At 39.4% G+C, this 72,089-nt stretch overlaps 1 protein-coding gene and 2 long non-coding RNA genes across 6 annotated transcripts in view; 1 reads left to right on the plus strand and 2 right to left on the minus strand.

The window, feature by feature from the left end:
* Positions 1–9,379: 9,379 nt before the first annotated feature.
* Positions 9,380–15,594, minus strand: LOC107762372 (uncharacterized). 3 transcript variants are annotated; one of them, XR_012707625.1, is made up of 4 exons: positions 15,466–15,594; positions 15,067–15,153; positions 10,741–12,235; positions 9,380–9,641 (listed from the first exon to the last, which is right to left on the minus strand). It is a non-coding gene; the product is annotated as an uncharacterized LOC107762372 (long non-coding RNA). The 3 variants fall into 3 exon arrangements; XR_012707624.1 differs by having other exon boundaries at positions 10,683–12,235; XR_001642770.2 differs by lacking the exon at positions 9,380–9,641 and having other exon boundaries at positions 10,070–12,235.
* A 15,109-nt stretch (positions 15,595–30,703) lies between these two features.
* Positions 30,704–37,822, minus strand: LOC107762373 (uncharacterized). Of its 2 annotated transcripts, XR_001642773.2 has the most exons (4): positions 37,688–37,822; positions 37,289–37,375; positions 34,336–34,393; positions 30,704–31,030 (listed from the first exon to the last, which is right to left on the minus strand). It is a non-coding gene; the product is annotated as an uncharacterized LOC107762373 (long non-coding RNA). The 2 variants fall into 2 exon arrangements; XR_012707626.1 differs by lacking the exon at positions 37,289–37,375.
* Positions 37,823–71,881: 34,059 nt separating this feature from the next.
* The window catches only part of LOC107812001 (uncharacterized), a 10,787-nt gene continuing 10,579 nt past the window's right edge, over positions 71,882–72,089 (plus strand). Inside the window, exon 1 of the mRNA XM_016637006.2 lies at positions 71,882–72,089. This exon is cut by the window's right edge and continues 62 nt beyond it. The gene's annotated coding sequence lies outside the window, so the exon portion shown is untranslated.

The following is a 72,089-nucleotide window of genomic DNA, read 5'->3' on the forward strand; positions in this document are numbered from 1 at the left end:
TCTTTCAACAACTCCAACCACCTCCTATGCCTCAAATTCAACTCCTTTTGCTTGAACAAATATTGAAGGCTCTTGTGATCCATGAACACCTCATATGCCACGCCATGCAGATAATGCCTCCAAATCTTCAATGCGTGAACAATGGCTGCCAACTCCAAATCATGAACTGGATAGTTCTTCTCATGAATCTTCAACTGTCGCGAAGCATAAGCAATGACCTTGTCATCCTGCATCAACACCGTACCAAGCCCAACACGAGATACATCACAATAAATTGTATAAGGCCCTGAACCCGTGGGCAAAACCAACACTGGTGCCGTAGTCAGAGCTGTCTTGAGCTTCTGAAAGCTCGCCTCACACTCTTCCAACCATCTGAACTGGGCACCCTTTTGGGTCAACCTGGTCATCGGGGCTGCAATGGATGAAAACCCCTCCACGAACCGGCGATAGTAGCCTGCCAATCCCAAGAAACTCCGAATCTCTGTAGCTGATGCTGGTCTAGGCCAGTTCTTGACTGCCTCAATTTTCTTCGGATCAACCTGAATACCTTCTGCTGACACCACATGACCCAGGAATGCAACTGAACTCAACCAGAACTCACACTTCAAAAATTTAGCATACAGATGACTATCCCTCAAAGTCTGAAGAACCACTCTGAGATGCTTCTCGTGCTCCTCCCGGCTACGGGAGTATATCAAAATATCATCAATGAAAACTATCACGAATGAATCTAAATAAGGTCTGAACACCCAGTTCATCAAATCCATAAAAGCTGCTAAGGCATTTGTCAACCCGAATGACATAACCAAGAACTCATAATGCCCGTACCGAGTGCGAAAAGTTGTCTTAGGGACATCGGACACCCTAATCCTCAACTGATGGTAGCCAGATCTCAAGTCAATCTTTGAAAATACCCTGGCACCCTGAAGCTGATCAAACAAATCATCAATCCTCGGCAATGGATACTTATTCTTGATTGTGACCTTGTTCAACTACCGGTAATCAATACACATTCTCATTGATCTGTCCTTCTTCTTAACAAACAACACCGGCGCACCCCAAGGCAAAACACTCGGCCTAATGAAACCCTTCTCAAGCAAGTCTTGCAATTACTCCTTCAACTCTTTCAACTCAAGCGGGTCCATACAATACGGCGGGATAGAAATGGGCTGCGTGCCCGAAGCCAAATCAATGTAGAAGTCAATATCCTTATCGGGTAGCATACCCGGCAAGTCTGAAGGGAATACCTCCGGAAACGCATGAACAACGGGCATAGAATCAATAGAGGGAACCTCAGCACTAGAATCACGAACATATGTCAAATAGACCAAACACCCCTTCTCGACCATGTGCTGAGCCTTAACATAAGAGATAACACTACGGGTAGAATGACCAGGAGTCCCTCTCCACTCTAAACGAGGCATACCCGGTAAAGCTAAGGTCATAGTCTTGGCATGACAATCCAAGATAGTGTGGTAAGGTGATAACCAGTTTATCCCCAATATAGCATCGAAATCGACCATGTCTAAAAGCAATAAATCTACACGAGTCTCAAGACCCCCAATCACCACAATACAAGAATGATGGACTCAATCAAATACAATAGAATCACCCACCGGTGTAGACACATAAACAGGAACACTCAATGAATCACTAGGCATAACTAGATACGGTGCAAAATAAGATGACACATATGAGTAGGTGGACCCTGGATCAAATAACACTGAAGCTTCTATATCACAAACCAGAATAGTACCTATGACAACCGCATCTGAAGCCTCAGCCTCGGGCCTGGCTGGAAGAGCATAACATCGTGGCTAGGCCCCACCACCCTGAGCTCCATCTTTGGGATGGCCTGCAGCTGGCTGGCCTCTACCTATAGCAGCCTAAGCTCCACCTCTAAATCCTCTACCTCCACCTCTAGCACCTCTACCCCCATCTTTAGCTGGCTGGGTGGTCTGTGGAGCACCTAGTGCCTGGACCATAGCACGGGAACCCTACTGCTGCGACTGAGTACCCACTAACCTCGGACAAGTCCTCCTGATATGACCATACTCACCAAACTCAAAACATCCACCTGAGTGTTGTGGCTGAGGAAACTGAGACTGAATCTGGCGACCCGAATGACCACTCCGAAAACTCTAGAGCGGCGATGCACTGATAGGAGATGGTGGTGCACTATAGGACTGCTGATCTGAATACTGCATCTGCGGTCCACGGCTACCCGAAGCACCGTGAGAGACCTGAAGAGCTGACTGAAAGGGCCTAGAAGGATGGCCTCTACCATATGAATCTCTACCTCCAAACAAGGCACCACTAATCTACCTGAATGATGGGGCCTCTTATCTGACCCATGACCACCTCCCTATGATAGGACCATCAACACTCTATGGACCACATTGTCCGCCTCCTGAAAAGTGATCTCACTCCCAGCCTCTCTAGCCATCAAAAGGCGAATCGGCTGAATAAGACCATCAATAAACCTCCTCCCTCTCTCTCTCTCTCTCTCTCTCTCTCTCTTTCGGTAGGAAGTATGACAAGATCATGGCAAGCGAAGTCGATGAATCTGGCCTCATACTGGGTAACCGTCATGGAACCCTGCTGGAGGCGCTCAAACTGCCGATAAGCCTCTCGGTGAGTAATAGGGATAAACTTCTCCAGAAATAGTTGTGTGAACTGCTCCCAAGTCAAGGCTAGCGATCCTGCTGGTCTAACTAAGCAATAATCCCTCCACCAAGTCTTGGTGAATCCAGACAAACAAAATGTAGCAAAATCAACCCTGTTGGTCTCAACAATGCCCGTGTTCCTGAGAACCTTGTGGCAGCTGTCTAGATAATCCTAGGGATCCTCAGTAGATGCACCACTGAAAGTAGAAGTGAAGAGCTTGGTGAACCTATCCAGTCTCCACAAAGCATCGGCGGACATAGCCCCTCCATCACCGGTCTGAGCTACCACACCCGGCTGAACTGCTCCAACTGGCTGAACTGCTGGATTCTGAATCTGAGGAGCTACCTACTCCGGAGTGTAAGTACCAGGAGTCTGGGGACCTCCTCTAGCCTAAGAGTCGGCTAGTGCTACAAGAAGCAAGCCCGCTCGGGTAACACTCTCCATGAGGCCCAATAATCGGGCAAGAGCATCCTGAAAGACTAGGTAGCAATAAACCCCTCTAGAGCCTGAGCTGGGCCCACCAGAGCTGCTGGAGCCGGAACCTCATCATCAAAGTCAACTTGAGGCTCCGCTACTGGGGCTGTTGCTCGGGGCTGAGCTCTACCCCTACCTCGGCCTCACCCTCTGCCCCTTGTGAAAGCTACTACTGGGGGCTCGGACTACTGAGCGGTGGATGAGGAAGGGCATGTTCTCGCCATCTGCGAAAGAGCAGAGTAGAAGTTCAATTAGCATTGAAAAATCAAATCCGCATGACGAGAAAGAACAAATGTGAGATTTTCCTAACTCTATAGCCTCTGGGGGATAAATACATACGTCTCTGTACCGATCCCTCAGACTCTACTGAGCTTGACCGTGAATTGTGAGACCCATGTAACCTAGATCTCTAATACCAACTTGTCATGACCCGAATTTTCCCACCCTCGAGAGTCGTGATGGCGCCTACTCATAGAAGCTAGGCAAGCCATGAACTTAGAATTCATTAACTCCTTTATCTTAAAACTTCTTACCAACTATATTATCAAGGAAATAAATAGTTAAATAAAAGCGGAATATGAGATTTAAGTGGAAGTCTTAAATAAATATAAAACCAGAATGTTTCGAAACTCAATACATACCTCTACCTAGAATCTGGTGTCACAACATCCAAGGACTACTAAGAGTACTAAATACAGCCGTTTGAAAGAAATATAACATTGTTTCTCTCGAATACATGAGATAACAGAATATATAATAAGATAGAGGAGACGTCGGGCCTGCGAACGCCTGCAAGGCTACCTCAGTGGACTGAAGGTTGGGTCCTGAGCTACTGCTACTGATCAAGTGCCTCTCAGGTATCTGCACAGAGTGCAGAGTGTAGTATAAGCACAACCGACCCCGTGTGCTGGTAAGTGTCTGGCCTAACCCCGGCGAGGTAGTGACGAGGCTAGGACCAGACTCCAGATAAACCTGTGCAGTTATATAATATACAGCATAAATATAAATAGCTAATAACAGTTTTAAAGGGATGGGGAAACATGCTTTGGGGAAACATATCAATTCTATCAGAAAATAAAGTATGGAAAAACACTCGATGTCTACAATCAATACAATAACAATATTGTTGTGGCGCGCAACCCAATCCCTTATCATTTAATATTGTTGCAGTGTGCAACCCGATCCACATATATAACTGTTACGGTGTGCAACCCGATCCAATATAATATCTGTTGCGGTGCAACCTGACCCACATATATAGCTGTTGCGGCGTGTAACCGATCCACATATATAGTTGTTGCGGCGTGCAACCCGATCTGATATAATATCTGTTGCAGCGTGCAACCCGATCCACATATATAGCTGTTGTGGCGTGCAACCTGATCCAATATAATATTTGTTGTGGCGCGCAACCCGTTCCAAATATACAGTCCACAATAATCATAATTAACTGTCCCGGCAAGGGATCAACAATAGACTACACTATCCCGGCAAGGGAGAAACAGCCATAACCAAACTTGTTCCAACATCTAACTATCTCAACTGTAACTCAACTAGTTTCAACATCTAACTACCTCAGCTGTAACTAAACTTGTTACAACACCTAACTACCCGGCTATAACCAAACTTGTTACAATACCTAACACAAAGAATCATCAACCTAAGCATCCGTAATATTAATTAAGAACACAATGCAAGGGAACCTCAACTCAACAATAGCCCGGAAAGTGGGCAACATAATGATCTCTTCTCTTTCTCACTTTTACTTCACAATTCACTTCACAACTCGAGCCAATGCTCTAGAGTTTCGATTATCACTTATACTTTTACAGTTCATTATACAACTGGAGCCAACACTCCTCAATGTTCATAGGTCACAATTCTTTCCACAACTTTACACAACAAATAGAAATCTTCACCAAGGCATGAATAACATAACGAGATCATGAAAATCACAAGATAAGACTCATGGTCATGCTTGACACCAACGCATAGATACTTGTCACCATGCTTATATGTCGTACTCAACAAGAAGTAAATAGCAAATAGGACACAACTCCTAATCCCTCAAGCTAAGGTTAGACCAAACACTTACCTCGATGCCACGAACATAATTCACGATTCAATTATAGCTTTACCCCTTGATTCCACCACCAATTCGCTCGTATCTAGTCACAAGTTACTTAATTACATCAATAAATGCTAAATGAATCAATTTGAATGCATGAAAATGGATTTTCCAAAGTTTTACCCAAAAAGTCAAAATCGCCCCGGGGCCCACATGGTTAAAACTCGAGGTTCGAACCAAAACTCGATTATCCATTCCCTCACGAACTCAAATATATAATTTGTTTTGAAATCAGACCTCAAATCGAGGTCCAAATCCCCAATTTTTTAAAAATCTAGGTTCTACCCAAAACACCCAATTTCCCCCATTAAAATCATTGATTTGAAGTTGAAATCATGTTAAAAGATGTTAATGATTGAAGAAAACTAGTTTAAAATGACTTACAATTGATTTGGAGAAGAAGAGTTGTTTGAAAAATCGCCTCTTATGTTTTTGGGGTTTTGAAAAATGAAAAATGACTGAAAATCCCGTCTATTTATACCCCTCTCAGACCTCCTGTGCGGACCGTACAAAATGGACCGCGGCCGCATAGGTCTCCACCCCGCTCTGCACACAACCGATCGCGGACCGCACTGCAGATCCCTGTGCAGACCGCAAAAAGCCGACCACGGCCGCACAGCCTTCACCGCGCACCGCACAAGGTCGACCGCGCACCGCACTAGTGGGGTTCAAAGACCTGCAATTGTTTTCCAGTTTTAAGCCTAAAACATCCTGAAGCCTACCCGAAACTCACCCGAGCCCTCGGAACTCCAAACCAAACACACATACTAACTCAACAACATCATACGAACTTATCCGTGCGATCAAATCGCCAAAATAATCTCAGTAACAATGAATCAAACCTCAAAATCAAGAACTTTTTCTCAAACTTCATCAAGTATCAAATTTAGCAATTTAGGTTCGAATCATATCAAACGACGTCCGTTTTCAATCAAACTTTACAGAAATGACTTAAACCATATATATGACCTGTACTGGGTGCCACAACCAAAATACGGGCCCGATACTATCATGTTCTAATCAAATTTCATTTCAAATTTCTTTAAATAAATTTCAGAAAATAATTTCCTTTGAAAATTCATTTCTTGGGCTTGGGACCTCGAAATTTGATTCCAGGCATACGCCCAAGTCCCATATTTTACTACGGACCCTCCGGGCCGTTAAATCACGGGTCTAGGTCTGTTTACCCAAAATGTTGACCAAAGTCAAATTAGCTCATTCTATAATCAAAACTTATCGTTTTTCACATATCATATTTAAGCTTTCCGGCTACGCACCTGGACTGCGCATGCAAATCGAGGTGACTCTAAATGAGGTTTTCAAGGTCTCAGAACACGGAGTTTCGTTTTAAAATAAGTACAATTTTCAATTGAACCGTGGTGATCCCCATGTTTACTTGTTGTTCTTCTGTTATTATTCGATGTCCCCGCAGCATGTTACCCCCTCCCATACTTAACTGTATATTAGTGTTCTTCTTTTCCATTGTATATGATTTAACTGCACAGGTTTATTTGGTAGTCTGGTCCTAGCCTCGTCACTACTTCGCTGAGGTTAGGCTAGACACTTGCCAGCACATGGGGTCGGTTGTGCTGATACTACACTCTGCACTCTTTTGTGCAGATTCCAGTGTTGTAGATTTCGGACCGCAGTGAGATTGCTATTTCTTGTTCATAAGGCGACCCAAGGTAGTCCTGCAGGCGTCTGTAGGCCTTGGTGTCTCCTTCTATCTACTACTCATGTTTCTTTCATGTATTTCCAGAGACAGAATTGTATTTATTTCTTTCAGACTTTTATTTGTAGTACTCCTAGACAGTCTATGAAGTTGTGATACCAGTCTTGGGTAGATTTATTATGGATTGGTATTAGCAGTATTATTAAAACTTTACAATGCAGCCTTCCGCTTATTCAATTCTATTGTTATCTAATTATTGGCTCTTAACTGTTATCGGATTAAAAATGGAAACAAGGTAAATAGTTCAGTTGGTTGGCTTGTCTAGCTTTTACTAGTAGGCGTCATCACGACTCCCGAGGGTAGAAAATCTAGATCATGACAGCCCATTAAGTGCTAAACTACCTCACTTTCAAAAAGCAATTGAGTTCCACGAAAAATAATAGAGCAATTATCACTTATAGCCATACTGAAAAGATTAATGACAATCGGTAGCCACAAAATAAGTCATATAATTAATAGCCCAAAATCAATTATAAGGGCTAGCCCAAAACCATTGCCATTCTTCCCCCTTCAAATTTCAAACTTTTTAACTCCGTAACCACTAGATGCAACCCAGTTAAAAAAATCAACTACATTTCCCTATTTCAACTCATTTTTAGATAATTTTTAGATAAAAGATAATTGGATTGATACTGATTTGCCTGAAACACAATTTCAGAGCAATATGAAGCATTTGAGTGGATTTGCTTATATAAATTAGTTTATATAAATTGATAATTACAATAAGCATAAGTGGATTTACCGATGATTTATTCTAAATTCGTAATCACACTACCTAAATGTATAGTATATACGTTTGTGTGTGTGTGTATGTATATATATATATATATATATATATATATATATATATATATATATATATATATATATATATATATATATATATATATATATATATATATGTATGTATGTATATGTATATGCTATACTATACTATATATACTATACACACTACTAAAAAATAGTTGTTTACCGACGCAGCAGTACCGACAGATTTTTTTCTGTCGCTTATAGTAATTAGTAAGTGTATTAGTTGTATTAGATAATAGATTGACATTACAAATCTTAATATATATATATATATATAATATATATATATATATATATATATATATATATATATATATATATATATATATATATATATGCTATACTATACTATACACACTACTAAAAAAATAGTTGTTTACCGATGCAGCAGTACCGACGGACTTTTTCTGTCACTTATAGTAATTAGTAAGTGTATTAGTTGTAATTAGATTATAGATTGACATTACACTAAGTATAAGTCCTTTAGTAGTATCCTTAATTAATGCTAGGTTTGATTCGACCGTAAATTGATAATTATATTACGTAGAAGTGTATTGGTGACAATTAGCTTATATAAACTAACAATTGGTAGCTCACTTCAACTATGTATGTATTAGGTCCTTTGCCGTCTTATTTCTCTTCTTTGCTGTGGCTTGAAGCCTATCGATTTTTTTCTTAACATTGCATTCGTATAAGTGAAAAAAGATACAAAGAGCATCATATATGTTCCTACTTTGGAAATTGCACGTCTTTCAATTATTTCCTTATGCGCGGCTGCTCCAAAACAGAACAAAATGGGTGAGCATTATGCATGGAATAGCATGTCCATGTTAAACTTCTACCAGCAAAGAAACTTAGGTTATAATAATATGTGTTGTTTAGGCTGGCACTATGTAACACACTCCTCATTTGAATTGTTGCTTAACACAAACTGGTAGGTGAACGTTTTCGTCATTGTCTACTTACAGATTGCTCTTGGAGATGTTATATTTGTTTCCTACATCTAGAAGTGTTTTTGATATTTAAGGAGTCGGATTTCACAGTTAGTATTGTAATTCAGAATTAAATAATGTAAGCAAACCATCTTCATCCATAATTATTGAAGCTTAGATGCTTTTTTCAGATTACAACACAGGTTATTATAGAAGTTTAGCTTCTTTCCTTTTCTCGTTCCCAAGCCTTGAAAAGACCTTAATTTACGAAGTGTTGGTTTCATTACAGTACACTAAAAAGTATAAAATTTATTTTAATTAGGTTTAAGATATTGCTTTATCTATTATTAGATTTCTATTTAATGTATTTTTCATGTTTATAAGTGTTGATGTTCATGAAAAATCTCTCTTTCAATTTGAGAAGCCTTGGTTCCAAATTTGTTGAAGAATCATATTTTAATATTTTTTTTTTTAAATGAGCAAATTCATGTTGATAGGAATTTGTATTCAGCAGCACAAATGTCACGACCCAAACCCAGATCCGGTCGTGATGGTGCCTCTCGTGAAGACAAAACTAGCCAATTAAACCCAATTCACTTTTTAAATAGTTAAATAACATAAAAGCAGTCTGAAACATGATATAGCAATACTAAGTAGCGAATAATGCCAATAAAGTGCGGAAGTACAACCCAACACAGCCCTAACCGGGGTGTCACAAGTCACGAGTATCTACTAGGGTATAAATACAACTGAAAGTCTGAGTGCACAAATACAGACTAATGAATGAAGAGAGAGAGAGAGAAGCAGTGCTACGAACACCGGCAGCTACCTTGATAAACTCCGATGACTCTATCTCCGATCAGCCAAAACCCGCTACCGGGTGTGTAAATACCTGAATCTGCACACAAGGTGTAGGGAGTAAAGTGAGTACTCCAATTCAGTGAGTAATAATTATAAGTGAAGTCTGAATGGTAAGAAATCACGTAAAGCATATCAAGATGTTGTATAGAAGCAGTTCAAAACCAGTAAGAAAGCAGTGAACTGTAAAAATCTCTTAAACATCTTAGCTTAGTTTAAACTTCTTTGAAAATGAATTTTTCAACAGTTACGCAAATGAATGCAAAACAGGTAGTGCAGATAAGCACAGAAATCCTCCCCTCTGGCACAAATACCATAGTTTAGTAGGTAAATGACAGGTAAATATGAAAGATAAACACATAAAGGTTCGCCCCTCAGGCACAATATCAACAACTTCGCCCCTCGGGCAATGTCTCAGAACAATACCAGCCCCTCGGGCAATCACATACCAGCCCCTCGATCAATCACATAGAACAATACCAGCCCCTCGGGCTATCACATAGAACAATATCAGCCCCTCGGGCTATATCTCACATCACAATGGGTACCCGTGCTCACTAGGAGTGTACAAACTCCGGGAGGGGCCCCTTACGGCCCAAGCGCAATATCAAGCCACCTCGTGGCATCACAAACCGGCTCTCGGCCTCATATCAATATCAACAAGCCACCTCGTGGTGTACATATCTCAGGCCCTCGGCCTCATAATCAAATCAGTATCTCACTACTGCGTCGTGCAGCTCGACCCAAAAGTATCCTCACAATACAGGCCCTTGGCCTTACTCAGTCAAAAATCACCTAAGCCATTCGGGTAACAGTAAAACATGATGCTCAACCCAAAATATTATTTGAAATATCATTTCAAGTGTTAAAGAAAAATAAACTTGGCTGAGTATTGAAAATAGTGGAAAATAACATGACTGAGTTCAAGTATAAAGTCAAAACAGTGAGGAAATATCAACAAAAAAGCCCCGTAGGGTTCAAATAGCTGGCACTAGTCCCAAATATGACATTCAGCCCAAATAATGATGGTAGCAAATAGTTTTCAATCAAATACACGGTAAAATCATAAATCGGGACGGACCAAGTGACAATCCCCAATAGTGCATGACCCCACACTCGTCATCAAGCATGTGCCTCACCTCAATATAGCACCACGATGTGCAATCCGGGGTTTCAAACCCTCAGACCATCATTTACAATCATTACTCAGTTCGAACCAGCTAAATCTCTAGCTCGCGACTCCTTTGCACCTCGAATCGGCCTCCACGCGCGTCGATCTATACAAAATCAGAACGTGGACGTCAAAATATGCTAAGGGAACAAAGCCCAAGTGAAAACAATCAAATATGACACAATTCCCGAAATTACCAAAATCTGAGCCCCGAGCCCACGTCTTAGAATCAGGTAGAATTTATATTTTCAAAATTCTCATACCCTCACGAGTCTAACCATACCAAAATTATCCAATTTCGGTACCATTTGGTCCTTCAAATCATCATTTTATATTTTTGAAAGATTCCACAAATTTTCTTCGCAAATTACATCCCAAATCACGAATTAAATGATAGATTCATGAACTCTAGCCAAATCTGAGTTACAATCACTTACCCCAATGAATTTCTTGAAAAACCTTCGAAAAATCGCCAAAATCCGAGCTCTCTAGGTCAAAATATTAAATAAAACCCAAAACCTCGTATTTATAGAGTACCCCACATATTTCCACCTCTGCGGACCGCACAAAAACGACCGCGGTCCACACAAAAATGATTGTGGCCGCATATATTTTCATCTGCAGTGACAGGCTTTAGTATTTTGGCCATAACTTTCGCTACAGATGCCCATATTGCAATATCATTATTTTTCTGGAAACTAGACACGAAGGGCTACAACGTTTGTTTTAAATCATCTCAAAATTCCTTGTAGATCAAAAGATATGAGCTTCCGAAGTAGGACCAGTGAAATGTTCCCCCATCGCGGCCGCACTGCATTTTGTGCGGTCCGCACAACACCTACCGCGGACGAACTTCTTTTTGTGCAGACCGCGCTGGTAGGTTCTGAGGCCTGCAACCCTTTTGGACCTGCTACAACTATGATTTTCGGCCTAAAATATCCCGGAACCTACCCGGAAACCCCGGAACTTCAAACCAATTGTACCAACACATCCCATGACATCGTTCAAACTTTTTCAAAACTTCGAAACGCTCATAACAACATCAAATTACCTATTTAACATAGGATTTAAGCCTAAAAACACCACGAACTCTTAAATTATGCTTTCGATCAAAAAGTCTATCAAATCTCGTCCGAACGACTTGAAATTTTGCACACACATCCCAAATGACACAACAAAGCTATTTCAACTCTCGGAATTTCATTCCGACCCCTATATCAAAATCTCGCCTATCAACGGGAAAACGCCAAAAATTCAATTTCTCCAATTCAAGCCTAAACCTTTCACGAACCTCCAAAATGCATTCTAATCACGCTCGTAAGTCCCAAATCACCTAACAGAGCTAACCCAACCATAAAAAGTTCGATCCGAGATCATATACAAATAAGTCAAATCTTAGTCAAACCTTTCGAATTTCAAGCTTCAACTAAGAACTGTTTTCTTCCGAATTTATTCTGATTACCCTGAAAACCAAAACCAACGATTTATATAAGTCATAATACATCACACGGGGCAAGTCATGCCCGAAAACTGGCGATCAATGTGCAAAAGCTCAAAACGACCGGTTAGGTCGTTACAACAAAAATCGAAAATCTTGAAGAAAATTATGAAGACCACAATTTTAGAAGGGGAAAGAACATAGTAATGGTTAACATACAACACAAACTAATTAGAGAATATTGGAACTAGAACACAAACTTGGAGTTGTATGGCCAAACATTATATAGACTAACCAGCTCTAGGCTATCAAAAACCAAAGTTTTTTTCAGTGAAGCTCAAGTGGACTCCATATAATCCCAGCTTCATGTTGTATTTTTTATTCTATGTTTCTCTCAAGGATCTAGTTACTTAAAATTCCTATCTCTTAAATTGCACTCTGCTTTTACAATAAAATGCGAGTATAGCTACAGCTTTCATTAACACGTTTATTATATTTGTAGGAAAAAAATTGGGGAGGAAGATGAGTCATGATGAGTTCTTCATGGGACTCACATCCGGAAGAAAAAGGCACCGACAGATCCAACTAGATGGGTCGAGGATCGAGCAGAGACTACACATGTACGTTTCATAACTACTATAAATATTTCTAATATTATATAGTTAGTATTTTTTTATCTTCTAAATAAAAAGTCGCTACAAGATCAATTTGGAGGGGTATACTCAGAGATTGCTACTGAATGAGCAAGGCGAGCGACCGCCCATTTCAGACGAAGAAGAGAAGGGGATATGGTTGAGTATTGTCAGTGGTCCTAAAAAGGGGATAACATACGGCCTTTTAGATAAATCGTTTCGGTGCTACATGGCTGGATTGCAAGGTATAGGGACTTCCGCCCAAGGAGAGGCGATTGATAGTTCAGCTATATCGTCTATGGAAGAGAAGATCGCAAAACTGACAGTAGAGCTTGAAGAGACCAAGGCTAGAGAAAAGAAGAATTTTGATACCCTTCAAGGTGAGCTAGAAAGGAGGGACAAACAATTTGATCTCCTTCAAGGTCAGCTGGCCAATCTTCTTGCTTGTGGTGCTTTCCCTATTCCCCGGTCTCCTCATCCTTCCCCACCTGTCGGTGATGAAGGTCCTAGGACCGAAAATGAAGATGATGCTACATAAAAAAACACATTGCATGTTGTGTATTGTTAAACAAAGTTGTGAACTTATCAATATTTTGTTGTTGGTTATTTGAATGATGATTATATTGTTATTAAACACTTTAGTAGTTGTTGTTGTGGTTATTAGTTGTTGTGGTTGTGGTTATTAGTTATTGGTTAATTGTTGTTGTTGGTGGTTATTAGTTGTTATTTTGTTGAGTTTTCATGGTTGAATGGCAGTAATGTAAGCTGCCATTATAGGATGTATATTGGTTTAAATTGGCAGGTAGTGTAGCTTAAAAGCATCCATTTTCTGCCCAGTTTTTACCCAGATTTGCGACCGAATTAGGTCGGAACTTAAAAAGAGCCTTTTTCTGCCCAGTTTTTACCCAGAGTTCGGTCGGAAATTATTTTTTTTGCCCAGAAATTCGTAATTTCCGACCGAATTCGGTCGGAAATTATAAATTTATATTTATTTTTTAAATAAATTAACAATTTACAAATAATTATTTAATGAAATAATATTATTATTTTTTAAAAATTTCGACCGAATTCGGTCGGAAAACTAAAATTAAAAATAACTAAATAATAATAATTTTCCGACCGATTTCGGTAAGAAATTTGAATTTTAAAAAAAATATTAATAATTTCCGACCGATTTCGGTCGGAAAATAAAGTTTGACTGCCAGTCAGTGCATTGGATTTTATCGATCGATTGCAATCGAAAATTTTCGACCAATTGCGGTTCGGTCTACGTTTGCGACCATTGTTTTTCTACCCAAATAAAAACGGTCGGAAATCACCTGACTTTTAGTTGTGACAATATCAAACAAACTCTCACAAGAAAAAAAATAACCTGCATTATTGAAATTTTTTGTAGGTGTAGAACGAATGTCATTAGCACAACATAAAACAATTCTCTCATCAATTCAATAATATAATTCTGCCCAGTCTTTGATTACTAAAGTTGGCGTGGCTTTTAGTAACTAAATAACCAAGATTAAGATGTATCATGAAAGAATTTTTTTAGTGTTATCTGATAGGTGCCCTATTTCAATCTTTATGTCAAAACTATTTTCATGTACTACAAATTATCTCTCCCTTATAACAAAAGGAATCATTAATTACATAGACAAAAGATAATAAACTTTAAATAGAAGCTAATTCATCTGACAAGTTATACGATTTCCTAGCATTTTTTGAGTCAAATAAAGAAAATGAACTAATACATTATATTTTCAAGCTTCAATTTGACAGGTCTTAGGTGCTTCTTGAATTCAAGTAAAAGCTAGTGGAAATTATTTCAAGCTTTATATTCATATTATTCTTTATATTAAACATGTGACCTTTTACCTATAACAATTTCATCGAAGCTGTCTGCATCCATGTAATTCATTAAATTTTACGAAGGTAAACTGAAATCTCTAGAGCTCTTGCTCAATTCTTGAATCAATAAAAAAAATTTAAGAGAAAATGATTTGTTTATGTGGATATATCTTTGACAGATATTATAAAATGATTATTCCTTTTGTGCATTAAATATACGTATATAAGTATATTTATTTCTATTATAAGAGACTCAAATTTAATACTTTGCAATTATATTCTTACTTAAAGAATGTAAAAAAAATATATACACAGAGATATGAAGCAGTAATTGCACCAACCAAAGGTCACTCTTTTATTGAATTCAGATAAAATCGCAAACCTGGAAAGAGAATATCCCCAAAGCCAATCATGACATAGCCATAATAAGGATTAGAAGATTAGATATATAGTCGAGAACTCTTAGAAGCTACAAAAATTTTAAAAAAAGAACTGAGTCATATTTCACCCCATACAGTTTAAAGGAAAAGATATATAGTAAAACTATTTAAGAAATAAAAGTTTATCGCAAAGAACAATCAGAAGGGAACATAAACAAAATCCTAGAATATTGGATACAGTGATACAAGGAATACCAACCAAAAAAATCTCAAAAATAAGGAAGAGATAATCAAATCACAAAATCAAAGAGAGGCGATTTACCTCTAGCAGTAGTCGAAATAAGAGAAACAGAAACTGAAGGGAAAAATTAAAATACTGAAGAGCAAAGGAAGAATTTTACCTTGGGCGAGGGGAGGAAGAAAAGGAGAAGAAGAAGACCCTATAAGGGAAGAGAAGATTTGCGATAAGGATTAAGAGAGGAGCTGTTTAAGAGCATTAAAAGAAGCGACCGTTTCTTTTATAGGGAAAATAAGCGACTGTTGAGTTTTCTTTATTGGAAAACTTTTTTTCCATCAGTTTTAAAAGGAAAAATGTCAAAAAAATAACAATAAAGACAAATGTCAATGCTGGGCTTAGAGAAGTGGCACATAAGTCTCTCTTAGACCCAGCTTTATATATATATATATGAGCCCATTAAGTGCTAAACTACCTCACTTTCAAAAAGCAATTGAGTTCCACGAAAAATAATCGAGCAATTATCACTTATAGCCATGCTGAAAAAATTAATGACAATCGATAGCCACAAAATAAGTCATATAATTAACAGCCCAAAATCAATTATAAGGGCTCGCCCAAAACCATTGTCACTCTTCCCCCTTCAAATTTTAATCTTTTTAACTCTTAACCACTAGATGCACCCCAGTTAAACAAAATCAACTACATTCCCTATTTCAACTAATTTTTAGATAATTTTTAGATAAAAGATAATTGGATTGATACTGATTTGCCTGATTCGACCGTAAATTGATAATTTTATTACGTAGAAGTGTATTAGTGACAACTAGCTTATATAAATTGATAATTACAATAAGCATAAGTGGATTTGCCGATGATTTATTCTAAATTCGTAATCACACTACCTAAATGTATAGTATAGTATAGTATATATTACTACTATCATAGAAGGGACTAAGGAGAGGAGCTTGGGGTAGTAAGGGTATTTTGGGAATAATATTTTTTGACTTTCTGGACACGTGCTATCTCTGATTTTCCAGTCTGTGCCTCTATGCGAAGCCCAAACCAGCACAGAATTTTATTAGTTGTAATTAGATTATAGATTGACATTACACTAAGTATAAGTCCGATAGTAGTATCCTTAAGTAATGTTAAGTTTGATTCGACCGTAAATTGATAATTATATTACATAGAAGTGTATTAGTGACAATTAGCTTATATAAACAAACAATTGGTAGCTCACTTCAACTATGTATGTATTAGATCCTTTGTCGTCTTATTCCTCTTCTTTGATGTGGCTTGAAGCCTACCGATTTCTTTCTTAACATTGCATTCATGTAAGTGAAAAAAGATACAAAGAGCATCATATATGTTCCTACTTTGGAAATTGCACGTCTTCCAATTGTTTCCTTATGCGTTGCTGCTCCAAAATAGAACAAAATGGTTGAGCATTATGCATGGAATAACATGTCTATGTTAAACTTCTACCAGCAAAGAAACTTAGGTTATAATAATATTTATTGTTTGGGCTGGCACTATGTAACATACTCCTCATTTGAATTGTTGCTTAACACAAACTGGTAGGTGAACTTTTTCGTCATTGTCTACTTACAGATTGCTCTTGGAGATGTTTTATTTGTTTCCTGCATCTAGAGGTGTTTTTGATATTTAAGGAGTAGGATTTCATAGTTAGTATTGTAATTCAGAATTAAATAATGTAAGCAAACCATCTTCATCCATAATTATTGAAGCTTAGATGCTTTTTTCAGATTACAACACAGGTTATTATAGAAGTTTAGCTTCTTTCCTTTTCTCGTTCCCAAGCCTTGAAAAGACCTTAATTTACGAAGTGTTGGTCGTCTCATGAGTTACTGCTCTGTTTCCCCCATTTCTGCTTCTTTATGATTCGTTATTCATGTTTTATATGGTCGAGTTGATTGGTTTGCGTTTGGTATGGTTTTGGTTAGAAATGAGACACTTAGTCTCTTTCAAGAAGGCTTAAGTTGGAAAAGTCAACCGGATGTTGACTTATGAGTTAGAGGGCTCGGATGTGAGTTCTGATGGTTCGATTAGCTTCGGTAGGTGATTTGTGACTTAGGAGCGCAATCGGAATGGGTTTTGGAGTTGTAGAGAAGATTTAGGCTTGAATTGGCGAAATTGATATTTTGGCAATTTCTGGTTGATAGGCGAGATTTTGATATAAGGGTCGGAATGGAATTTCGAGAGTTGTAGTAGCTTTGTTGTGTCATTTGGTATGTGTGTGCAAAATTTCAAGTCGTTTGGACGAGATTTGATAGACCTTTTGAGTGAAAGCATAATTTAAGAGTTCTTGGAGTTCTTAGGCATGAATCCTATGTTTAATTGGTGATTTGATGTTGTTGTAAGCATTTCGAAGTGTTAAACAAGTTTGAACGATGTCATGGGATACGTTGGTAAAATTAGTTTGAAGTTTCGGGGGTCCCGGGTAGGTTCCGGGATGTTTTAGGCCGAAAGTCATAGCTGTAGCAGGTCCAGGAGGGTTGCAAGCCTCGAAAACCACCCACGCGGTCCGCACAAAAAGAAGTGCGGCAGCGGTATGTTCTGTGCGTACCGCACAAAAAGAAGTGTGTCCGTGGTAGGTTCCATGCGGACCGCACAAAATGGTGTGCGGCCGCGGTTGGAAATGATTCGCTAGTCCTACTTCGGAAGCTCATATCTTTTGATCTACAAGTAATTTCGAGATAATTCAGAAACGAAAGTTGTAGCCCTTTGTATCTAGTTTCCCGAAAGGTAAAGATATAGAAATATGGACGTCTATAGAAAACGTTATGGCCAAAATACTAAAGCTTGTCACTGCAGAGGAAGGCCTGTGCGGCCGCGGTTGTTTTTGCGCGGACCGCACTGGCTTGTACGGACTGTGGTCGATTTGGTGCGGCCCGCGGAGGCTGAGATCTGAGGGGTACTCTATAAATACGAGGTTTTGGGTTTTATTTAATATTTTGACCAAAAGAGCTCGGATTTTGGCGATTTTTCAAAGGTTTTTCAAGAAATTCATCGTGGTAAGTGATTCTAACTCAGATTTGGCTATAGTACATGAATCTATCATTGAATTCATCATTTAATTCATGATTTGGAATAGAATTTGGGAAGAAAATTGTGAAACCTTTTAAAAATATAAAATGATGATTTGAAGGACCAAATGGTATCGGAATTGGATAATTTTGGTATGGTTAGACTCGTGAGGGCATGAGGATTCTGAAAATGTAAATTTTACCTGATTCTGAGATATGGACCTGGGGCTCGGATTTTGCTAATATAGGGATTTTTGATATTTTTCGAATGTTTTCGCTTGGGCTTTGTTCCCTTAGCATATTGTGACGTATTCGTTCTGATTTTGGATAGATTCGACGCGCGTGGAGGCCAATTCTAGGGGTAAAGGCGTCGCGAGCTAGAGAATTAGCCGGTTCGAGGTGAGTAATGATTGCAAATGATGTCCTGAGGGTTTGGAATCCCGGATTGCACATTGTAGTGCCATATTGAGGTGAGACACGCACTGGATGATGAGTGTGGGGTCTTTTACTACATGGTATTGTGACTTGGTCCGTCCCGATTGATGATTTTACCGCGTATTTGACTGAAATTTATTTGTTATCATCATGATTTAGGTTGATTGCCATATTTGGGCTTCGTGCTAACTATTTGGACCCTTCGGGGATTTTTATCACTGTTTCCTCACTGCTTGACTTATTATTTGAACTCAGTCCTGTTGATATCTACTGTTTTACACACTCAGCCACTTTTACTCAGATTTGAAACTTAAATGATATTTCTACATCATGTTTTGGGCTAAGAACTACTGTTTTACTAATGCCCAAGGGGCTTGTGATGATTTTTGTACTGAGTGAGGCCGAGGGCCATTTGTGAGGATATGCTGAGTGATATGAGGCCGAGGGCCTGTGATACTTTATGTGCCACGAGGTGGCTTGAGTGATGTGAGGCCGAGTGTCGAGTGATGTGAGGCCGATGCCGAGTGATGATGCCATGAGGTGGCTTGATATAGCTCTTGGTCCATAAAGGGCCCCTCCGGAGTCTGCACACCCACAGTGAGTGCGGGTACCCATTATGATCTGAGAGTGAGCCCGAGGGGCCGATACTGTTTTGAGTGATTGATTCTGAGCCCAAGGGCTGATACTATCTGAGAGTGAACCCGAGGGGCTGATACTGTTCTAAGTGATTGATACTATGCCCAAGAGGTGGATTTCTACTTGTTATTTACCTGTTTTACTTGTTTTAAAAAGGGATATCATTTGATTTCTTCACTGATTTACTGCTTTAAGTGATTCTACTGCTTGATATGGAATTACTTTGTGCCTTTACGTGTTTTCATACTTTCAGCCATTATATATAATTGTTACTCACTGAGTCGGAGTGCTCACATTACTCCCTGCACCATGTGTGCAGATTTAGGCATCGCAGAGTCCGCTCTTGAGTGTTGATTCTCCCAGTCCAAGCAGTGATTCGAAGACTACGAGATAGTTGTTGGCGTTCGCAGCCCCGTGCCTCCCTTATCTTATCATTTTCATGTTTTTATAAATATTGTGTCGGATTTAGTGTTCAGTAGACTTGTATCCGAATTTCTTAGTCGCTCATGACTTGTGACACCCCGGTTTGGGCCATGTCGGGATGGTTTCTACTGTTGTTATCGTTAATTCCGCAAATTACGGTTATTATATCATATTTTAGGACTACTTATGGTATTTAACTGTTTAAAAAAAATGGTCTGTTTTGGTCTGGCTGGCCTTGTCTTCACGAGAGGCGCCATCACGACCGGATTCAGGGAATTGTGTCGTGACAAGTTGGTATCAAAGTCTAGGTTACATAGGTCTCACGAGTCATGAGCGGGTTTAGTAGAGTCTCGCGGATCGGTACGAAGACGTCTGTATTTATCCTCGAGAGTCTGCAGAACCTTTCTAGGAAAAACTTCATAGCCTTGAAACTCTTGTCGTGCAAATGTGTTGGTCCGAGTACTAAACTTCTGTTATTCCATTCTCTCACAGATGGTGAGGACGCGAGCTACAGGGCGAGGTGGACGACCACCAGTCACACCCACTAAGGCCACCAGAGGTCGTGGACGCGGTCGTGGTCGTGGAAGAGGCAAAGCAGCAAGGGCAGCACCTGTAGATACACCAACTACCCTAGCTTCGAATCAGGCTCTAGCTATGGATGCTCCAGCAGCATCGGTTCAGGCACCAGCTGTACCCATCGTGATTCCGGGTCTTTAGAAGGCCTTGGCACAGATCTTATCAGTTTGCACTAGCCTGGCTCAAGCAGTTTCAGCCACTACAGCAGTAGCTACTTCACAGGCCGGGGGAGGCAATCAGACCCGTATTGCTCGCACACCTGAGCAGGTAGTGTAGGGACTACAAACACCGGGGGCACCTCCAGCCCAGCTGGTTGCACCAGCTCAGGAGTTTGTTGTGCCAGTTATGCCGAATGATGAGTAGCGTCGTCTTGAGAGGTTTGGTAGACTCCAGCCTCCATCATTCAGTGGTTCTGCGGGCGAGGATGCCTAGGGTTTTCTTGATAAGTGTCAGTGGATGCTCCGTACGACAGGGATTCTTGAGACTAGTGGTGTGGAATTTACCACCTTTCAGTTTACTGGGGCTGCCTTCACTTGGTAGGACGCATATGAGAGGCGTAGGTCAGTTGGAGCAGCGCCCCTTACTTGGCATGAGTTCTTCACTCTCTTCTTGGAGAAGTATGTACCGTATTCCCGTAGAGAGGAGTTGTGGAGACAGTTTGAGTGGTTGCGACAAGGGGATATGACTATGTCATAGTATGAGTCGAGGTTTTCTGAGTTGGCTCGTCATGCCATTTGGATGGTTCCGACAGATCACGAGAGGATTAGGAGATTTGTTTATGGCCTTAACTACCATCTCTGTATTCTGATGAATAGAGAGAGTGTTGGGTGCTACGTTCAAGGAGGTGGTTGATATCGCTCGCGAGATTGAGATGGTTCGCCGTCAGGATCGGGAGGAGAGGGAGGCCTCGAGGATCTAGCAGTTACAATGGTGCTCCTTCGAGGGGCCAGTTTCAGCGTGGAAGAGGCTGTTCTTTCAGGCCTGCTCAGTTAGCCCGCCCAAGTTATCGTGGGGCATCTTCGGGTCATGGTTATCACGGTACTCAGCAGGGCTAATCATCACTTAGTGCCCTTCCAGCCTAGAGTTCATCTTGTGCCCCGTTATCTCAGGGTTCTTCTATGCCGAGTGCATCAGCTGGTCACTCCGGTGCGATGGGTTCCCTTTAGTCCCCTTCTCCAGCACCTGTGAGTTGTTTTGAGTGTGGAGAGTTTGGACATGTGTCGAGGCAGTGTCCTCGTCATATTGCTAGTTCATCTCAGCAGAGGGGTCAGCCCTCGACTTCTGCTACAGTTACTTCACCACCCGCTCAGCTAGCTAGGGGTGGAGGTCAGGCATCCAGGGGTTTCCCCTGAGGGGGAGGTCGATCAGGCGGTAGCCAGGCTCGTTTCTATGCACTTCTAACTAGACCCGATGTTATTGCTTCAGATGTTGTTATTACAGGTATTGGTTCAGTCTGCCACAGAGATGCCTCTGTATTATTTGATCCAGGTTCCACCTTTTCTTATGTGTCATCATACTTTTGCTCGTTATTGGGTACGCTTCGTGAGTTTCTTGCTTTACCTGTTCATGTATCTACCCTGGTGGGCGATACTGTTGTTGTAGATCATGTGTATCGGTCATGTGTGGTGACTATGGGGGTCTGGAGACCCGAGTAGATCTATTACTATTGAGCATGGTAGATTTTGATGTTATTTTGGGCATGGATTGGCTATCTCCATGTCGTGCTATTCTAGACTGTCATGCTAAGACAGTACCTTTGGCTATGCCAGGTGTACCGCGGAACGAGTGGCGTGGTGTGACTAATTATGTTCCTAGTAGAGTGATATCTTTTTTAAAGGCCCAACGTATGGTTGGGAAGGGTTGTCTTTCATATCTAGCATTTGTAAGGGATGTTAGTATCGATTCTGTCCCAGTTGTGAGGGATTTTCCTGATGTGTTTCCTGCAGACCTGTCGGGCATGCCACCGGACAACGATATTGATTTTGGTATTTACCTAGTGATGGGCACTCAGCCCATTTCTATTCCGCCATATTGTATGGAACCAGCAAAGTTGAAAGAATTGAAAGAGCAGCTTCAGGAACTCCTAAATAAGGGGTTCATTCGGCCTAGTGTGTCACCGTGGGGTGCGCTGGTTTTGTTTGTGAAGAAGAAGGATGGCACAATGAGAATGTGCATTGATTACAGGCAATTGAACAAGGTAACAATTAAGAACAAGTATCCTTTGCCTCGCATTGATGATTTATTTGACCAGCTTCAGGGAGCGAGGGTGTTCTCTAAGATTGATCTCCATTTGTGCTATCACTGGTTGAAGATCAGGGATTCAGATATTCTTAAGACTGCTTTCAGGACTAGATATGGTCACTATGAGTTTCTTGTCATGTCTTTCGGTTTGACCAATGCCCCAACAGTGTTCAAGCATTTGATGAACAGTGTATTTCGATCTTATCTGGATTCGTTTGTTATTGTATTCATTGATGATATTCTGGTGTACTCGCATAGTCAAGAGGAGCACACAGAGCATTTGAGAGTGGTGTTGCAGAGATTGAGGGAGGAGAAGCTTTATGCAAAATTCTCCAAGTGTGAGTTTTGGCTTAGTTCAGTGGCTTTCTTGGGGCATGTGGTGTCCAGCGAGGGTATTTATGTTGATCCGAAGAAGATAGAGGGGGTTCAGAGTTGGCCCAGACTGTCCTCAGCCACAATGATTCGTAGCTTTCTTGGGTTGGCAGGCTATTATCGCCGGTTTGTTCAGGGATTCTCGTCTATCGCATCGCCCTTGACCAAGTTGACTCAGAAGGGTGCTCCATTTGTATGGTCAGACGAGTGTGAGGAGACCTTTCAGAAGCTCAAGACAGCTTTGACCACGGCTTCAATGTTGGTTTTGCCATCAGCTTCAGGTTCATATACCGTATACTGTGATGCTTTGAGAGTTAGGATTGGTTGTGTATTGATGCAAGAGGGTAGAGTTATTGCTTATGATTCTCGTCAGTTCAATCCCCATGAGAAGAACTACCCTATTCATGATTTAGAGTTGGCCGCCATAGTTCATGCATTGAAGATTTAGAGGCATTACTTGTATGGCATATCTTGTGAGGTATTCACGGATCATCGCAGTCTTCAGCATTTGTTCAACCAGAAAGATCTTAATTTGAGGCAGCTGAGATGGTTAGAGTTACTTAAAGATTATGATATCACTATATTGTACCATCCGGGAAAGGCCAATGTGGTGGCCGATGCTTTGAGCCGAAAGGCAGTGAGTATGGGGAGTTTGGCATACATCCTAGTTGGCGAGAGACCTCTTGCAGTTGATGTTCAGGCCTTGGCCAATCGGTTTGTGAGGTTGGATATTTCGGAGCCCAGTCGGGTGTTGGCATGTGTGGTTTCTCGGTCTTCCTTATATGATCGCATCAGAGAGCGCCAGTATGATGATCCACATTTGCTTGTCCTTAAGGACAGAGTTCAGCATGATGATGCTAGAGAGGTGATCATCGTTGATGATTGTCTGTTAAGGATGCAGGGCCGGATTTGTGTTCCCAATGTGGATGGGCTTAGAGAGTTGATTCTGGAGGAGGCCCATAGCTCGCGGTATTCTATCCATCCGGGTGCCGCAAAGATATACCAAGATTTGAGGCAACACTATTGGTGGAGAAGAATGAAGAAAGATATTGTGGGATTTGTAGCTCGGTGTCTCAACTGTCAGCAGGTAAAATATAAGCATCAGAGACTGGGTGGCTTGCTTCAGTAGATGGTTATTCCCGAGTGGAAGTGGGAGAGAATCACTATGGACTTTGTGGTTGGACTTCCTCGGACTTTGAAGAAGTTTGCTGCTATTTGGGTGATTGCGGATCGGCTGACCAAGTCCGCGCAGTTTATTCCTGTGTGTACTACCTATTCTTCAGAGCGGTTGGCAGGGATTTATATCCTGGAGATTGTTCGGTTGCATGGTGTGCCGGTTTCCATCATCTCAGATAGAGGTACTCAGTTTACTTCGTAGTTTTGGAGAGCCGTGCAGAGAGAGTTGGGTGCTCAAGTGGAGTTGAGCATAGCATTTCATCCTCAGACGGACGGACAGTCCGAGCGTACTATTCAGATATTGAAGGACATGTTGCGTGCTTGTGTTATTGATTTTGGAGGTTCATGGAATGAGTTTTTGCCACTTGCAGAGTTTGCCTCCAACAACAGCGACTAGTAGAGTATTCAGATGGCTCCGTATGAGACTTTGTATGGGAGGCGGTGTAGATCTCCAATTGGTTGGTTCGAGCCCGGCGAGGCTAGGTTATTGGGGAAAAATTTAGTTTAGGATGCCTTAGAGAAGGTGAAGGTGATTCAGGAGAGACTCCGTACAGCACAGTCGCGTCAGAAGAGTTACGAGGACCGGAAGGTTCGAGATGTGTCCTACATGGTTGGTGAGAAGGTCTTGCTGAAGGTTTTGCCCATAAAGGGTGTTATGAGGTTTGGTAAGAAAGGAAAGTTGAGTCCGCGGTTCATTGGGCCTTTTGAGGTGCTTCGGAGGATGGGGAAGGTGGCTTATGAGCTTGCCTTGCCACCTAGCTTGTCGAGTGTGCATCCGGTATTTCATGTTTCTATGCTCCGAAAGTATATTGGGGATTCGTCTCATGTTTTGGACTTCAGCACGGTTCAGTTGGATGGTTATTTGACTTTTGATGTGGAGCTGGTAGTTATTTTGGGTCGCCAAGTTCGGAAGTTGACGTCAAAGTATATAGCTTCAGCGAAAGTGCAGTGGAGAGGTCGGCCAGTAGAGGAGGCTACCTGGGAGACCGAGCGGAAGATACGAAGCAGATATCCTCATATGTTTGAGGCTTCAGGTATGTTTCTTGACTCGTTCAAGGACGAACGTTTGTTTAAGTTGGGGAGGATGTGACGACCCACCCAGTCGTCTCATGAGTCACCGCTCCGTTTCCCTCATTTCTGCTTCTTTATGCTTTGTTATTCGTGTTTTATGTGGTCGCGTTGATTGGTTTGCGTTTGGTGTGGTTTTGGTAAGAAATGAGACACTTAGTCTCTTTTAAGAAGGCTTAAGTTGGAAAAGTCAACCGGATGTGGACTTATGAGTTAGAGGGCTCGGATGTGAGTTATGATGGTTCGGTTAGCTTAGGCAGTTGATTTGTGACTTAGGAGCGCGATCGGAATGGGTTTTGGGGTTGTAGAGAAGATATAGGCTTGAATTGGCGAAATTGATATTTTGGCAATTTCTGGTTGATAGGCGAGATTTTGATATAAGGGTCGAATGGAATTTCGAGAGTTGCAGTAGCTTCGTTGTGTCATTTGGGATGTGTGTGCAAAATTTCAAGTCATTCGGACGAGATTTGATAGACTTTTTGAGCGAAAGCATAATTTAAAAGTTCTTGGAGTTCTTAGGCTTGAATCCTATGTTAAATTGGTGATTTGATGTTGTTGTAAGCATTCTGAAGTGTTGAACAAGTTTGAACGATGTCATGGGAGGCGTTGATACAATTAGTTTGAAGTTTCGGGGGTCCCGGGTAGGGTCCAGGATGTTTTAGGTCGAAAATCATAGCTGTAGCAGGTCCAGGAGGGTTGCAGGCCTCGGAAACCACCCACTTGGTCCGCACAAAAAGAAGTGCGGCTACGGTATGTGCCTTGCGGACCACACAAAAAGAAGTGCAGCCGCGGTAGGTGTCATGCGGACCGCACAAAATGGTGTGTGGCCGCGGTGAGGAACGATTCGCTGGTCCTACTTCAGAAGCTCATATCTTTTGATCTACAAGGAATTTCGGGATGATATAAAAATGAAAGTTGTAGACCTTCGTTTTTAGTTTCCAGAAAGATAAAGATATTGCAATTTGGACATCTGTAGAAAAGGTTATGGCCAAAATACTAAAGCCTATTACTGTAGAGGAACCGCGGTTGTTTTTGCGCGGACCGCGGTCGATTTGGTGCGGCCCGCAGAGGCTGAGATCTGAGGGGTACTCTATAAATACGAGGTTTTGGGTTTTATTTAATATTTTGACCTAGAGAGCTCGGATTTTGGCGAATATTTGAAGGTTTTTCAAGAAATTCATCGGGGTAAGTGATTCTAACTCAGATTTGGCTAGAGTACATGAATCTATCATTGAATTCATCATTTAATTCATGATTTGGGATGGAATTTGGGAAGAAAATTGTGAAACCTTTCAAAATATAAAATGATGATTTGAAGGACCAAATGTTATCGGAATTGGATAATTTTGGTATGGTTAGACTCGTAATGGTATACGGATTCTGAAAATGTAAATTTAACCCGATCCAAGATGTGGGCCCGGGGCTCGGGTTTTGCTAATTTCGGGATTTTTGATATTTTTGAATGTTTTTTTCTTGGGCTTTGTTCCCTTAGCATATTGTGACGTATTCGTTCTGATTTTGGATAGATTCAACGCGCGTGGAGGCCAATTCTAGGGGTAAAGGCGTCGCGAGCTAGAGAATTAGCCGGTTCGAAGTGAGTAATGATTGCAAATGATGTCCTGAGGGTTTGGAACCCCGGATTGCACATTGTAGTGCCATATTGAGGTGAGACACGCACTGGATGATGAGCGTGGGGTCTTTTACTACATGGTATTGTGACTTGGTCCGTCCCGATTGATGATTTTACCGCGTATTTGACTGGAATTTATTTGTTATCATCATGATTTAGGCTGATTGCCATATTTGGGCTTCGTGCTAACTATTTGGACCCTTCGGGGATTTTTATCACTGTTTCCTCACTGCTTGACTTATTATTTGAACTCAGTCGTGTTGATATCTATTGTTTTACACACTCAGCCACTTTTACTCAGATTTGAAACTTAAATGATATTTCTACATCATGTTTTGGGCTAAGAACTACTGTTTTACTAATGCCCAAGGGGCTTGTGATGATTTTTGTACTGAGTGAGGCCGAGGGCCATATGTGAGGATATGCTGAGTGATATGAGGCTGAGGGCCTGTAATACTTTATGTGCCACGAGGTGGCTTGAGTGATGTGAGGCCGAGTGTCGAGTGATGTGAGGCTGATGCCGAGTAATGATGCCACGATGTGGCTTGATATAGCTCTTGGGCCATAAGGGGCCCCTCCGGAGTCTGCACACCCACAGTGAGCGCGGGTACCCATTATGATCTGAGAGTGAGACCGAGGGGCTGATACTGTTCTGAGTGATTGATTCTGAGCCCGAGGTGCTGATACTGTACTGAGAGTGAGCCCGAGGGGCTGATACTATTCTGAGCGATTGATATTGTGCCCGAGGGGAAGATTTCTACTTGTATTTACCTATTTTACTTGTTTTAAAAAGGGATATCATTTGATTTCTTCACTGATTTACTGCTTTAAGTTATTTTACTGCTTGATATAGAATTGCTTTGTGCCTTTATGTGTTTTCAGACTTTCAGCCATTATATATAATTGTTACTCACTGAATCAGAGTGCTTAAATTACTCCCTGCACCATGTGTGCAGATTCAGGCATCGCAGAGTCCGCTCTTGAGTGTTGATTCTCCTAGTCCAGGCAGTGATTCGAAGACTACGAGGTAGTTGTTGGCGTTCGCAGCCCCGTGCCTCCCTTATCTTATCATTTTCATGTTTTTATAAATATTGTGTCGGATTTAGTGTTCAGTAGACTTGTATCCGGATTTCCTAGTCGCTCATGACTTGTGACACCCCGGTTTGGGCCATGTCGGGATGATTTCTACTGTTGTTATCGTTAATTCCGCAAATTACGGTTATTATATCATGTTTTAGGACTACTTATGGTATTTAACTGTTTAAAAAAGATGGTCTGTTTTGGTCTGGCTGGCCTTATCTTCACGAGAGGCGCCATCACGACCAGATTCGGGGAATTGGGTCGTGACACTTAATTTACGAAGTGTTGGTTTCTTGACAGTACACTAAAAACATGAAATTTGTTTTAATTAGGTTTAAGATGTTGCTTTATCTATTATTAGATTTCTATTTGATGTATTTTTCATGTTTATAAGCGCTGATGTTCATGAAAAATCTCTCTTTCAATTTGAGAAACCTTGGTTCCAAATTTGTTGAAGAATCATATTTTAATATGTTGTTTATTTTAAATGAGCAAATTCATGTTGATAGGAATCTGTATTCAGCAGCACAAATGTCACGACCCAAACCCAGACCCAGTCGTGATGGCGCCTCTCGTGAAGACAAGGTCAGCCAATTAAACCCAATTCACTTTTTAAACAGTTAAATAACATAAAAGCGGTCTGAAACATGATATAGCAATACTAAGTAGTGAATAATAATAAAGTGCGGAAGTACAACCCAACACAGCCCTAACCGGAGTGTCACAAGTCACGAGCATCTACTAGGGTATAAATACAACTGAAAGTCTGAGTGCACAAATACAGACTAATGAATGAAGAGAGAGAGAGAGAAGCAGTGCTACGAACGCTAGCAGCTACCTTGCTAAACTCCGATGACGCTGCCTCTGATCAGCCAAATTCCGCTACCGGGTGTATAAATACCTGAATCTGCACACAAGGTGTAGGGAGTAAAGTGAGTACTCCAGCTCAGCGAGTAAATATCATTAACTAAAGTCTGAATGGTAAGAAATCGCGTAAAGCATATCAAGATGTTGTATAGAAGCAATTCAAAACCAGTAAGAAAGCGGTGAAACTATAAAAATCATTTAAACATCTTAGCTCAGTTTAAACTTCTTTGAAAACGACTTTTTCAACAGTTACGCAAATGAATGCAAAATAGGTAGTGCAGATAAGCACAAAAATCCTCCCCTTGAGCACAAATACCATAGTTTAACAGGTAAATGACAAGTAAATATGAAAGATAAACACATAAAGGTTCGCCCCTCGGGCACAATGTCAACAACTCTGCCCCTCGGGCAATATCTCAGAACAATATCAGCCCCTCGGGCAATCACATAGAATGATACCAGCCCCTCGAGCAATCACAAAGAACAATACCAGCCTCTCGGGCGATCACATAGAACAATACCAGCCCATCGGGCTATCACATAGAACAATATCAGCCCTTCGGGCTATATCTCACATCACAATGGGTACCCGCGCTCACTGGGGGTGTACAGACTCCGGGAGGGGCCCCTTACGGCCCAAGCGCAATATCAAGTCATCTCGTGGCATCATAAACAGGCTCTCGGCCTCATATCAATATCAACAAGCCACCTCGTGGCGTACATATCTTAGGCCCTCGGCCTCATAATCAAATCAGTATCTCACTGTTGCGGCGTGCAGCCCGACCCAAAAGTATTCTCACAATATAGGCCCTCGACCTTACTCAGTCAAAAATCACCTTACCCACTCGGGTAACAGTAAAACATGATGCTCAGCCCAAAATGTTATTTGAAATATCATTTCAAGTGTTAAAGCAAAATAAACTTGGCTGAGTTTTGAAAATAGTGGAAAGTAACATGACTGAGTTCAAGTATAAAATCAAAACAGTGAGGAAATATCAACAAAAAAATCCCCGATGGGTTCAAATAGCTGGAACTAGGCCCAAATATGACATTCAGCCCAAATAATAATGGTAGCAAATAGTTTTAAATCAAATACGCGGTAAAATCATAAATCGAGACAGACCAAGTCATAATCCCCAATAGTACACGACCCCACACTCATCATCAAGTGTGTGCCTCACCTCAATATAACATTACGATGTGCAATCCAGGGTTTCGAACCCTCAGAGCATCATTTACAATCATTACTTACCTTGAACCGGCTAAATCTCTAGCTCGCGACACCTTTGCACCTCGAATCTTCCTCCATGTGCGTCGAATCTATCCAACATCAGAACGTGGGCGTCAAAATATGCTAAGGGAACAAAGCCCAAGTGAAAACAATCAAAATATGACACAATTCCCGAAATTACCAAAACCTGAGCCCCAGGCCCACGTCTCGAAATCGAGTAAAATTTGTATTTTCAAAATCCTCATACCCTCACGAGTCTAACCATACCAAAATTATCCAATTCTGGTATCATTTGGTCCTTCAAATCATCATTTTATATTTTTGGAAGATTCCACAAATTTTCTTCCCAAATCACGAATTAAATGATGAATTCAATGATAGACTCATGTACTTTAGCCAAATCTGAGTTACAATCACTTACCCGATGAATTTCTTAAAAAACCTTCAAAATATCGCCAAAATCCGAGCTCTCTAGGTCAAAATATTAAATAAAACTCAAAACCTCGTATTTATAGAGTACCCACAGATTTCCACCTCTGCTGTCACGACCCCAAATACCGGTCGTGATGGCGCCTATCACATTACTAGGCAAGCCGGACCAATCATGAACCACAACCCATTTTCAGTTTTAAATAAATCATTTGCTAACACGGTTTAATTACCAATTATCATAATAAGTGTTTTAAAATAGCAAGATAGATACGCGGAAGTCAACAAGACATAGAAACTACACGGCCCACACTGATCTGGTGTCGCAAGTCTAGAGCCTCTAATACAAGTCTGAACAACCTACTACATAGATAGTCTAGGAATGCGGAAAAGTAATAAGATAGAAGGGAGAAATCAGGACTGCGAACGCCATGCAGCTACCTCGAAATCCCCGGCAATTGCTGAACGACTGAAAAGCTCGCACTCGGCCTCTGAGGCACCTGGATCTGCATGCAAGCTGCAGGGAGCAATGTGAGTACTCCGACCTAGTGAGTAATAAATATAAATAATGACTGAAAGTAAGAAATCACGTATACACAAGGTATTCTATAATGAAGCAGTCAAATAAGTAATTTGTAAGCAGTAAACCTATAAAAAACAAAATAAAGTACTTCTACAACAAATAAACAGGTAATTGACAGACAGTTAAGATAAAGTAAACACATAGAAGTTTGCCCCTCGGGCACAGTATCAACATTTTTGCCCCTCGGGCTCAATCTCACATCACAATGGGTACCATCACTCAGTGTGCAGACTCCGGGAGGGGCCCCTTACGGCCCAAGCGCAATATCAAGCCATCTCGTGGCATCAAATCTAGGCCCTCTGCCTCATATCAATCAAGCCAGTTAGTGGCGTACATATCTCAGGCCCTCGGCCTCAAATCAGTATCAGTGTTTCCTCACAACTAAGCCCTCGACCTTACTCAGTCAAAAATACTCACAAACCCCTCGAGCATTAGTAAAATAGTATTTCTCAGCCCCAAAAATCATTTACAATATCTTTTAAGTCTCAAAAACGGAGTAAAAATGGCTGAGTAGTAAAACAGTGGAAAATAACATGACTGAGTTCAATTAGTAAGTCAAAACAGTGAGAAAATAGTAATAAAAATCCCTGAAGGCTTCAAATAGTTGGCAATCAGCCCAAATATGGCAATCAGCCCAAATCATTATGATAACATATAAGTTTCAGTCAAATGCGCGGTAAAATCATCAATCGGGCCGGACCAAGTCACAATCCTCAATAGTACACGACCCCACGCTCGTCATCAAGCGTGTGCCTCACCTCAATATAGCACTACGATGTGCAATCCGGGGTTTCAAATCCTCAGAGCATCATTTAAAATTATTACTCACCTCGAACCGGCTAAATCTCTAACTCGCGAAGCCTTTGCCCCTCGAATCGGCCTCCACACGTCACAATATGCTAAGGGAACAAAGCCCAAGCGAAAACATTCGAAAAATATCAAAAATCTCGAAATTAGCAAAACCCGAGCCTCAGGCCCATGTCTCGGAATCGGGTAAAATTTACATTTTCAGAATCCTCGTACCCTCACGAGTCTAACCATACCAAAATTATCCAATTCCGATACCATTTGATCCTTCAAATCATCATTTTACTCTTTTGAAAGGTTTCACAATTTTCTTTCCCAAATTTCATCCCAAATCACGAATTAAACGATGAATTCAATGATAGATTCATGTACTCTAGCCAAATATGAGTTAGAATCACTTACCCCGATTAATTTCTTGAAAAACCTTCGAAATATCACCAAAGTTCGAGCTCTCTAGGTCAAAATATCAAATAAAAACCCAAAACCTCATATTTATAGAGAGTACCCCACAGATTTTCATCTCCGCTGACCGCACAAAATCGACTGCGGTCTGCACAAAAACGACCGCGGCCGCACCAGCTTTCCTCTGCAGTGACAGGCTTTAGTATTTTGGCCATGCCTTTCTCTACAGATGTCAAAATTTCTATATCTTTACCTTTCTAGAAACTAGACTCGAAGGGCTACAACCTTTGTTTTTGAATCATCTCAAAATGTTTTGTGGATCAAAAGATATGATCTTCCGAAGTAGGACCAGTGAAATGTTTCCCCACCGCGGCCGCACAGCATTTTGTGCGGTCCGCACAACACCTACCACAGCCTCACTTCATTTTGTGTGGTCCGCACAGCACATACCGCATCCACACTTCTTTTTGTGCGGACCGCGCGAGTGGGTTCTGAGGCCTGCAACCCTTCTGGACCTGCTACAGCTATGATTTTCGACCTAAAACATCCCGGAACTCCCGAAACTTCAAACCAATTATACCAACACATCTCATGACATTGTTCAAACTTGTTCAAAACCTCGGAACGCTCACAACAACATAAATCACCAATTTAACATAGGATTCAAGCGTAAGAACTCCAAGAACTCTTAAATTATGCATTCGATCAAAAAGTCTATCAAATCTCGTCCGAATGACCTAAAATTTTGCACACACGTCCCAAATGACACAACGAAGCTACTGTCACTCTTGAAATTCCATTCCGACCCCTATATCAAAGTCTTGCCTATCAACCGGAACCGCCAAAATATCACTTCGCCAATTTAAGCCTAAATCTTCTCTACAACTCCAAAACTCATTCCGATCGTGCTCCTAAGTCACAAATCACCTCCCGAAGCTAACCGAATCATCAGAACTCACTTCCAAGCCTTCTAACACATAAGTCAACATCCGGTTGACTTTTCCAACTTAAGCCTTCTTAAAAGAGGCTAAGTGTATCAAACTTCACCAAACTCATTCCCGACTCGATTCAACCAACCTAACACCACAAAAACACGAATAACGAAGCATAAAGAAGCTAAAATGGGGAAAACGGAGCGGTAACTCATGAGACGATTGGCCAGATCGTCACATCTGCGGACCACATAAAAATGACCGCGGTCCGCACAAAACCAGCGTAGTCCGCACAAAAACGACTGCGACCGCACAGATTTTCATCTGCAGTGATAGGCTTTAGTATTTGGCCATAACTTTCGCTACAAATGCCCAAATTGCAATATCTTTACCTTTCTGGAAACAAGACACAAAGGACTAAAACTTTCATTTTTGAATTATCTCAAAATTCCTTATAGATCAAAAGATATGAGCTTCCGAAGTAGAACCAGTGAAATGTTGCCCACCGCGGCCGCACTACATTTTGTGCAGTCCGCACAGCACCTACCGCGGACGCAATTCTTTTTGTGCGGACCGCGCTGGTGGGTTTCAAGGCCTGCAACCCTCTGAACCTGCTACAACTATGATTTCCGGCCTAAAACATCCCGGAACCCCCGGAACTTCAAACTAATTATACCAACACATCCCATGACATCGTTCAAACTTGTTCAGAACTTTGGAACGTTCACAACAACATCAAATCACCAATTTAACATAGGATTCAAGCCTAAAAATTTCAAGAACTCTTAAATTATGCTTTCCATCAAAAAGTCTATCAAATCTCGTACGAACGATCTGAAATTTTGCACACACATCCCAAATGACACAACGAAGCTATTGCAACTCTCGGAATTTCATTCCTATCCTAATATCAAAATGTCGCCTATCAATCGGAAAACGCTGAAATCTCAATTTCGCCAATTCAAGCCTAAACCTTCCACGGACCTACAAAATGCATTCTGATCACGCTCCTAAGTCCCAAATCACCTAACGGAGCTAACCCAACCATAAAAATTCCGATCCGAGATCATATACAAACAAGCCAAATCTTGGTCAAACCTTTCGAATTTCAAGATTCAACTGAGAACTGTTTTCTTCCAAATTCATTCTGATTACCCTGAAAACCAAAACCAATGATTTACATAAGTCATAATACATCACATGAGGCAAGTCATGCCCGAAAATTGGCAATCAAAGTGCAAAAGTTCAAAACGACCGATCGGGTTGTTACAACAAAAATCTAAAATCTTGAAGAAAATTATGAAGACCACAATTTTAGAAGGGAAAAGAACATAGTAATGGTTAACATACAACACAAACTAATTAGAGAATATTGGAACTAGAACACAACCTTGGAGTTGTATGGCCAAACATTATATAGACTAACCAGCTCTAGGCTATCAAAAACCAAAGTTTTTTTCAGTGAAGCTCAAGTGGACTCCATATAATCCCAGCTTCATGTTGTATTTTTTATTCTATGTTTCTCTCAAGGATCTAGTTACTTAAAATTCCTATCTCTTAAATTGCACTCTGCTTTTACAATAAAATGCGAGTATAGCTACAGCTTTCATTAACACGTTTATTATATTTGTAGGAAAAAAATTGGGGAGGAAGATGAGTCATGATGAGTTCTTCATGGGACTCACATCCGGAAGAAAAAGGCACCGACAGATCCAACTAGATGGGTCTAGGATCGAGCAGAGACTACACATGTACGTTTCATAACTACTATAAATATTTCTAATATTATATAGTTAGTATTTTTTTATCTTCTAAATAAAAAGTCGCTACAAGATCAATTTGGAGGGGTATACTCAGAGATTGCCACTGAATGAGCAAGGCGAGCGACCGCCCATTTCAGACGAAGAAGAGAAGGGGATATGGTTGAGTATTGTCGGTGGTCCTAAAAAGGGGATAACATACGGCCTTTTAGATAAATCGTTTCGGTGCTACATGGCTGGATTGCAAGGTATAGGGACTTCCGCCCAAGGAGAGGCGATTGATAGTTCAGCTATATCGTCTATGGAAAAGAAGATCGCAAAACTGACAGTAGAGCTTGAAGAGACCAAGGCTAGAGAAAAGAAGAATTTTGATACCCTTCAAGGTGAGCTAGAAAGGAGGGACAAACAATTTGATCTCCTTCAAGGTCAGCTTGCCAATCTTCTTGCTTGTGGTGCTTTCCCCATTCCCCGGTCTCCTCCTCCTTCCCCCACCTGCCTGCGATGAAGGTCCTAGGACCGAAGATGAAGATGATGCTACATAAAAAACTCATTGAATGTTGTGTATTGTTAAACAAAAATGCGAACTTGTCAATATTTTGTTGTTGGTTATTTGAATGATGATTATATTGTTATTGAACACTTTAGTAGTTGTTGTTGTTGTGGTTATTAGTTATTGTGGTTGTGGTTATTATTTGTTGGTTAATTGTTGTTGTTGGTGGTTATTAGTTGTTATTTTGTTGAGTTTTCATGGTTGAATGGTAGCAATGTAAGCTGCCATTATAAGATGTATATTGGTTTAAATTGGTAGGTAGTGTAGCTTAAAAGCGGCCATTTTCTGCCCAGTTTTTACCCAGATTTCCGATCGAATTCGGTCGGAAATTAATTTGTTTTGCCCAGAAATTCATAATTTCCGACCGAATTCGGTCGGAAATTTCAAATAAATTCCCCAGATTATTGAAATTTCCGATCGAATTCGGTCGAAAATTATAAATTTATATTTATTTTTTAAATAAATCAACAATTTACAAATAATTATTTAATTAAATAATATTATTATTTTTTAAGAGTTTTGACCGAATTCGGTCGGAAAACTAAAATTAAAAATAAATAAATAATAATATTTTCTGATCGATTTTGGTTGGAAATTTAAAAATTAAAAAAAAAATATTTAATAATTTCCGACCGATTTGGGTCAAAAAATAAAGTTTGACTGACAGTCAGTGCATTGGATTTTATCGACCGATTGCGGTCGGAAATTTTCGACCAATATTTTCCGACCGATTTCGATCGGAAATTTGCAACCAATTGTGGTCGGTCTACGTTTGCGATCATTGTTTTTCCGTCCAATTAAAAACGGTCGAAAATTTCGGTCGAAAATCACCTGATTTTTAGTAGTGACAATATCAAACAAACGCTCACAAGAAAAAAAAAGAACCTGCATTATTGAAATTTTTGTAGGTGCAGAAGGAATGCCATTAGCACAACATAAAGCAATTCTCTCATCAATTCAACAATATAATTCTGCCCAGTCTTTGATTACTAAAGTTAGCATGACTTTTAGTAACTAAATAACCAAGATTAAGATGTATCATGAAAGAATTTTTTTAGTGTTATATGATAAGTGCCCTATTTCAATCTTTATGTCAAAAACTATTTTCATGTACTACAAATTATCTCTCCCTTATAACAAAAGGAATCATTAATTACATAGACAAAAGATAATAAACTTTAAATAGAAGCTTAATTCATCTGACAAGTTATACGATTTCCTAGCATTTTTTGAGTCAAATAAAGAAAAAGAACTAATACATTATATTTTCAAGCTTCAATTTGACAGGTCTTAGGTGCTTCTTGAATTCAAGTAAAAGCTAGTGGAAATTATTTCAAGCTTTATATTCATATTATTCTTTATATTAAACATGTGACCTTTTACCTATAATAATTTCATCGAAGCTGTCTACATCCATGTAATTCATTAAATTTTACAAAGGTAAACTGAAATCTCTAGAGCTCTTGCTCAATTCTTGAATCAATAAAACAAATTTAAGAAAAAATGATTTGTTTATGTGGATATATCTTTGACAGATATTATAAAATGATTTTTCCTTTTGTGCATTAAATATATGTATATAAGTATATTTATTTCTATTATAAGAGACTCAAATTTAATACTTTGCAATTATGTTCTTACTTAAAGAATGTAAAAAAAAAATCATATACACAGAGATATGAAACAGTAATTGCACCAACCAAAGGTCACTCTTTTATTGAATTCAGATAAAATCGCAAACCTGGAAAGAGAATATCTCCAAAGCCAATCATGACATAGCCATAATAAGGATTAGAAGATTAGATATATAGTCGAGAACTCTTAGAAGCTACAAAAAATTTTAAAAAAGAACTTAGTCATATTTCACCCCATACAGTTTAAAGAAAAAGATATATAGTAAAACTATTTAAGAAATAAAAGTTTATCGCAAAGAACAATCAGAAGGGAACATAAACAAAATCCTAGAATATTGGATACAGTGATACAAGGAATACCAACCAAAAAAATCTCAAAAATAAGGAAGAGATAATCAAATCACAAAATCAAAGAGAAGTGATTTACCTCTAGCAGTAGTAGAAATAAGAGAAACAGAAACTGAAGGGAAAAATTAAAATACTGAAGAGCAAAGAAAGAATTTTACCTTGGGCAAGGGGAGGAAGAAGAGGAGAAGAAGAAGACCCTATAAGGAAGAGAAGATTTGCGATAAGAATTAAGAGAGGAACTGTTTAAGAGCATTAAAAGAAGCGATCGTTTCTTTTATAGGGAAAATAAGCGACTGTTGAGTTTTCTTTATTGGAAAACTTTTTTTTCATCAGTTTTAAAAGGAAAAATGTCAAAAAAATGACAATAAAGATAAATGTCAATGCTGAGAGAGGTGCCACATAAGCCTCTCTTAGACCCAGCTTTATATATATATATATGAGCCCATTAAGTGCTAAACTACCTCACTTTCAAAGAGTAATTGAGTTTAATGGTGTACTGTGGGTCGGGCCTGAACCGGACCGGATCGGGCCCGCGCGGGCCTGACGGGCCGGTCCTGGTGGGCCGGTCCTTAATGGTGCAAAAAACCCGGGGCGGGCCGGGTATGATAAAATAGCCCACGAGCCCGGGACTGCTAAGCCCGGGACCGGCTGGCGGGCATGGGCCGGTCTTACCGGTCCTAACGGCTACTTTTAAAAAAAAAATTAAAAAATAGCAACGGTCAAAAATTAAAAAAGTAGCCGTTGGGCTGCAATTTTTACCGTTTGGAACTTTCAAAAATAGCCATTTAGCCCCCAAACTTTATTTTAACCCCAAACTTTATATAATTACACTTTTTTCCAATTCTCAACTATAAATACCCCCTCATTCTTTCATTTTTACTCACCAATTCATCAATCTCTCTCAATCTCTCTACTATAATTGCTTATTTTATTGTTGAAATTTCGTGAAAAATTGTGAAGTTGGTGAATTGAAGTATTCAAGTCTTCAACGATTTTCAATTTTCAAGAAGTTGTTCGGCAATTCGGTAAATGCGTTCCATTTCTTAAGTTTTAATATTATAGTTTTGCTAGTTTTATTTAGTATAATTATAATTAATATGGCATTTTCTTTGAAAAATATTAGTTGTAAGGGTAAATCTAAAATTGGTGAAAGTAGTGTCACACCTCCTTTTTGCGCGCCTACCCCGAAGGATAAATGCGTGAGGAAATTTTTCCAATTTAAGTGACAATATTCGAAATGTGATTATTTATTTAATTCAGAGTCGCCACTTGGGAAAGATTTGGCTTTTAGTGTCCCAAGTCACCGGTTTATCTTGAATCCCAATTCGAGGAAAATATTCGACTTTCCAAATGAAGTCTGCGAACCAGAAATTCTAAGTAAGGAATTCTGTTGACCCGAGGGAAGGTGTTAGGCACCCCCGAATCCCGTGGTTCTAGCACGGTCGCTTAAATTGTTGTAATGGCTAAATATCTGATTTTTATACATGTTATGACTTGTGTGCTTTTATTAAGTTTAAACCGCTTTTTTTATTATTTTTTAATAGAATTGCAACGTCGTGAAAATGCATCTCGAACCACGTCACAATCAATGCACCCGTGGTTGTTAATACGTTCCGACACCGTTGAGATTTGGATTTGGGTCACATAAATGCGCACCCGAATTTAAGCATGTAATTTAATCAAAATCGCGTCTAAAGAGTCTAACGCGTTATTATCTTTGGGGAAAGCCGTGATGTTCGCTAAATGACCACTCCCGAAATATAAGTAATTATTAACATCTATTGAGGGCCCCGCAGTTTGTGCGTCTTTGTTTGGCGAGGCTCGCCACATTTATTTTAAGGATATCATAAAGTGACTACATTTCTATTAAATTCGTTTCTAAAAAAAGAGAAAAAATCCTAATTAGTTACATGCTTAAAAAAAAGGGCGTAACATATTAAATGCTAGATTAAGACAAATGTTAACGAAAAGGAATATTACTAAAATTGAAATTATAAATAAACTACGGAATCGACAAATAATATGTTCAAAAGAAACTAATTATCATATAACTAGATTAAACTCACATTGTTAGATGACTTGAACCGTTGGAATTAATTATTTACGACTATTTGAAACTAGAATCAATCTTAATTACTAATGCATATTCGAAAGTTTATTAAATTCAAACGTTAACTCGTCTTGTTTGAACTCAAATCATGCCATAATGTCTAATTCACGAAATTAATTTAAATTCATGCTTTAACTAAATTTAGCTACATGTTCATGATTAACCTACTGTTGACAATATTAAAACCTTCAAGCTAGTGAACTAACCAGTTTTACCGAGCCGATTCACTAAACACCAACTTATGTTATTTTCCTCTTACTCCAATTGTTAAACAGTTTGACAGTAATGAGCATGCTTAAACATATACTACCTAATAACCAAACTAAAACAGAGTATTATTTAATACATCACTACAAGATGCCTAGTTATGCAAAGCAACCGAAATTTACAGAATAATAATACATGAGATAACCTAAACACAATCAGTAAAAGAGACAAAGGAAAAAAAAGCTAAATTAAAACTTCAAAGTTCCATTCTTCATGTGTATTCATGCTTTCACATTTCAGTTTACAATATCGATAAGGTTACGGCCATGTACCTGGTATTGGAAGTAAAAGAAGAGGAAGATCAGTAGAAGCAGCAGTAGCGTAAATACACAGCAACAACAGGTTCAGCAATAGCAAAACCAGTAACGACCAGTAGAATAACCCAGTAACAGATTGAAAACCAGCAATACCAGAATGCAATCGCAGTCAAAGCAGAAGAGAGACGGATACAACGCAGTAGTTTACTGATTTTTGAATAACACTCAAGGAAAAGCATCCTGAAATTATTCAAGTAAAAGTTCAGCTTGTTTTTCTCTTTTTGCTCTCAAATTCTGATTTCTCAAAATTCAGTCAACTCTCTCAACTTTCTCCTCTATCTTCCTCTACACTGTGTAAAAATGACTCTATTTATAACCAAGACTCTTGTCTTGAACCACTAACCCGAAATATTCTCATAATTGCATGCCTAGCCCCCACTACTTAATGTTTTTCTTATTTAATTCCCTTGTTCCCCATGTCTACATGTTTTGTCCCCCACTATATTAAACAAATACATTTCTCACTCCATTATGTGTTGTCCCCCACTATATTAAACAATGTATTAACTCCCCACCATTATATCTTGTCCCCCACTACGTATTATTTTAATATTATTTAAATATTATTTAATACTTAGTGGACAGAGCACTCAAAATAAATAATTGTTCAGATTTTCGATTCCAAAAATACCCCTCTGAAATTACTGAAATTACCATTTTACCCCTGGAAATACTGCAATTTACCATTCTAACCCCGTCAGCTATAACCAATTCGCCTAATCAATTCTAAACAAAATACAGCAGCTATAACCAATTCCTAATCAAAGTTTATGAACAAACTTAAACTAAATGATGAACAACAAAGAAACAACTGGAATTATTTTGACTGAACAATATTTTTTAACAACAAACCTACTTTCAGATTCAAACAACAGTAACAAACAAGTATATTCAAATCACTGAGCTCAAATTCAATTGAACCTCCAACTAAATCTAACAATATTGCAACCAAGATGAAGGATTCAAACTAAATCAAAAAGTTAAAAACCAAAACATAAACTCACATTAAATCATTGGATTAAAAACGAACTTCAAACAAAAAGTGAACACGAATTAAATCTAAATTAAACAACAAAGATGAATGATTCAAGTGATTAAACTAACACCCTTCTATATTAAAACTAAACAAAAACAAATGAATGAAAACAAACCGAAGAAATAATTAAGAAATGAAAAACAACGAACAAGAAAGGAATCAAACATATACTGATTTCAAATCTGAGAATATCAAACAAAATACGGACAGAAATGAAACTTAAACCAACTAACCGGAAATGAACAATGACGAACTCGAACCAAGACTGCCAACGACCTAATGGATCTCGACTTCAATGAAAAACCACCTTCTCTTTAACCTTGACGAACTCAGACTGGACCTCGACGAGGCAGTCATGGTGAAGAAAAAGAAGACGAAGAAGAAGCAACAGTAACAGCAGTAGCGTTGCTTGTCGCGGACCCCCTCACCTCGATGGTTTTTCCGGCGACTTGGGGTGAGCTCGACGAAGGCAGCAGCAATGGTGGCTTGGGTGGTGTTCATGGATGAGCTGGTACGAAGAAGAAGGAGCAGCAACGCAGCAACCATGCTGCTCATTAATGGCGGACGGGGGAGGGCATCAACAATGGTGGTTTGGACGTGACGACGATGGTGGTTTTAGGGTCGTCGAGCAGCAGCAGCGTTTGGTGACTGCAGTTCACTGGACGAAGAAGATGAAGACGATGGGGTTCGTCTGGACGTGAGCTGAGGGAGACGACGAAGAAGAAGAAAGAGCAACCATGGGAGCTGGTCGTTGGAGCTGGACGTGAGGAGGGCAGTCATGGGAGCTTGATGGGTTGTTTGGACGAAGATGAGCGAAGCAGCAGCTATGGGGGTAGTTGCTTGGTTGTTGCTGGAGGGGTCGCTTGGGGTAGATGGAGAGGCAGTAGCTGCCATGGGGGTGGTGGCTTGGAGCTGGAGATGGAGGTGAGGGGGCAAGGGAGGGTGCTGCGAAGAAGATGATGCAACAGGGGGCTGGTGGCTTTTTTAGGGTTTGGGTTTTTTTTTGTTTTGGGAAAATGAAAATGAAATGAAGAGGGGGAGTTGGATCTTTGGGGTTATGGGGCGGACCGGGTCGGGTTGACCCGGTATGGGTTTGTTTCTTTTGGGCTTGTGGTTTAAATTTGAAGAAAAGGCCCAATCCGATTTTCTTCTATTTTTTGTTCTTTTCTATTTATTTAATTTCCTAATTAATAAAGCTAAAAATGCTAAGATTAAATTATAAAACCCAAAATTATCTCAAAATACTAATTAACTCCTAATAACAATTATCGCACATTTAAGTAGCAATTAACGATAAAATCACACAATTTGGACGTTAAATGCTAAAATGCAACGTACGTTATTTTTTATGATTTTTTCGTTTTTGTAAAAAACACTTAAATAAATATCAAATGCAAATGCGACATATTTTTATATTTTTTATTAATTTAACACATTAACATGCACATGCAAAAATACAAATAATTATCAAAAATGCCCCGAAAATTCAAAAATTGCACACAAAGGAAAATTGTTTTATTTTGAATTTTTGGGAGTAATTCTCATATATGGCAAAAATCACGTGCTCACAGCTGTTCCTCTTTGTCCGAAAACACGAAGAGTTTTCGTGCAAAGATAAAGTGAGCGGATACGAGCGATTTTTGCCCGTTGGAATACTCCGTGTGAAGCATTTTTTGTTTTTGAAAGATTTGACCGAACCTTTGCTTCAAAGGTTTCCGACATATCCTGGGCTAAACGGGAATCAGGTCAATGTAGTTCGGGAAGTTTTGGTAGTTGGGACTACCAATGGAACTGCGATGCTGTTGTTACTGCTGTTGCATGCTGTTACTACTGCTTTACCGACCTCCTTATTACACTAAAGGAGAATTAAAACTAAGCTAGCTATGCCTATCAACTACTAGTTACAAGATTCCTATCTATAATTCTTTCGTAAATTGAGTCTTAGCTGATTCTGCTTGTAGACTTCGATCTGAATCTTGATGCTCGCAAGTTGTAGGCGCTTGTTTATTTCTGCAGCATTGAGTGAAGCGGGATTGGCGGAGCTCGTGACTTCAATCATATTTTGAGAGATACGCACTTTGTTTGTTCCAGTATTTGGGCTCATCTTCTTTTGTTCTTTTCTTCCTTTATTTTAATCTGGATTGAGACTCACTCCATAGGTCATCTCGATCCATGTGCCTCGAGGTCAAACCTGCTCAGACAACAAAACAAACAAACGAACGAAATTTTTCTGCTCCAGTTTCACTAGGAAAATTTCATGAGTTAATTTCCATAAAAATCTACAGAATTGATGAGGGGATTGGAAACCTCAAGTCTGAAAGACGCAACTGAGGGATTGGAGCCCTAATGTCGGCTAAAGAAAAATCGCTCAACTCAGGGATTGGAGCCCTAATGCCGGCTAAATGAAAATTGCCCAACTCAGGGATTGGAGCCCTAATGTCGGCTAAAGGAAACTTGCTCAACTCAGGGATTGGGGTCCTAATGTCGGCTAAAAGAAAACTTGCTCAACTCAGGGATTGAAGCCCTAATGTCTGCTAAAGGAAAATTGCTCAACTCAGGGATTGGAGCCCTAATGTCGGCTAAAAGAAAAATCGCTCAACTCAGGGATTGGAGCCCCAATGTCGGCTAAAAGAAAATTGCTTAACTCAGGGATTGGAGCCCTAATGTCGGCTAAAAGAAAATCGTTCAACTCAGGGATTGGAGCCCTAATGTCGGCTAAAGGAAACTTGTTCAACTCATGGATTGGAGCCCTAATGTCGGCTAAAAGAAAATTTCTCAACTCAGGGATTGGAGCCCTAATGTCGACTAAAGGAAACTTGCTCAACTCAGGGATTGGAGCCCTAATGTCAGCTAAAAGAAAATTGCTCAACTCAGGGATTGGAGCCCTAATGTCGGCTAAAAGAAAATCGCTCAACTTAGGGATTGGAGCCCTAATGTCAGCTAAAGACGACTAGAGAAAGGAGGCCCTATGTCTAAAATCTCAACTCAGGGATTGGAGCCCTAATGTTGGCAAAGGTGACTAGGGAATGGAGGCCCTATGTCTAAAATCTCAACTCAGGAATTGGAGCCCTAATGTTGGCGAAAAATAGGTTGATATTGGGGATTCTAAACTAACCCCTTTTTTGGAATTTTCTTCTTACTTCTCTTTTCGTTTTTTTTTTAATTATTTTTTGTTCAGCAAAAATGCAGGAAAGAATTTGGAGGAAACTTCCCTTTTGGGTTTATTCCTTGCTGCAAAGCTGTTTCTTGCACTTGTGCATTTTTTTCCCTTTTGGTTGCACATGCTTCTTGCATGGTTGCTTTGGATTGCACCTGTTTCAATTTTCCAAACAAAGAACAATTGTCAGTTTGAAAATGGTGGTTGGTTCGGTGGCCTTGATCATTCCAATTGCTTGGTCCCGGCCTCATTTCTGTTGAGAAACTTCGCCATTGATTGGCTTCAAAGGCGACCCCCTTTCAAACTGATAAGACTCAGATTTCAGGATTTCATGATGACTCGCCCGTGTAAGGCTTTGGTTCTCATTCCGCTTTCCAGACCTTTGCCTTTGACTTTCTTCTCTTCTTTTTTTCAATGCCTTTACTTTGGAGGTAATCAAGCATCATGATCAGTCAAGATTGGACTAACGCACCACTGAGGCTGGGTATTTTCTTCACCTCTTGGCAGACGAAGCTCTGTGAAACCGGTCCTGCCACCTTTTCTTTCTAACACATTTGGAATTTAGGGTTAAGCCGAAAGGGATTCAAGGAAAGGTAAACAAAGAGCAGAAAAACGAATTTAAAAGATAAGCGTCCCTTTTGGGGGAAAAGAAGGACTTATCTGAGGTGCATGCTGGCTTCAAACTGACATGACATGCTTTTTGGACTGGATACCCGAACCTCACGAACTTGCATTTCCTCATGAACCAAAACGGATCTATGTTTCCCAACCAGGGAACCTTGCCAGAACTTTCTGTGGTGAAATCATCTTTTCGGCCAACAGCGCCCTTTGCGGGTTTTCGCTAGTGACCTCTCTCATTTCTCTTCTCACCGTCGCCCGATAGTACTTTTTGCGGGTTTTCACTAAACGGACTCTCTCATTCTTGGTTTCTCTACTCTCGTCGCCACATGGTGCCCGAAGGTTTTCACCGACAAGATTATCTCATTTTATTTCTCTCAATTTTAGAATGCATCGGCTTCCAACCATGATATTTCTTGGTTTCCCCCGCCTTTGGCAATTGATCCGAAGGACTTGTACTTGGTTTTTGGTAAAAAGAATTGTGGATGAAATTACAACTTCGGAACCATTTGGTGTGCCCGTGGTTGAACCATTATAACATCTGCCCCAGTTTCAACTTCAGGGAAAATTGGATTTTTGTTTTGGTGTGACTGAACCCCAGAGAGAGACTGCCTACATATCCTTTCGAAATCAAGTCAGACGTAGTTCAGGCAAAATCATTTTTTTTGGGTTCAACGGTGTTTTTGGATTCCAAAGAGGTTAGCCAAAGAAATGTAACCGGCTCAAAAGGTTTGTAAAAAAAAGTTGATAGTGTTTGGGTAGCGGGAATAAAAGCCTTAATCATCTCAAATGTGCCAAGACATCACCGAAGTAAACTCAAACATAGTACCTTTTGACTGCATCCACATTCACAGCTGTTTCAGGATCATTTCCTTCAATATCACCCAGATATAAAGCTCCTCTTGGCAATATCTTCCTGATGATGTACGGACCTTTCCAATTAGGAGCAAATTTTCCTTTCGCTTCCTGGTGATGTGGAATAATGCGCCTTAACACTAGTTGACCTACTTCAAAATTCTTGGGTCACACTTTCTTATTGTAAGCACGGGCCATTCTTTGTTGGTACAACTGCCCGTGACAAACCGCAGCCATTCGTTTTTCGTCAATTAAGGTCAACTGCTCCAATCGAGTCTTAACCTACTCGCTATCTTCAATCTCTGCTTCAACAATGGTCCGGAGCGAAGGAATTTCTACCTCTGCCGGTATCACAGCCTCGGTCCCATAAACCAACAAGTATGGGGTTGCGCCTACTGATGTGCGCACTGTAGTGCTATATCCCAGCAAGGCAAAAGGTAACTGTTCATACCACTGTCTGGAACTCTGGATTGTCTTTCTCAAAATCTTCTTGATGTTTTTGTTTGCCGCTTCAACAGTGCCATTGGCTTTGGGCCGATAAGGAGTGGAGTTCCTATGCGTTATTTTGAACTGTTCGCATACATCCCCCATCAAGTGACTATTCAGGTTTGCCGCATTATCTGTGATGATAGTTGCAAGAATACTAAAACGACAGATAAGATTTGAATGTACAAAATCCACCACAGCTTTCTTAGTGACCGATTTGAGAGTGACAGCTTCGACCCATTTTGTGAAGTAGTCAATAGCGACCAATATGAATCTGTGCCCATTTGAAGCTTTCGGCTCAATCGGACCAATGACATCCATACCCCAGGCGACAAAAGGCCACGATGCCGACATAGGATGTAGCTCTGTTGGAGGTGCATGAATCAGATCTCCATGCACCTGACACTGATGACATTTCCGGATGAAGCTGAAGCAGTCTTTCTCCATAGTTATCCAATAATACCCGGATCGAAGGATTTTCTTCGCCAAGACATACCCGTTCATATGAGGTCCACACACTCCTGCGTGTACTTCATGCATGATTCTTCCTGCTTCTTCGGCGTCAACACATCTTAACAAGTTGAGATTCAGGGTTCTTTTATACAATACCTCGCCGCTCAAAAAGAATCCACTCGCATGCCGCCTAATAATTCTCTTTTGATCTCCAATAGCATGTTCGGGGTATTCTTGTGTTTTCAAGAACCTCTTAACATCATGGTACCATGGCTGGGTACTTGGTCCCGCCTCGATTACATTACAGTAACCGTGTCTTTTCCTGATTTGGATTTCCAAGGGATCGATGTGGGCATTGCCTGGATAAGGTAACATTGAAGCTAAGGTAGCAAGTGCATCGGCTAGTTCATTGTGACACCACGGGATATACCTGAACTCTATTGATTTGAATTGCTTGCCGAGATCCTCCACGTGCTGCTGGTAAGGAATAAGCTTGACATCTCGAGTTTCCCATTCACCCTGGGCTTGCCGGATAATCAGATCAGAATCCCCCATAATCAACAAATCTTCAACATCTTGATCGATCGCCATATTCATGCCCATGATGCAGGCTTCATATTCAGCTGTATTGTTCGTACAAAAGAAACGAAGCCTAGCTGTAGCCGGATAGTGTTGACCAGTGGGTGAGATCAAGATTGCCCCAATTCCTACACCTTTGGCATTTACAGCCCCATCAAAGAACATCATCCAAGCATGAGCGTCTTCCGAGACTACTCCTATGATGTTTATCTCTTCATCTGGAAAATAAGTACTCAATGGTTGGTACTCATCATCAATCGGGTTCTCAGCCAAATGATCTGCTAACGCCTGGGCTTTCATTGTCGTGCGAGTGACAAAGACTATGTCAAACTCCGTAAGCAAGATCTGCCATTTTGCTAATCTCCCAGTGGGCATTGGTTTCTGAAATATGTACTTTAAAGGATCCAACCTTGTTACGAGGTAGGTGGTGTAAGCTTGCAAATAATGCCTCAGCTTCAGAGCGACCCATGACAAAGCACAGCAAGTTCTTTCCAATAAAGTGTACTTGGCTTCATAACTAGTAAACTTCTTGCTCAGATAGTAAATGGTCTGCTCCTTCTTTCCGGTCACGTCATGTTGCTCGAGGACACAACCAAAAGAATTTTCCAAGACGGTCAGGTACAAAAACAGAGGCCTCCCTGGCTTAGGTGGGACCAAGACCGGCGGATTCGACAGATATTCCTTGATTTTATAAAAAGCTTCTTGACATTCAATTGTCCATTTGATTGCCGCATCTTTCTTTAACAACTTAAATATGGGTTCACACGTGGAGGTCAACTGAGCGATGAAACGACTGATGTAATTCAATCTTCCCAAAAAACTCATAACATCTTTCTTGGTTCTTGGAGGAGGCAAATCCCGAATAGACTTTATCTTTGTTGGATCTAACTCGATGCCCCTCCGACTGACTATGAATCCCAAGAGTTTGTCGGATGGTACTCCAAATGCACATTTGGTTGGGTTCAGTTTCAAATCATATTTGCTCAGCCGCCCAAAGAATTTTCTCAAGTCCCGAACGTAGTCGTCCTGGGTTTTGGATTTGATGATTACATCGTCCACATACACCTCTATCTCTTGGTGCATCATATCATGAAAAATGGCAGTCATGGCCCTCATGTAGGTTGCCCCGGCATTCTTCAGACCAAATGGCATAACTCTATAACAATAAGTGCCCCATGGTGTGGTAAAAATGGTCTTTTCTGCATCTTCTTCATCCATTAACACCTGGTGGTATCCTGCGTAACAATCCACAAAAGAATGTATTTCATGTTTGGCGCAGTTATCAACAAGGATGTGGATGTTTGGCAAAGGGAAATTGTCCTTGGGGCTTGCTTTGTTAAGATCTCGGTAGTCAACGCACACCCGAATTTTCCCATCTTTCTTTGGCACAAGAACTATATTAGCCAGCCATGTGGTGTATCGGACCACTCGAATCACCCCCGCCTTTAATTATTTTGTGACCTCTTCTTTAATCTTGTCACTGATATCAACTTTGAACTTCCTCTATTTTTGCTGGATAGGGGAATAATCGGGGTAGGTTGGCAATTTATGGACCACTAGATCGACACTTAATCCCGGCATGTAATCGTAGGACTAATCAAACACATCTTTGAATTCAAACAAAAGTTGGATCAATGCGTCCCTGGTTCTTTCATCTGTATGAATGCTTATCTTGGTTTCTTTGACCTCTTCCGAGCTACCCAAATTCACTAGCTCGGTTTCATTTAAGTTTGGCTTAGGTTTATTCTCAAATTGTTCCAATTCTCGATTTATTTCCTTAAAAGCCTCTTCTTCATCATATTCTGGTTCTTGGTTCATTATTTCGCAATTAGACAGCGTGTTTGGATCTGGGCATGAAGTCCACAAGCATGTTATGTTATTTAAAGCCGCATTATTAGAACTGAAAGAAGAAATAAGAAAAAGTAACAAAAACAGAAAGAATGAAGAGAGATGAACGATGCAATATTAATTTCATTTCATTGAATTTTGAAGATAACAAGGTTCACATTAGTATTTAAAAGACAGGAAACCAAAAGAAAAACATCTGAGTTACACCCTAAAATAACTCGTGATGCAGAAAAAGTGGCAAGACAGGTCTACCGGGACTCCCGCCTGATTGGGAATGGCGTAGCCTTCCAATTTTGCAACTTGGCATTGGGTCCTATATATAGCACCTCAGCGGTGCTTGAGCCCTCCCCTGACTGGACCATGTGGGTTTCATATAGTATCTTCCTCATTGCCCCACAGATTTTCTCAATCTCTTCAGCAGTAAAGGCCTCATCTTCTTCTTTCTTATGGTATTTTGGCTTGACAAATGTTCTGTACAGATGCGGAACCGGCTGAGGCAAAACCCAACCATCATTCTTTCTATCATTTGCCCATCTTCTATCAGCTGGAGTGGGTCGGAAGCCTACCCCGAAGAACTTTTCACTGGTGGGCAGGGTGATAAGTTCAACTATCCCTTGCAATGATTTCCCAAGTCCCTTCCCCAGTTTGAAGCCATGTCGGATCATCTCTTTGGCCACCATGATTGATGCATTAGAAAGGAAGGGTTGGGGGAAAGAGTTTCCTTCTTTGTACTGGTCTGCAACCACAATTTCAAAAGCCTGATAAAATATGTGCGCACTCCCCTCTCTTGCTTCAAGACATGGGACTAATGGGTCCCAATAAATTGATTGCTCATCTTCTCCATGGACCACAATCTCTTGGTCCTTATGCTTGAACTTCACCATCTGATGAAGAGTGGAGGGTACAGCCCCTGCTGCATGAATCCATGGCCTCCCCAAAAGAAAGTTGTAGGATGTGTCCATGTCTAGAACCTGGAAGGTTACTTCAAAGTCTACTGGGCCGATGGTCAGAATTAGATCGATCTCTCCAATTATGTCCCTTTTGATACCATCGAAGGCACGTACACAGACATTGTTGGGTCGGATTATTTCGATCCCAATTTCCATGCGCTGTAGAGTTGAAAGTGGGCAAATATCTACTCCAGAGCCTCCGTCCAACATCACCCTTTTCACGTAGTACCCTTTGCATTTGACTGTTAGGTGCAAGGATTTGTTATGTGCGGCCCCTTCTGAGGGTAAATCATTTTTGCTGAAAGTGATCTGGTTGATTGCGAAAAATCTTTCTGCCATTCTCTCCAACTGCTCTACAGAAATGTCAACAGGCACATATGCTTCGTTAAGGGTCTTGATCAATACCTTCTGATGTTCGGCGGAATTCATCAACAAAGCCAACAAGGAGACTTGTTCGGGAGATTTTCGAAGCTGGTCAATCACCTCATAATCTGCCATTTTCATGTTTTGGAAGAAAACCTCCGCTTCTTCGGCACTCACAGGCTTCTTAAATGGGAAGCGCTTTCTAGTAGCGTTGTTTACCTCTTCCAAATTGGAATACTTTTCAACAGGGTTATTTTCTTGAACTTTTCCTGGGATTTCTTCGCCTTTATAGGTCACCACCGTTTTGTTATAGTTCCAGGGCACAGCAGTAGGATCTTTCATGGGCTTCTGTGGCGCGCGTCCAATAACCATGGGCTCATTCAGCCTTGATGGTTTAATTGGCCCCTGCATCACATAAACCCCCTTGGGCACATACATCTGGGTTGTTTTGTTCAGCTCGAATCTCCTGGGAGGACTTAATGTCATCTGCTTTTCTTTACGGCCTTGAGGGACGTAGAGAACAACATCTTTGAGAGGCGTTGCCCCGGTCTCAACTTCCATGTTCTTCTCTGACTTTGGAGGGGTAGTTTCTTTCTTTTTCTCCCCTTTATCTTGCTTCGAGGCAACTTTTGGTTTCTTTTCTTTGTCAGCAATGGCAATGATGGCCTTCAATGCTGGGTCAAATTCTTCATCCTCACAAATCATTCCAATTACCGGCCCGTTGTTGTGGGCTGGAAGTGGGTTGTTGGTCACATTGGGAACCTCTTCAGCCCTCAACACTATCTCCCTTTGTTCTATCAAGTTCTCCATGGCTCTCTTTAGAGTCCAGCAATCATCTGTGTCATTCCCTTCTGCCCCTGAGTGATAGGCGCATCAGGTACCGGCTCTGTAAGCGGGTGATGCTGGGTTTAACCTGGTTTGAGGAACAGGCTGTAGAAGACCCATTTGAACAAGCTTCGGTAACAAGCTGGAGTAGGTTTCGCCAATTGGTGTGAAATTTGGTCTCTTGGGCGGTTCATGAGGGTGGAAATTATTTTGTGGAGGACGGGGGTTGTAGTGGGTTTGGTAAGGAAGTTGGTTTCTAGGAAATGGAGCTTGATTTCTGTTGGCTTGTTGTTGTGGCCGGACATAAGGCAGAGTATTCGTGACCGAGTATGGCTAAGGAGTATAGGCCAAATCTTGGTGAGGGTAATAGTGTTGCGGGGTCCTTTCTGAGAAAAGGGATCTGGGAGTATAGTTTCTCCTTGTACCCGACGCTGCCATGAATGTTTCTTCCCTTTTCTTTCCCTTTTCTATTCCTCCAGACCCACCCTGAATGGCTTGGGAGGTAGCTTTGATAGCAGATTGGCTTAGAATTCGACCCGTTTTTAGCCCATTTTCAACCATTTCGCCAATCTTGATAGCTTCAGCGAACGGTTTACCCATTGCGGACATCATATTCTGGAAGTAGTCAGCTTCCTGAGCTTGAAGGAAAACTGTGACCATTTCAACTTCATCCATCGGAGGCTTTACCCTGGATGCCTGCTCACGCCATTTAACTGCGTACTCTCGGAAGCTTTCTGAGGATTTCTTTTTCAAGTTTGTCAATGAGTTCCTATCTGGAGCAATATCAATTTTGTACTGGAACTGCCTGACGAAATCTCTAGCAAGATCATCCCAGATGTGCCAGCGGGATATATCCTGGTCCATGTACCACTCAGATGCAATGCCAACCAGACTTTCTCCGAAATAGGCCATGAGTAGTTCTTCCTTTCCACCGGCTCCTCGCAGCTGATTGCAATATCTCTTGAGATGAGCAATAGGATCACCATGCCCATCGTATTTCTCAAATTTTGGGGTTTTGAATCCCAATGGTAGGTGCACATGAGGGAACATGCATAAATCGGCATAGGATACACTTTTCTGTCCGCTCAAACCTTGTATGCTTTTGAGACTCTGTTCCATACTCCTCATCTTCCTCACAATCTCTTCTTGCTCGGGAGTTTTGGTGGTCTTTTCTTGCCCCGCAGCAAACTCAAATTGGGGTGGTTGAGGGTAAGTATAAGTAGGAAACTGAGGAGGTTCCACTTGGAAAGATGGTGCTTGAAATGTGAAGGAAGATGAATCAAAGTTAGGCATGGGTAAAGCAGGTTGTGTCGTAGCTGAACAAGGTGGCGCGGTGAATATGTTTGAAGTCATGCTTGAAGCTAAAACCTGGGGGCGAGACTCAGAAGATGTTCCAGCAAAGTGGGCTGAAATGGTAGGATACTCCAGTGGGGTATTTGGATAACTTATGGGGATGTTGGAGGTCCCACTTGCCCTGGGGAAAAGCTCAGGGAATCCAGGGATTGCACTGGGCGGTTCTTTTCCATTGGCCTAGACGTCCCACATTTCCATCATGCGGAGATGCAGAATTCTATTTTCCTCAGCCGTTGTTGACTCAGAAGTTGTGATGGCCGAGATCGGACTATCTTCTGGAATAGGAACTATTGGCAGAGGAATTTCTGAAGACATTTCAACGCTTCCTTTTGACCCTGTGAAGTATGAATGTGAAGCCAGACTACCACAAAACCAACCACCTTACTATAGAACCTCTGAATTGGAAGACAACAAACTAGTTAGTTTGAAGCAATTAACACATAGGAAATCTCACGTTGGGGTGTGATGCACCTATACAGTTAAATGTGTTTCTACATGTTTCGCAACAGCTGCATGTTTCTTCCCGGCTCTGCTTATTTTCCCAATTTTCTTTTTTTTTCTATCCACTTTTATTTGAAGTTATTTACAAAAACGTGACCGGATCCGATGAGGATTGCCTACGTATCACGATGCCGCGTGAATCAGATCATTACATAGTTCAAGAAAAAACAAGTGCGAAAAAGAAACAATTTTTTTTTTGGGAATTTTCAAATTTTCATTAATAAACTCCTAAACTTTCTATTACAAAGACTTCAAACTGCTCATTTTCTTGGAATTTTAAAACTACCAATAGCCTAAAAAAATAATTTCCAAAATACAGACTCAATAAGTGAAAAATCATAAATACATCAATGCTTCAACTCCTGGGGCCCGTGGGACATCATTCAGTCTCACGGGCCTAAGTGTAAGATTCCCTTGAAGCTGCCTCAAATCATTCATTATCTGGCTGACAAATGTCATTACAACAGTGAAGAAAGTGATCTGAGTCATATCCTCACATGCTTGACATTTCATGACGATGTAGTCGGCAATGGCTCTAACCCTCTCTCGGACAATACCCTTTTCCTGAAGTAAACGCCCGATTTGTTGACTCCGGGCTTCCAACACTTGATTGTCATGGTGATTTTGATTCCGCAATTGTTGGATATCTTCGTCCATTTGGGCCATCAAAGCATAACAATGTTCCCTGTCGGCTTTAAAATTCCTGGCCTATTTGACCGCCTCACTTTCAAGGGTGATTAACTTTCTCTTTAAATTGGCGATTGTCCCCTCATATTTTCTTTTCATTTGTCGCACAAACTCTGCCCGCCCTTCTGCATTCTCTGCCAACTGTGCTCGGACTTTTTCTAGACTAGCCTCAGATTTTTCTAGGTCATCTTGACACTCAAGTATTTCTTTCTCAGACCGCTTATAAGCCTTTCATCTGCCTGACTTCTTTCCGGGTTTCTAGCAGCCATTCTCATTTTATGGATTTGAGCTTTGAGAGCCTCGTTTTCCTGAGTTAGATTTTTCTTTTCCCCTTCATCTGCGGCAGCTTGGATACTGTGGCCAAATTTGAGGTCCCTGATTTGTCCCTCTAATTTACTTATCTTAGCCCTATATCTTTCTTCTTTTGCCAACCAGCCCTACTGCTCCTGCGAGTCGTTAGTGAATTGTTGGACATGAGGTCTCTTAGCAGGTCTCTCGGGCTCTCGAGGAATTTGAAGTCTTTTGCCAAACCAAACCATATAATTGGGGTCCACCTCACCTCTAGCTAGATCCCGCACTATAGTCTTGGGTTCGAGAAATCTGCACTCATTCCAAACTTGGCGAACTCCTCCTTCTGGATACAGCCTTAGGGCCCAATTCGACAACATGTATACTCAAATCTTCGTCATGGGGGACGGTTTAAAATCTTCCCAGTTGGCGCAAAACCCTGTGAGGAGCATATGGTTGAATGCTCCGGATGCCCATTAGGAGAAAGTAGCACACTTTAGCTGACATGTATATGACTTCGGTGGCAGGGAGCCATCCCCCGCCACTCGGCTTTCAAATTCTTTGATGCAATCCAAACCGGTCATGCCGTAGTTCATATACCCGACACGGTGGCAGAGATGTTCCAATATCCACAGTTGTAGTAGTAAGTTGCAGCCTTGGAAGAATTTTCCCCCTTCTCGACAGATGGTCAAGGCTCGGTAAATCTCATATAAGATTAGGGGAACTAATGTGCCATTAGCTTTCTTAATTGCGACATCAACCATTCCCACGAGGCCCAATTCTATGTTGCCATATTTTCGCGGACATATTATAACACCCAAGAATGCTACTATAAAAACCAAACCTCGCATTGCCTCCCATTTATCTTTATTTCTGGCATTGGTCAGACCAGTATTCGGTGCTTCAAAACCTTGGGGATCGCCATAGCGTTGGTACAGGAACTGGAAAGTGCAAAACCCTTCAGATAAATTCCCATCTTGTACATCCCCGCTAATACTCAACATATCCAGAAACTTGTGAGGAGATACTTGTCTCGGTGACACCGGGTACCGACTTCTAAGGTTTTCGCTAAGGCCGGCGTAACCCGCAATTTCCTCTAGCGTGGGTGTGAGCTCAAAATCAGAAAAGCGAAACACATTGCGAGTCGGATCTCAAAAAGGTATCAAGGCTTCAATCACGTCCAATTTTGGCTTGATGTTAAAAAGTCCGACAAGACCACCCAAAACTTTTATCACAGTTCCTCGACTACCTTTTCCTAGGTCATTCCACCACATGTGGAGTTGTAAGGGGATCTCTTCAAGAGCTGCGAAGGGTTCATTTTCATCTGTGCTCATCCTGCACATTTATTAGGGTGATTTAATTTAAAAGGTTATGACTCATTTGGACTCAAGAAAAGGTTATCAAAATTTCATAAAAAATCCGTCTTTGCAAATACGGCCTTTCAGCACTTCGGGGAAGAAGATTTTAAGGCTGTGTTTGCTAAACGGCCAAAACCTAAAAAAACTACTAAAGTAGATGTTCTTGCAAAAACGGCCTACCGACATCCTTTTGGAGACATTTAACTATTTTAGACAAGAATGTCATCACCTACTTATTTACAATCAAAACAAAAATTTTGTTCTTTTGGGCTACTTTTACAAAAATGAAGTTGGACCCTTCTTAATGAAAGAAATGCTTCTAAAAAATGATATATTTTGAATTTGCTTTCCAATTTGAAAGAAGAATGAAATTTTTTTTTTAAAAGAAAAATAATTTTTGTATAGAAAGAAAAACTTTCTAGAGAGGAAGTAAAGGAAAATACTTTTTTTGATTTTTTTTTTTTGAAAATTATGGGCCGAAACCGATGAGGTTTGCCTACGTATATCACATCCGGTGAGAATCAGACTCGCGTAGTTCGCCAGTTTTGACAGAACATGGCAGTTGAAAACTTTGGCTCATTTGGATATGAAGTCTTTTTTTTTCGGAATTTCGGCAGAATTTCAGAATTTTCTAAATACCTACCTCTCACTCCTATATTATTATTATTTATTTATTTTGATTTTTTGATTTTTTTTTTTTTGATTTTCTTCCTCTGTTCTAGAAGCCGGTCAACATGCAAGCCGAAATAAACAGATGTGCAAGTAGCACGTAAGATGCATCAGGATGGTCTTTTTCATTTGGGTACACCTGTCCTAGACAGACCCAACCCCTGTGTTGAGTCTCCAACATCAAATGCACGTGATGCAAACAAACGTTCCTACTAGGGATCCAACATGAAGCTTGTTATACTAGGTCTAAAAACCTGGGTTTATTGTTTTAGACCTGGCTTACCCGAGCGGACAGCTCGAGCCGAGGGGGGCAGCGTACCGGGAATACAGAAGCTTTACCGGCATTGCAACTTGTCCAAACCTCGTTCTAAAATTAGGATAAGACTCTAACAGAAAAGAAGTCACACAAAGTGCACACTTCCCAGATGAATTAGAAGACTCAGAGAGAGGAAGATTTCGTAGCAAATTATATACAGTCCAAACAATATCAAAGCGGTAAAAGCGGCATTTAGCACATTAGGCTCAACATGTAAAAATCAAATAAAACAAGCCAACTATAACAGTTATTCTAAGCTCGAATTCTTGAACCCTGAACTGAAGTCCTGGGTTTGTCCCCAACAGAGTCGCCAGAGCTGTCACACCTCCTTTTTGCGCACCTACCCCGAAGGATAAATGCGTGAGGGAGTTTTTCCAATTTAAGTGACAATATTCGAAATGGGATTATTTATTTAATTCAGAATCGCCACTTGGGAAAGGTTTGGCTTTTGGTGTCCCAAGTCACCGGTTTATCTTGAATCCCAATTCGAGGAAAATATTCGACTTACCAAATGAAGTCTGCGAACCAGAAATTCTAAGTAAGGAATTTTGTTGACCCGAGGGAAGGTGTTAGGTACCCCCGAATCCCGTGGTTCTAGCACGGTCGCTTAAATTGTTGTAATGACTAAATATCTGATTTTTATACATGTTATGACTTGTGTGCTTTTATTAAGTTTAAACCGCTTTTTTTATTATTTTTTAATAGAATTGCAACGTCGTGAAAATGCATCTCGAACCACGTCACAATCAATGCACCTGTGGTTGTTAATACGTTCCGACTCCGTTGAGATTTGGATTTGGGTCACATAAATGCGCACCCGAATTTAAGCATGTAATTTAATCAAAATCGCGTCTAAAGAGTCTAACGCGTTATTATCTTTGGGGAAAGCCGTGATGTTCGCTAAATGGCCACTCCCGAAATCTAAGTAATTATTAACATCTATTGAGGGCCCCGCAGTTTGTGCGTCTTTGTTTGGCGAGGCTCGCCACATTTATTTTAAGGATATCCTAAAGTGACTACATTTCTATTAAATTCATTTCTAAAAAAAAAAAAGAAAAAATCCTAATTAGTTACATGCTTAAAAAAGGGCGTAACATATTAAATGCTACATTAAGACAAATGTTAACGGAAAGGAATATTACTAAAATTGAAATTATAAATAAACTACGGAATCGACAAATAATATGTTCAAAAGAAACTAATTATCCTATAACTAGATTAAACTCGCATTGTTAGATGACTTGAACCGTTGGAAGTAATTATTTACGACTATTTGAAACTAGAATCAATCTTAATTACTAATGCATATTCGAAAGTTTATTAAATTCAAACGTTAACTCGTCTTGTTTGAACTCAAATCATGCCATAATGCCTAATTCACGAAATTAATTTAAATTCATGCTTTAACTAAATTTAGCTACATGTTCACGATTAACCTACTGTTGACAATATTAAAACCTTCAAGCTAGTGAACTAACCAGTTTTACCGAGCCGATTCACTAAACACCAACTTATGTTATTTTCCTCTTACTCCAATTGTTAAACAGTTTGACAGTAATGAGCATGCTTAAACATATACTACCTAATAACCAAACTAAAACAGATTATTATTTAATATATCACTACAAGATGCCTAGTTATGCAAAGCAACCGAAATTTACAGAATAATAATACATGAGATAACCTAAACACAATCAGTAAAAGAGACAAAGGAAAAAAAAGCTAAATTAAAACTTCAAAGTTACATTCTTCATATGTATTCATGCTTTCACATTTCAGCTTACAATATCGATAAGGTTACGGCCATGTACCTAGTATTGGAAGTAAAAGAAGAGGAAGATCAGTAGAAGCAGCAGTAGCGTAAATACACAGCAACAACAGGTTCAACAACAGCAAAACCAGTAACGACCAGTAGAATAACCCAGTAACAGATTGAAAACCAGCAATACCAGAATGCAATCGCAGTCAAAGCAGAAGAGAGACGGATACAAGACGCAGTAGTTTACTGATTTTTGAATAACACTCAAGGAAAAGCAACCTGAAATTATTCAAGTAAAAGTTCAGCTTGTTTTTCTTTTTTTGCTCTCAAATTCTGATTTCTCAAAATTCAGTCAACTCTCTCAACTTTCTCCTCTATCTTCCTCTACACTGTGTAAAAATGACTCTATTTATAACCAAGACCCTTGTCTTGAACCACTAACCCGAAATATTCCCATAATTGCATGCCTTGCTCCCACTACTTAATGTTTTTCTTATTTAATTCCCTTGTTCCCCATACCTATATGTTTTGTCCCCCACTATATTAAACAAATACATTATTCTCACTCCATTATGTCTTGTCCCCCACTATATTAAACAATGTATTAACTCCCCACCATTATGTCTTGTCCCCCACTACGTATTATTTTAATATTATTTAAATATTATTTAATACTTAGTGGATAGAGCACTCAAAATAAATAATTGTTCAGATTCTCGATTCCAAAAATACCCCTCTGAAATTACTAAAATTACCATTTTACCCCTGAAAATACTGCAATTTACCATTCTAACCCCGTCAGCTATAACCAATTCACCTAATCAATTCTAAACAAAATACAGCAGCTATAACCAATTCCTAATCAAATTTTATGAACAAACTTAAACTAAATGATGAACAACAAAGAAACAACTGGAATTATTTTGACTGAACAATATTTTTTAACAACAAACCTACTTTCAGATTCAAACAACAGTAACAAACAAGTATATTCAAATCACTGAGCTCAAATTCAATTGAACCTCCAACTAAATCTAACAATATTGCAACCAAGATGAAGGATTCAAACTAAATCAAAAAGTTAAAAACCAAAACATAAACTCACATTAAATCACTGGATTAAAAACGAACTTCAAACAAAAAGTGAACACGAATTAAATCTAAATTAAACAACAAAGATGAATGATTCAAGTGATTAAACTAACACCCTTCTATATTAAAACTAAACAAAAACAAATAAATGAAAACAAACCGAAGAAATAATCAAGAAATGAAAAACAACGAACAAGAAAGGAATCAAACATATACTGATTTCAAATCTGAGAATATCAAACAAAATACGGACAGAAATGAAACTTAAACCAACTAACCGAAAATAAACAACGACGAACTCGAACCAAGACTGCCAACGACCGAATGGATCTCGACTTCAATGAAAAACCACCTTCTCTTTAACCTTGACGAACTCAGACTGGACCTCGACGAGGCAGTCATGGTGAAGAAAAAGAAGACGAAGAAGAAGCAACAGCAACAGCAACAGCGTTGCTTGTCGCGGACCCCCTCACCTCGATGGTTTTTCCGGCGACTTGGGGTGAGCTCGACGAAGGCAGCAGCAATGGTGGCTTGGGTGGTGTTCATGGATGAGCTGGTACGAAGAAGAAGGAGCAGCAACGCAGCAACCATGTTGCTCGTTAATGGCGGACGGGGGAGGGCATCAACAATGGTGGTTTGGACGTGACGACGATGGTGGTTTTAGGGTCATCGAGCAGCAGCAGCGTTTGGTGACTGCAGTTCGTTGGACGAAGAAGATGAAGACGATGGGGTTCATCTGGACGTGAGCTGAGGGAGACGACGAAGAAGAAGAAAGAGCAACCATGGGAGTTGTGACGACCCGAAGGGTCATCACCGTAGTTCTTCCTTGTTCCGCGCTTTCAAGGCCTTGAAAACCTCGCTTTTAGTTGCCTCGATTGGCGTGCGCAGTTCGGGCGCGTAGCCGGAAAGTTTTTATGTTAGAATATGTGAATTATGTGAAGCATTTGATGAATTTTGGTATTAATATGCATAATGTTGACTTCGGTCAACATATTGGGTAAATGGACCCGGACCTGTGATTCGACGGTCCCGGAGGGTCCGAAATATGGGACTTGGGCGTGTGCCTGGAATCAAATTCTGAGGTCCCAAGCCCGAGAAATGAATTTTTGAAAGAAATTGTTTTTCTGAAATTTGATATGAAAATTTGAAATGAAAAAGGGGTTAGAAAATATAGGTATCGGGCTCGTATTTTGGTTCCGACGCCCGGTACAAGTCTTAAATATGTGTTAAGCACTATCTGTAAAGTTTGGCTAAAAACGGACGTCATATGACGTGTTTCGGACTAAAAATGGAGAATTTGAGTTATGAAAGTTGAAGAAAGAAAATCATGTGTTTGAGGCTTGATCCTATGTATATGATGTTATTTTGGCGATTTGATCGCACGAGTAAGTCTATAAGATGTTTTTAAGGTTGTGTGCATGTTTGGTTTGGAGCCCCGAGGGCTCGGGTGAGTTTTGAATGGGGCCCGGGAGGTCTTGGACTTAAGAAAATGCAGGTTCAGGTGTTGCAGACACCAGCGCGGCCGCGATCATTTCTGCGCCGTCCGTGCTGGAGCCGTGCGGCCGCGATGCCTTTCTGTGCGGTCCGCGTGGCTGAGTCTGAGGGCTAGGGTTTCAGGTCAACCAGCGCGGCCGCGCACCAAAACAGTGCGGTCCGCGCTGGAAGGGTTCAGAGAAGCCCCAATTTTTCTCCCACTCGGCGCGACCGCAACACATTTTTGTGCGGTCCGCACCAGGTCCTCAGAAAGGTATACAAGTTCGGAAAATCTCAGTCATTTTTCACTTTTCAAAAACCCAAAACCTAAGAGGCGATTTTTCAAACAACTTTTTTTCTCCAAAATGATTGGTAAGTGATTTCTAACTTAATTTCTTTATTCCTTAACATCTTTTAACATAATTTCAACTTCAAATCAAAGATTTTCATGGGGAAAATTGGGTGTTTTGGGTAGAACCTAGGTTTTCTACAAATTGAGAAGTTGGACCTCAATTTGGGGTCCGGTTTAAAAACAAATCATATATTAGGATTCATGGGGGAATGGGTAACCAGGTTTTGGTCCGAACCTCGAGTTTCGACCACGTGGGTCCGGGGGTATTTTTGACCTTTTTGGGGAAAACCTTGAAAAATCTATTTTCATGCATTGGGGATGATTCATTTAGTAATTATTAATGTGATTAAGTAACTTATGACTAGATTCGAGCGGATTGGTGGTGGAATCAAGAGGTAAAGCTATACTAGAAGCGTGAGTTTAGTTTGGAGCATTCGAGGTAAGTGTTTGTTCTAACTTTGGCTTGAGGGAATATGGTTAGGATGATATTTGCTACTTGATAATGTGTAGTACGGTGTATAGGCATGGTGACGGTTATCTATGCACCAGAGTCTGGCATGACCATGAGTCTTGATTGCTTTTAATTCGAATAATGTGACACAAGCTCCTTGTTTATTTGATGAGTTTCATATAATGTGAACGGTTGAAGTAAAATTGTGATTGGTGTACTTTTGGAGCGTTAGCTCGAACATGAATGTGTTAGTTGAGGAAGAATGGATTTAAAAAGGAGAAGGTGTTGTGAATACTCCCTTGCCGGGATGTGTAGACTGACATATATATTCTCCCTTGTCGGGATATTTTGGGCTGTTAGTTGTACCCTTGCCGGGTTAAAGGTATTGAGTTGTTATTCTCCCCTGAAGGGGTCTACTATATGAAGTCAGATATTATGAACTATATTATGAGATCGTGTGGCACGCCGTCCACTTATAATATGATATTATGGGATCGTGTGGCACGCCGTCCACTTATATATGATATTATGGGATCGTGTGGCACGCCGTCCACTTATATATGATATTATGGGATCGTGTGGCACGCCGTCCACTTATATATGATATTATGGGATCGTGTGGCACGCCGTCCACTTATATATGATATTATGGGATCGTGTGGCACGCCGTCCACTTATATATGATATTATGGGATCGTGTGGCACGCCGTCCACTTATATATGATATTATGGGATCGTGTGGCACGCCGTCCACTTATATATATATATATATACGCCGTCCACTTATATATATATCATGGGAACCGGAGTCTCTTCTGCTTATTTCCGATATTTCATTTTTATCTGTTACTCCCCGATAGCATGTCCCCTCCCAGTTTTACTTTGTATTATCTTGTTATTGTTTTCTTGCACTTGTTGTATATATATCTGTACAGGTTAATTGTGGTAGGTACTGTCTAGCCTCGTTACTACTTCGTCGGGGTTAGGCCAGGCATTTACCAGCACATGGGGTCGGTTGTGCTGATGCTACACTCTGTGCATTTTTGGTGCACAGATCAGGGAGCAGCTTACGGACCGTAGCAGTAGGACTTCTGGGAGCTATCTTCAGTCCAGGGACTCTCGAGGTAGCCTAGCTGGCGTTCGCAGGCCGAAGTCCCTTTCCATATTTTTTGTTTGTTCATCTTGTATCAGACAAACATGATGTATTTCCTTTCAGACATTGTTTGTAGTATTCTGTAGTAGTCTGTGGGCTAGTGACACCAGACCTTGGGTAGTGATGTGTATTCAACTTCCACATTTTTGGTTTTCAGTTGCTTTAGATTTAAAGTTTTCCGCTTAAATTTTGTCTCGTTTATTATATTGTTTGAAAGAAGCAGGAAAGGTGTTTTAAATATTTGGCTTGCCTAGCTCCGATAGTAGGCGCCATCATGACACCCGATGGTGGGAAATCCGGGTCGTGACAGGAGCTGGTCGTTGGAGCTGGACGTGAGGAGGGCAGTCATGGGAGCTTGAGGGGTTGTTTGGACGAAGATGAGCGAAGCAGCAGCTATGGGGGTAGTTGCTTGGTTGCTGCTGGAGGGGTCGCTTGGGGTAGATGGAGAGGCAGCAGCTGCCATGGGGGTGGTGGCTTGGAGCTGGAGATAGAGATGAGGGGGCAAGGGAGGGTACTGCGAAGAAGATGATGCAACAGGGGGGTGGCTTTTTTAGGGTTTGGGGTTTTTTTTTATTTTGGGAAAATGAAAATGAAAATGAAGAGGGGGAGTTGGATCTTTGGGTTTATGGGGCGGACCAGGTCGGGTTGACCCGGTATGGGTTTGTTTCTTTTGGGCTTGTGGTTTAAATTTGAAGAAAAGGCCCAATCCGATTTTCTTCTATTTTTTGTTCTTTTCTATTTATTCAATTTCCTAATTAATAAAGCTAAAAATGCTAAGATTAAATTATAAAACCCAAAATTATCTCAAAATACTAATTAACTCCTAATAACAATTATCACACATTTAAGTAGCAATTAACGATAAAATCACACAATTTGGACGTTAAATGCTAAAATGCAACGTACATTATTTTTTATGATTTTTTCATTTTGTAAAAAAAACTTAAATAAATATCAAATGCAAATGCGACATATTTTTATATTTTTTATTAATTTAACACATTAACATGCACATGCAAAAATACAAATAATTATCAAAAATGCCACGAAAATTTAAAAATTGCACACAAAGGAAAATTATTTTATTTTGAATTTTTGGGAGTAATTCTCATATAGGGCAAACGTCACGTGCTCACAAGTAGTGGCCAACCTACTACCCATCCCCCGGCTCCCCGACCCAGACCTGGTAGACGTCCTGCTGCTCCTATTATTCTTGATAGTGATAAACCCTGTTTTCAATTTTCCGATAGTCAATTTTGCCATAATGTTGCACCAGGTCAAAATCTAGATGATGAAACTATGAATGCTCTTTATCCTAATGAAACTATCTTTTAAAATGATGATTTAAATGAGGATGAAGATGAAACCCAACCGGATTTAGATGATATACCTACTAGTCCTGTTAATAACCCAACTGATGTACCGTCCGACCCACCTGTAGAAACCCCTAATTTTAATAGACAACCTTCTAAACGCCTAGAAACATCATTAGTTTGGAATTTTTTTACTCAAGTAAGAGAACAAAATAAGGCTAAGTGTAAAACATGTGGGAAGTTACTAGCGCATAAATATACTGGAGACCGTAGCGGCACGGGTAGTTTGACTAGGCACATAAAAACACACCCTAGAGATAAAGCTAGATATTTACAAATGAAAGCGCAGCTAGAGGGAACACATGTAGATTCTGATGTTAACCCTAGTACAGGTTCAAATCTAGTTCAATCAGGAATTAACACTATGACCGGAGGTATTTTATATTACGATCCAAATAGAGAACGTGAAGAATTTGCAAAGATGGTTACCGTTATGTGCTTACCGAATTCTTTTCCCTCTAATCCTAATTGGGTGCATTATTTTAGAAGAGTTTTTAATCCTACTTATAAAGGTTGGCCTCGCGCAACAGTTAAGAGCGATATTTATAAATATAAGCATGAATATGAACAATATTTGCGGTATTTATTTACTCATATAAGTAATCGGATTTCTATTACTAGTGATATTGGTAGAAGTGGTAATGATTGTGATTATCTAACTGTTACAAGTCATTGGATAGATGAGGAGTGGACAATGCAAAAACGCATTATTGCGTATAGAATAATTAATTCATGTCACACAGGTAAGTTTATAGCTAACACTGTTGCAGATATTTGTAGATATTTTTGCTTTAGAGATAAAATAATATCAATTTCTATAGATAATGCTTCTAGTAACACTAGTGCTATAGGCATACTTACAACAACACTAAATCTCGCATTTAGAAATATATTCCATGTTAGATGTATTTGTCATATTTATCATTTAATTATCGGTGATGGTATGCGAATTTTAAATTTAGAAATTAAAAAGGTTAGAATGGCTCTTAATTGGCTTTTTTATTCAAACCGTAGAAGTAGACTAAGAAAATATTTTAAAAAATGTGATGAATATGGCCTTAGAGAAAGAAAAGTTCCTAAACCTTGCCCGACTAGATGGAATTATATGTACGAAAGTTTAGTAGTTGCATATAAATATAGAAACCTAATTAATGCAACGTTTAATGCTCGGGTAGGTGGTGAGGATGATGATGAAATGCTTACTACTCAAGATTGGACGAATGTTAAAATTTTAGAACATTTTTAAATTGCTACAAATGCATTTTCTGGGCAATATTATCCTACTATTTCAAACTGTTTAGTTCATATTGCAGCACTATGTGATTTGTTTGTTGAATTTTCGGAGGGTGGGGAAATTTATCATCTTGCTATAAATGCAATGAAAGAAAAGTTTAAAAAATATTTTTTCCATATCTCTCCTATTTATGGTGTTGCTTCAATGTTAAATCCTACAATGAAATTAGGAGGTCCTCATTTTTTGTACTCAAATATTTATAAGGCTTTAGATCTTTCAAATGAGGAATTTGCTACACTTGCAGATGCAAAAGCCTCAATTAAAATCAATGCTCAAACAATTTATAATGATTATCAACTTGCCTTAGAGCATGCTAGGCCAAATGTTCCAACCCCTACTTCGTCTAGTTCACAATCGTCTAAAAGAGTTGCGGGCTTAAAAACACTTAAATCTTGGACGGAGTTCAGGGGTTCTCAAGGTGATAATTATGATGAAACTTCACATCTAAATGAGCTTCAAGTTTATTTGTCGCATGGACTTGAAAATGAAAATCCAGACGACGCTTTTGATCTTTTGGAATGGTGGAAGGCAAGGGAAAAACATTTCCCGGTTCTTGCAAGGATGACTCAGGATATTTTATCTATTCAAGCTTCAACTGTTGCATCAGAGAGCGCTTTCAGTCAAGCAAGACTTCAAATAGGTGATCATAGAGCGTCAATGAGGGAGAGCTTGGAAAAATCTGTATTGTTCAGAGATTGGATCCGCTCGGAAAGAAGAAACTTTCGAATTGCGGAATCACAACCGGCGATAGATGAAGCTTATGAAGAAATGATGGTGGAACTTGCGGAGGATGCTGCTTCGCCCGGAAGTGGTGATGAACAAACTTCTTTTCCACCACCACCAACGCAACCTCCTCCGAACCTTGAAGGATTTATGAAATTTGTTAGAGATACCATGTAGATTATGGTGTACCTTGTACTTTGGCATATCTTCTTTTAGTTTTTTTCCCTTTTAATGGTGGTATTAGTACCTTGTTGTGCTCATTCCATTGGGGGGAGGAAGACTAAGAAAGATATGCCATTTTTGGTAATAAAAATTATAAGACATGCCCTTGAATATCTTTTTGCAATATTTTTTTGTCTTTAACTTGCAATTATTTATAAGCTATAATATATATACATAACATACAATATATACTACAAGAAAATATATAAGGGAATATATATACATAACATACAATATATACTACAAGAAAATATATAAGGGAATATATATACATAACATACAATATATACTACAAGAAAATATATAAGGTAATATATATACATAACATACAATATATACTACAAGAAAATATATAAGGGAATATATATACATAACATACAATATATACTACAAGAAAATATATAAGGTAATATATATACATAACATACAATATATACTACAAGAAAATATATAAGGGAATATATATACATAACATACAATATATACTACAAGAAAATATATAAGGTAATATATATACATACTAGTATAGTATACTATATATAGTATGTTATGTATATATATTTCCAAATATAATTTCTTATAATGTTTTGTAGTATATATATATAGATCTTCTTGTAGTATATATTGTATGTTATGTATATATATTACCGTATATATTTTCTTGTAGTATATATTGTATGTTATGTATATATATTATCTTATAAATTTTCTTGTAGTATATATTGTATGTTATGTCTCTCTCTCTCTCTCTCTCTCTCTCTCTATATATATATAACATACAATATATACTACAAGAAAATATATAAGGTAATATATATACATAACATACAATATATACTACAAGAAAATCTATATATATACTACAAAACATTATAAGAAATTATATTTGGAAATATATATACATAACATACTATATATAGTATACTATATACTATATATACTACAAAACAAGATTTTTCAAAATTTAAAATGAGGGCCCCACCCCCAATGACCACCAACGGCCATATTGCACAAATAGCCGTTACACTTGCAATTTACAAAACTAACCTTCTCTAACACTATAAATACCTCCCTCCCTCTTCTTCATTTCAATACTCAATACTCATTTCTCAATCTAAATTTCTCTCAATCTCCAATTTTCAAGACTTCAAGTCTCAATCTTAATTTTCAAGTTACATCATGCCTCGTTCGGAAAGAGTGCGCTTATATGTTTCGCACTACTATGAAGTGCTTGAAGAAAATGAAGAAGGCCAAATATTAAAATGCAAAAACTGTGGAAGAGTCTTAAATTTTCGTTCAGGGTGTACCACAGGCATTTTAAGGAGGCATATAACGTATTGTGTTGATGGTATTTATCCGCAAATTCGTCTTTAAGATATTTCAACAATTTGTGTTATTTTAAACTTATTAGACGTATTTATGCTTCATGTTGTACTTTCTTATTAATTTATTATGCATGGCAATTTAGTTTTACTATTGTTTTGTTATTTTACTTTTTCGTCAAGCACTTTAATAATTTGATTTCTACATATATATATTACAAATGGGCTTAGGCTCGTCACGGGCTGGTTCCACCCGTTGAGCCCAAGAAGCCCGGGACCGTGAGGCCCGGGACCGCCAGAGCCCGGGACCGCTAGGCCCAGGCCCATTAAGCCCGGCCCGTTTGGCCCATTTAGGCCCGGTCCCGGCCCAGAATACAGCACTAATTGAGTTCCACGAAAAATAATCGAGCAATTATCATTTATAGCCATGCTGAAAAAATTAATGACAATCGGTAGCCACAAAATAAGTCATATAATTAATAGCCCAAAATCAATTATAAGGTGAAACCGGTGACGAACCGGATTCATCCATATGCAAGGTTGTTTATAATATCAAAAGCCCCAAAAATAGTTAATAAAACGAGAAGAAAGAGTCGTCGGATTTAATGGAGGGTTCCCGGTGTGTGAGTTTCCGTCTAGATCTGAAGCCAATGAGATCGAGCACAGTGGGTTAGATTGACTGGGTTTTGATTTCGATTTCACGATTTGCGATAAGGTCGAACCTGGAGCCTGTACACCATTAGTATTAATACCGCAACTGCTGAGATTTGACAAATCTTGTATTCAATTCTTGAAACCTTCAACTTAAAGACAAGGAAAAAAATCACTCCAAATCAAGTAGTAGTCCCAAAAGTTTGACAAATGTAGAGGTAGACCCTACATCTTACATATTTAGATTATGTATTAGACCGGAGAGCAATAGATTTGAATATTGATATATTACAAAATATATACAAAATAGACTGTCACTATACAAAATAAATTGTTACTATACAAAATAGACTGTCACTATACAAAATATATATATAAAGTAGGCTGTCAATATATAAAAAATATATATATAATAGACATTTCGGGCTACTAGATACAATATGTTTGGGCCGAAGGGCAAGGTGGGGAGTTCTTGGAGGAAAGAATGTCGGGGGTCTATTTGGAAACAGCCTCTCTACCCAGGGTAGGGGTAAGGTTTGCGCACATACTACCCTCCCCAGACGCCACTAGTGGGATTATACTGGGTTGTTGTTGTTGTTGTTGTTGTAGAATGTCAATATACACAAATATACTAAATAGACTGTCACTATACAATTTATATACAATAGATTGTCACTATACAAAACATATACAAAATAGACTGTCACTATACAAAATATATACAAAATAGACTGTCATTATATAAAAAATATATATAATAGACTGTCACTATACAAAAAATATACAATAGATATTTCGGGATAATAGATGTAATATGTTTGGGTCGGAGGGCCATTTCGTGTCAATGGGAAAAAATATGGGCTATTAAATTTTTAAGGGGCTATAGAGGGTTAGTTTCTCAAACAATTACTCCCTTTGTTCACTTTTACTTATCACGTTTCGTTTTTTGTGAGTCAAATTGACTAATCTTTTAAGCTAAATTGTACCACCTCCGACTCATATTAATAATCGTGGTTACTAAAAATAGTTGTCTCAAATTATTTGTCATTTTAGAAGTTCAAAACAAAATTGATTGTTTTTTACTCTTTTTTACCCTTAATAATAATTGTGCTTGAAGATGGAAATAACACATAAGTAGAATAAATATTTAATGACGAGAGATTATAAATAAGAGTAGAATAGTTAAATCCATTTTCTAATTAATAATTCTTAAGGGGCATGTAAAAGAGAAATACAATATGACAGAGGAAGTATTATATTTTCTTAATATTGTAAAATTAAAATTTAAAAATTCAGAAACTATATAAAAAGTTTTATAATTTGTAATTATATTTTTCTCTTGAGGTGTACATGAACCGGGTTGGTTCGGGTTTTATCAAAACCAAATCAAACCAACTATATCGGTTTGGATTGGTTCGGTTTTGTCGGATTTTTCGGGTTTTTTTGTTACTTAAATATTATTTCGATCTTACTTTGTAAATTTTTTAATAAGTAAATATATGTTTATAAAAATATAAAAAATTGACAAATATATTATCTATTAAAATATTCTTACGAGAGAATTTTCTTAGTAATATATAATAGTTATTTTTTTAGTCGTCTGACAATAATGTTTCGTTGATGCACACTTTCAAGGTTAACCGAATTTAGTAATTAAACATAAAAATAAATATGATACCTAAATAATAATGATCACTTCACATCCGAAAAGATATAATAATTTAATAGATGTTAACATATGATATGAATATGAAAGAACAAAGAGATTGACGCATTTCAGTAATACTTGATGAGAAAGTGATCATACAACCCATTATTTAAGGTTAATAAATATGTAGCACTTAGTATACTATTAAATATTATATCACGCAAGAGAATCCCAAATATTTCTAGACATTTTTTAAAGTAAATTCTATATAAAAATTATATATTTATGTGCCGGGTTGGTTCGGATTTTTTTGCTCAATACCAAACCAAATCAAACCAAACCTAGTCGGATTTTTTAATCGGTTTGGTTTGACTTTTCGGTTTGGTGCGGTTTTCCGGTTCGGTTTGTACACCCTTATTTTCTCATATCAATATGGTAATATATATATAATATTAATCAAAGTTTATGTAGTTTGATTAACCAAAATTAAAACGTGACAAGTAAAACTTAAGGGAGGGAGTACTACTAATATCTCTAATGTGATGTTGATTTTTCCGTCTTCGTAGAAATGGCGGAAGTCATAGTTGTTCCCCTCAATTAAATAGCAGAAGATGAAGTTTACAAAATACGTAATAATATCTTTATAAATTTCCAATATAGTGCAACCTATAATCATCCCAAAATACTTACAATAATCTTTTTTATAAATTTAGTCGACATAGAATATGTAACGATGAAATTAAAAAGATAAATATTTTTTAAGTATAGCTTAGACGAACTTAATTATCATGTGTGCATTTACTGAAGTAATACATGTGAGAAAGCGAAAAATATACGTGGCAGATAAAAAACTAAAAAAACATGTGACTTCAAAAAAAAAATTTATACTACCATAGAATACGAGGAAGGATTTTTTGTCGGTGAATGATATTTACACCCAACTTTTTTCAACTTGAGAAATTTAAACATCCTTAATTTCAAGTAGTGCAGACATCCTGTTCAGTCAAAAATGATGACTGTCGAGAAATTGCATATAAGTGGTGTCCACGCCAGAACCCATTGATTACTTGAACATGAGAAAGTGAAAGAGGTTATTGCAGGGATGTCGAAGACAAATACTTCCTCCGGTCCATAATAATAAGTTACCAAAACATCTTTGGAAAATATGGATAAATAATATTGGGTAGTGGATTTCGAAATATCTTTGTAAAGTCTGCAAAAGGCATTTAAGGTGTAGTTATTTAGGAATTGAAGAGGAAACTTTTGGCGAAAGAGGCAACGCTTGGACTCTTTGTAAAATCTGTTAAAAAGGCATTTAAAGTGTAATTATTTAAAAATTAAAGAGGTAACTTTTGGCTAAAGATGCAACGTTTGGAATTCTGAATTAGCAAGTGACCAATTTGCTTTTTTATTTTGGTTCAAAATAAGTTTCAAATCATGTAATCAAGAAAGAATTCAATTTATTTTTATAAATAACCTCTATATACATATCCCTAAAAAGTTTTTTTACCCTTCATAGTAAATATTTAATTAGGGGTAATTTAGTCATAATAGGTATTTTTGTATATAATGTAATATTTTCTTAACAGACGTGCTAAAAATAAATTGATCACTTATTGTGAACCGAAAAGAACATGACATCAACCGGTTTTTAAATAGGAAAAAGAAGTAATAAGGGGAAAGAATGGCAAAAAGATGCTAAAAACGATAAATGTTAATGGTGACTTAAAGAGAGCTGCCAACTCCAGTCTTCTTTGCCTTCCTTTATATATATATATATATATATATATATATATATAGATTAGATTTGTTTAACTCCTCGATCCTGGGTTAATCTATCACATCAAGGATCATAATATCTCTATTTACCTACCTATTAAGCATTAATTAATTAAGAAACAAAGAGAACTAACTCTGTTGCTCTACTATCACATAGTACCAACTTCCAAATTAGATCAGTCATGGCAGCTAAGCCCCAATTGCAAAGTGGCGAAGGCTCTTCCCATTGGAA

The sequence above is a fragment of the Nicotiana tabacum genome, chromosome 3 (genome assembly GCF_000715075.1).
Source record: "Nicotiana tabacum cultivar K326 chromosome 3, ASM71507v2, whole genome shotgun sequence".
Classification (NCBI taxonomy): domain Eukaryota; kingdom Viridiplantae; phylum Streptophyta; class Magnoliopsida; order Solanales; family Solanaceae; genus Nicotiana; species Nicotiana tabacum.